Here is a 72089-nt window from a genome sequence, read left to right as displayed (position 1 = left end):
GCCCATTGCAGTGCCACTTATTTGTCGATAGTATGTACTGTTGGGTTCGAAGAATGCATTTTGGGCAATGAATTCTAGTAATACCATAATTCATTCCTTAGATGCTCCTACTTTGTCTCATTTAAGAAGGAGCCATTCGACCGTTTGTTGTGCCAGATCATGTGGGATTGATGTGTATAAAATGTTAAGATCAATAGTAACAAAGATATCTTCTCTTTCAATCTGTATGTTGGTAAGTTTATTAAAAATATCTGCAGTGTCTTTTGTATAGGTTTGGTATTTCTGGATGATAGGTTGCAATATAGTATCTATATATATACCCAATTGTTGAAAGACACAATTCGTGGCTGTCACTTTTGGACGTCTGGGTGGTTGACTCATGAATTTATGGATTTTCGGAAGAAGATAGAAGTGGGGTATTTGCGGATAACTTTATGTAAGGAAGGTGCTGTCTTCCCATAAATCCATTCATTGTCCTCTGCCATCTCCAAAATGGCTTTCAGATTGTGTGTGATCTTCCATGTAGGATCATTTGGTAGTATAGCATAAACATTCAGGTCGCTCAGCTATCTTGAAAATTCTGCTTTGTAATCTTCCACATTCAAAATAACTAACACACCTACTTTGTCTGCCGGACGGATGAGGATTGTGTCGTCTTCGTAAAGGTTCCCGATAATCGGCAGGTCTTTCTTATTCAAATTCCTATATTTAGGTGTATTATAGGATATTTTTTTCAGATCTTTTAATGGAGTCTCGTGGAAATCATCTATAGTCCCTGGTGGTAGTGGTGCTACAAAAGTGCTTTTGGACTTAAGTTGAAGATATTCTATGGCCGGTTGACTGCCTTCCATCTCTATATCTGCAAAGTATGCTCTTAGTTTCATCTTGCGGATACATTTCAAAACCTCAAACTTTGTATTGAAAAAATGAGTTCCGAATGTCGGCACAAAACTAAATCCTTTTATTAAGACACATGTTTCAAGATAACGCAATGCACTGTTAGAGATGTTGACAGCTGTACCATTCTTTAGCAGTCTGCCCTTCTCCGTCACCCACCTTTGTACTTCATCGACCACTATATGTGGTTCTTGTCCATTTCTGTTACTTCCGTGCTCTCCGACCATGATGCCACTTCAAGTGGTGTTCATATCTCCATCTTCATTCATGGGGGGGGTTGTCTATGCCCTCACACACTCTGATGACAGACATGTCCGTCCTCATCTCTGCTCCAGACAGTCTCTTCCTTGCTATGTTTTTTCCTGTTCCTCTCTTTCACTCTCTCTCGCTCCACTCCAGTGCTCGTCAATTATCACTCGGTGTCCTGTCTCCCTCTTGAACTCTGTGATCCTTGTACACTGGGTGTTGGCAAGTGCAGGGGCATATGCAGCCAACAACACCCCGGTTGTGAGTCTGCCAACCAGGACAGTCACGGTCAATGACCCTGCCACAGCGGATGTTGCTGTGCAGGGTCCATTAGAGGGCACCCAGCTGCCACTGATACAAGTCAGGCCTTTGGTCGTCCCTCCACCTGCCACTCCCTTGGCTCAATCCACCAGTGCCACTGGCCATACTGATCAGGGCGGCATTTGCCAGCAAGGGTCTGCACCACAATCCAAGAGAAGGAAGGCTGCACCTGCAGCACAGGCTGGGACCCCACACACAGCCACGACCTCCTGCATGTCGAGGAAGAAGCCTTTCTGCAACCAGGAACTGGACTTCCTCGTGGACTACGTGCCGGACCACAGCCGTGAAATGCTAGTGGGGCCTAATTGTCAGACTACGGCTGCCCACGGTGATACCCACTGGAAGCAAGTTGCGGAACATTTGAGTGCATTCGGCCATGAGATGCGCACGGTGCAAGAGTGCAAAAAGCGTTGAAATGACCTCAAACACAGCGCTAAGGCTACGCATGCCTCAAATTACAACTTGACTCTTGTGACTGGCAGTGGGCCTGCACCTGAGGAGGAAGATCTCACTCTGCACGAGTCACTCGTTGCGAAGTTCATACCACCTGAATAGGTCGAAGGAGTGGGAGAGATGCCAGACTTTGATGCCCAGTCCAGTGAGTGTTGCTGCGTATTTGTTGAGGACATGTGTGTTATACTTGTGTGATGTGTTGTTCATGACTGCCACTACATGTCATGTGTACATGGTTCTGATGTGCAAGTAATGCAATGCTTCACTGATGCATGGCTGCTCTGCAGGATGGTGGACATGTGGAGCAGATGGGGACTGTCTGCATCATCACTATTGCACCTTACTCACATGCTGGTCACCAGGATGCCCCTCCGGTCCATGTTCCAGCTCACTGGCCCTTCTGCATGTAGCCTGCGGTGACCTTGCTCTCAGCCCTGGGACTATGTCATAGCATGACTGATGTGCATGTGTCCTCTGCCTGCATGTGGGTACTCCATGTAGGCATGCTCCCTTGACCCTCCACCCCCCCTCTGCACCCCAATTTAACCTTTGCACTGGTCTGCTTCAATTTTGCCATTGAGTACGTGCCTGTTCATTCATCCTGTGTACATGCTAAATTCCACCAGCCAATCTGCCAGACATATGCTGTGGGGTATATCTTTTGCACTTGATGCAGGGTGTCTCACTTAGACTGTGCAGAGGTCAGATGCCCCGCAGGGACATGAGTGCCCATTCATGCTCCATGTAGATTCCATGCATGCCCCTATGTGTCCTTGACTGGATGATCATTGTAGTACGTGTCCAGGGTGACCTACATTGCATGGCATTTCATCAGCCTTCCCATGGCCACTGTGGCTCAATCCTGCGTCCCACACATGTTTAGGGTGTGACAGTCTGTGTGGGTCACAGGCCTCAGCCTGTTTCATGGCCAATGACTCTGTCCAACTGGTGTAGTGTCTTCTTCACACGGGGGTGTACTCCGGAGGTTTCATCATGTGTCCTGCTTACTGTCCCATCATCATCTGCTGTGTTGTCACTTGATTCACATGATGCAATTGATGCAAGTCAACACTGTCTGTCAATACACAGGTCTATGGTCATCCTTTTGATACCATGCAAGGCATCTCTGCATTTGCACTTGGGGGGAGGGGTGGTTTGCTTGTAGCCATGCTACCCATTGCATGCACATTGCACGTGATGGCTGAAGTTGACCTTGCACTGCCTTCACATTTTCTGATACAAATAATGAAGTACTTGTACATGTGGATAGTGAGTAAAGTACAAATGTGCTGCACTGCATCGACCCACTTCAGAGTGATATAACACCCTTCTACATGCCTAATCACAGAAGCAATGTCAAGTTGTCTGCTTCATGTCTTTGGTGTCTGTGTGATGTCTATGTGTGTGTGTGTGTGTGTTGGTGTGCTTCTAACATGTGTAGTGAACTTTTTTCTCTCTACTTTTCAGATAATGACGCAATGAAGCCAGAGGATGGTGTTGTCATGCCAGGCACAGGGTTGTTATCACTACAGCAACCCGGCACAAGTGGGGGTCGTGGGGTGGTAAGCCACGAAAACCCACATGTGCTACAGTCCATCTTGTCTTTGGCTGGCAATGAGTCCAGCCCTGATGACCACCCTGACGTCCATGTCGAGTTGGAGGTGAATCAGGTCCATATGTCAGGGGTGAGTGATTCTGCTGTGGGCACTCCTCTGTCCGTGACACCTGCACTGAGGTGTCAGACAGTCTTGGAACCTCTGCCTGTGGTGGATCAGGATGCAGGGTCACCTTCCACACCAGTCACTGATGTGCCTGGGCCATCACGTCGACGGGGGCATGTAGTTGTGCAGCCGCGGGCAGTGCCAACACAACGAGGACACCCGGTCCTTGGGTCCCGCAGGTATCAAGCCCAGCAACGTGGTCACCGCGCGCAACCGCTGTATACTGAGTGGGAGCAAGACATGACTGCCAGTTCTGAACGCCAGGGGGCAGCAATGGAGAACATCGCTGTGAGCATGGAGAGTGTGGCCCAATCCGTGCTCCCCCCTGCTATGCAGGTGCTTCTCCAGCAGCAGGCGGCACGGTCCACGGCCCGCTCGCTCAGGCTGAGCATGGCGGCCTCAGACAGGGCATGCCAGGCTGAAATGTTGTCTCTGCATGAAGCAATTGCTGCTCACGCAGAGGCACACATGGTGGCCCTGAGGGAGGAGTATGCTTCCCTCAGATTCACTCTGGGTGTCCTTCTGATGTCCCAGAGGGAGCGGTCAGAGGAGAGGTTTGCGCAGCTTGAGCGTACCATCTCGGCTGAGCTACATGCTTGCCGGGAGGTGCATCAGTTGTCCAGCCAGGCCTTGCAGGAGGAACTCCGTGTTACACGTGTTACCTTGCAAGAGGAATCACTTGAGGTTCTGCATGCAGACCTACGTGTCATCGCCGCACAGAACCAGGCTCACCCATCCGGCAGACTTGCTGACGACCAGGGGCAAGCTGCGGCTAGGCGTGGTCAGGCTCCTGTGACACGTCCTCCTTTCCAGGAAGAGCCAGACTCGGACGACAAGGTATCTCCCACATAGGTCGGGCTGTGCAGGCGTTGAGCCCATGGAGGTTTTCTTTTTTCCTCAACATCATCGCCTGTACCTCTCCCCTCCTGGGTGGCTCCCCCCCGGGTTGTATGTGGCCATTTCTGATTTTTCTGTTAGATTAGTTAGTTAAGTTTCTATTTGATAGTTAGTTTAATTAGGTAATGTAGGTTTTTGATAGTTAGTGTAATTAGTAAATATAGTTTAAAATTGCTTGTCTGTTGTGCCGTCATGCGACGGTGTGGTGCTTTGTGGCTTTTGAAAGCATCCACTGTCTGTTCCAGCTGGTCTCTTCAAGCTTGTCTCGTGTATGTGTTTGCAGCTTGGGGTCCTGACTCACATATGCCACTTCTGCTTCCCTTATCCATGGGCTCGCAGGGATGGTTCGGTGTTACTCCTATTGCACAAGAGATTTGGACTGTCATATCTGTGGCATGTCTGCTGCTGTACTACTTTTGCTGACACCCCTAGTGGGGATGATAGGGGTGATTTTGACCACAGTTCTTCCTTTGCTAGATGGGTGGTTTCATGATTCATGTGTGCATTAATTGCTATACACTGTGTAGTGTGTTTCTTATCTTTGCTGTACATGTGCTTCATGCAATTCATGCTGTAGACAGTGGCTGACACACTTTGGCTGGGAAAGTTGAACTGATGGAGTGATTTCTGATGTACGTCTCTGACATGGTCCACTCATGACATGCCTGAGGAGACACACACGGGGAAATTACATGCATTAATCATGTGTTTTCTGCCCTTTCTGCAGGGGGATGAGCCTCCAGACCACCTTTCCCAGCAGACATGGCCCATTGCATGTCTAGAAGCTGGCCACGTTCTGTGGTGCAGACATGCACATGTGTGCGCAGGCAGAGCCACAGGGATTGCGCTCATACATCATACAGAAGCTGATGTGTTGCAGGGAACTCCAGGCAAGGTGAGCAGCACAAGGGGGCCACACCGCAGCCAACCGTCCACCAGGACAGTTGCACATGCATGCTAAGCTATCCTCCGGTCCAACATGGTCCATTGAGGCAATTGTATTAGCCATGTAGTGTTCCAAGACAGGGAAAGAAGCAGCTCAAAGGGACAGACAGCTTGGGACAGACTTGTCAGGACTCAAGGATTGCAAAGACGAGGAGTGTTTAGATATGCCTCTTAAGGTGGGAAGGTCTAGAAACTACAATTCCCAGCATTCTCTGGGTCTGCGTGTAGTTCAACACGCGCGCACTTGGCCAGCTGTCTGAGATTAAGGACAGCATATTAACTGGTAACGGCAGCGTGCAGGTGTGGCTTATTCTGATTCAGCGTGGAGGCAGGCAGGCCACGTGTGGAGAGGAGCGATGGAGAGCAGGACTACATGAACTACAGACGGCCGCATTTTGGAAGGAGCAAGAGAGTGCAGATAAGGATCACGGCTTTACGGTCATTGTCTGGGAAGATAAGTACGGGGAAATGCACGGTGATTGCTTACATTGTTGGGAGTGATTTACAGCGGGTCGCATTTCGTCTGGGAAGTCCTGAGGGGCTCCCAGACATAAGATAAGTAGCGGCGAATGTATTTGGAATTTTGTGCTGAGAAAACACAGTGTATGCGCTCATGTACTGCTGCGTTGGGACATCCAGGGTGTTCACTCATTTACGGTTGTGCTGGGCAAACCCAGTGTGTATCAAGCAATAGTGAATCTGCATCTTTAATGGGTGTCTATGAGTAATGAACTATTTACTGACAAAAGACTCAATATGATACATGGACATTATGTTTACCAAGTTCACCAAATCTTCACTGGTGCAGTAAACTAGTGTAGGAGGGAAATCATTTATGTTATATGTTGCTTTGCTGCCCGAAGGGCCATGTGTCTTGTTTATCATGATGGGAAGTTTTCCTAATGTTTGTTTTCATCATGTTGCTTGCTTATTTGTTTTCTTGTGAACCAACAGGGGTTAGTACACGAATTAAGGTGTACTAAGTAGGAAGTCAGGTTATATACGTGGACAGTGGTACATGCTGGACAGAGTAGGGTTGTTTCCTGGTGTTTCCCCTGTCCCATCCATCTAGGAGTTCCTTACCCTTTTTCCGGTGTTCCTAAATTCCCCATCCTATCCACAACCTCTCCCTAACCCCTCTTCCCCCCATTGGCTGCCACGTGGCGACCTGTTTTATATATCAGGCGTCTGTGCCAACCATGGTGGGAGGGTCGAGTTCATTCGGCTTCTGTGGTTCGGGGGAGAGTGTCGATCTCTCTTCCTTTCCTTTAAAGTGTGATTGTGACAAGACTTGTGTGCAGTGCATTTCATTTACAGGTTTGAATTGCCACATGCACTACCTACTTCATTTAGGTTATGCTGGAACACGACTTGTACTGAAGTCGTACCTTGCTAAATGCGACTGGATGCTTACCCAGGGAACATTGGATGTTGTGTGAATCTTGACACATTGGTCTTACATTTGCCACGCACCCACTGGCGCATTACTTACTGCATTGATTGTGTTTGAACCATCACGGGGGAATCTTACGTATGGGTACGAAGCACCACACCAGATTGTTTGTAGAGTATCTTGTTACTTTGGGGCATGCATGGTGGTGTGTGTGTGTGTTATGGGCACGCACAGATTAGTGACTGTGGGTCTCTTTGCAGCATTGAACTGCTCATGTTACCGGACCTGAGAGTGTGCAGGCAGGAGGCCAGCACTCACCCCAGAGATAAGTTTCTCTTTGACTTCAATTTGAGTAATTTGGTACTATGTGCATGATGTACACGTTTGGTCTGATTGTGTATGTGTTAATGTGATTATTATGTTTTTGTACTTTCCCTTGTCAATCATACTCCCCTCTCCTGCCCCTCATTCCGGTTATCCAGTAAACCAATGCCTGTCCCAACTGCATATCCCTCACCCTCCTTCCCCACCAGGGTCTCAGAGGCCTGTTTGAGTTTGACCTTGCAGGCACCCAGACCACGGTAGGGGTGGTTGGTTCGTGCCACTCCTGCGTCTGTACACGGGAGCTGTGACAGTACACATCAGTTCATGGTGCATCATTCAATATTATGTACAACACATGGTACACATCCTGTTGTGACATTGTTTTACTGTGCTACCTTGGTTGTTCCATCATTGTGCTAGTATTTGGACTTTGTGACATACTACTACTTCAAGTCATCTACTGGAGGCTCTTCTGGTCGGTTTTGCTGCCTGCAGGCTATTTGCTTGGCTTCTGTGTTGGCCTGCTTTGAGTTCTCTTTCATTTGGTGTTTTTGCAAGTCAAGGTGGCCTCTGAGGGTGCTGGACACTTTTTACATGCAAGGTGGAAGATGGAGACAAAGGGGAAGGGTGATCCTGTGGCCAGGTGAACTTTAAGGATGAAGGCTACATACCCCATGCGCAGTTGTTCAGTGGGTCATGGTGATATGTGAGGGAGGGGGGGTATTTTGTTGTTGGACAGTTGCCTTGCCCCACAGTGTGATGGGCACCCTGACATTGTAATTGTGGTATCCTATGTACATGATGTATTCTGCTGATCAATGGCTGTTAATGTGTTGTGGTTACCTTTCAGGTGGGAGGGTATAGTTGTGGTTTGACATGCTGGGGTGTACACATGGGCAATGTTCACATGTGATGAGGACATTGATGGTCACTTGATTGCACATGCATAAATTGAGTGCATGTCCCTACTGACACATACACTCGCACTATGATCCACAACATGTACAACCACCCTTCCATGTCCACATGTGCACACAGTTAGCCTTCTGTGGACAACTGTGTCCCTGCAGCACATGATCTATGACCATTTGTGGATCCTGTACATGCGTGATTTGTTTTTTTTTATTTAGTTTGTCATTTTTATGTGATGCTCAGGGTGTGCATCACACACAATGACTGGTCACTATGCTGTGTGATGAGCAGTGTGTTGCAGGAGATGGACACAGCACACATATTTTGCAGTGTTTATTTTGCCGTGCACAATGTGCATGTGAACAGGCATTCATTGTTATGTTCAAGCTACAACTGTTGTTATGCATGTCCACTCCTGATGTTAATCTACTATTATCAGCTCCCAAGGCGCTGTCTGCTGCCTACTGCCTAACGCCACCCCTGCTGTGCACCTCCCATCCACACTTCACAAATCGCATCGAGACACGTTGCCTGCACCGTATCTCTGCCTATTACTGAATTGTTGCCTATTTGTGTTATGCCAACATTAGCCTTTGCCTGCATCTCATTGAAACTCGAATCTAGGCATTGCATTTTGTTTGAATTGCTGCATATGTGTGTCCTGCCAACATTAGCCTCTGCCTGCATCTCATTGATATTCAAATCTAGGCATTGCATTTTGATTGAATCGCTGCATATCTGTATCCGGCCAACATTAGCCTCTGCCTGCATCTTATTGAAACTCGAATCTAGGCACTGCATTGTGTTTGAATCGCTGCATATTTGTGTCCTGCTAACATTAGCCTCTGCCTGCATCTCATTGAAACTCAAATCGAGGCACTGCATTTTGCTTGAATTACTGCATTGTGCCCTATGGTCGCTAATAGACCACACTTGCTCTGTACTGTGCCCCATGGTTGCTAATAGACCACACTTGATCTGTACTGTGCCCTAGGGTCGCTAATAGACCACACCTGACTTGCATTGTGCCCTATGGTCGCTAATAGACCACACTTGATCTGTACGGTGCCCTATGGTCGCTAATAGACCACACTTGATCTGCACTGTGCTCTAGGGTCTCTAATAGACCACACTCGACTTGCATTGTGCCCTTGTGCCTTAGCACTGTACCTAGCATGACAGCTGCATCTAGCCTGCCTGTTCTTGGCCATTTCAAATTGCTACTGAAACTGTACCTGGCCTGATAGTTGCATCTAACCTGCCTAGTCTTAGCCACATCTATTGCCATTGAAACTACACCTTACTGACTATTACTCAGTCACTTAGCCTGTATTCCCTGAGTCTTGCCTACAGGTCACCCTGGCTACCATTGTATATCGCCCTCATCATCACATTAGGAATACAACCACCCAAAATAAGCACCAAAGTTTACACTCTGAGTCCTCGCACCACGTCCTATTCCACCCATCGCAACTGCCCTATCATGCTCAACACACAACAACCCAATACTGGACTTAAAATGACCCACTATCCAGATAGCACCACTCTACAAAAGCCATGCAACACTACAGACAGAAACCTAAGACTACGTGCTCGCCTGTCCAAACTGCATGAGCTACCAGCCAAGAAAGCTGAACTACTAAAATTCCAAAATAAAATACAGTTACCTTTGAAGGGTATTGTAGTACCCACCAGGAATCAGCCCAAGCCCAACAGACCCAGAATAAACAACTCCAAACAGACAACCAAAGGTAGTCATAACACCACCTGCCTTAACTTAGCAGACAACAAACCATATCTCAAAGGTGCACTTATAAACGCCAGGTCGCTAGTCGCACACGCCACAGAGATCTCAGATATCATTGCCACAGACAACCTAGACTTTTTGGCCATCTCAGAATCCTGGCTACATGATGCGGCTGGCCCAGCCCTATCACTAGCAGTCCAGACAACTATACAATCCTACGCGCGGACAGACTTACCTCCCGAGGTGGAGGTTTAGCAATCATAGCTAAAACTAGCCTGGACATGAGGATCATCACTACTACCAATATGCAATCCTGTGAATGCCTTACGGTCAAAATAGCCATCGCCAACTCCCAAGCCCTAGACATCATCCTCATCTACAGACCACCAGGTCCTATCGGAACCTTCACTGAGGACATCTCGACATCGATGTCCAACAACCTAAAAAATACATCCCAAACAATAGTGCTAGGAGACTTTAATCTAGGCTATAATGACAACAAGGACACCCAATCAACAGCGATTGCTCTGATCCTGAAAGAGCTGGGATTCTCCCAAAAAGTTGAATTACCCACCCACAACAAAGGTTGCATCCTTGATTGGATAGCAGAACATAATTGCGAAGTAAATATTACGGATTCTGTACCGCAGATCTGGACTGACCACCACCTGCTATTACTCACAGTGACAACCAACCGGGCCACTGCCCCGTCCTCACCCACCCCACCTTTGCCAACGAGAAATAAAAAACTAATGACAGCAGAAAATCTGATGCCTGTTATAATACCTAAATTGAACTCACTACCTGACAGCATGGACCCTAATCTGTTAGTTGAACATTATAATGCAGCCATGACCTCAGCCCTGTATCACATAGCCCCGCTCCAACTAAGAAATAGCAAACCAAAAAAACACCTCAATTCTTGGTTCACGCCCCATCTAAAAATCTCAGGCTGGCCAAAAGAAAACTTGAAACTATTTGGAGACTTTCCCCATCAGTCAAAAATAAACTCAAACTCTCCAAAGCCTCCTCCCAATACAAGAAAGAAATACTATTAGCCAAACAAGAAACCTACAATACTAGAATATCCAACTCAAAATTTAGTTTCAAAGAACTGTTCAGCATTCTGAAAGAATTAGAAACACCCATTGTACCCCAAGAAAACTGTACCAAGGATAAAAAATGGTGCTCTAGCATACAACTTGCTTTAAAGTAGCAAATCTACAAACCAAAATTGCCATCAAGAAGGCATCGCTAACACCACACATCCCTCAGAGCTCAGCGCCACCGCCACAGCCTAAATTGGGAGCCCGATTCTGCTTTTCTAAGGTATCGATCATAGTGGTAGAAAACGTCATCCTGGGACTTAAACCGTCCAACTGCAAAGGCGACCAATGCCCAGCACAACTCATCAAGGATGCTGCAAGAGAACTATCGCCATTTATTACCAAGCTAATTTACTCCTCCTTTACCTCAGGTTCAGTACCGATCAACCTAAAAGAGTCCTGGGTACTGCCACTACTAAAGAAGCAATCCCTTGACCCTGCCATTCCCACTAACTTCAGGCCCATCACGACTGTGCCCTTTCTTCTAAAAAATTTAGATAAAATAGCTTACCCTCAAATTCAAAACTTCCTAGAGTCTAACCACCTACTTGGAACCAGTCAATCAGGATTCCGCCCGCAACATGGGACTGAGACAACGTTAATAGACCTCAAGGCCCAAATAGACGATTGCAGAGACAATGGCCAAGCGGCCTTACTTCTCCTCCTGGACCTATCAGCGGCATTCGACTTAGTGGACCACACAGTCCTCTGTAGTCACCTCGACTCGGCAGCCCACTTCTCAAAAGAGGCCATAATTTGGATCAAGTCATTCCTGAGTAATCGGACCATGAGAGTCTTCGCTCCATCACCCTCAGCAGATCCAATTCCCATAACATGCGGAGTGCCACAAGGGTCTTGTGTGTCACCCACACTCTACAATGTCTTCACAAAGCCTCTCTTCGATGAAATGGATCATCTGGGTATCGCCTACACCAACTACGCAGACGATACCCAGATCCTCCTCCCACTCTCAGGTGACTACGCCAATGACCTGGCCCTAGTGAACAGGATCTATAGCATCGTTCAGGCATGGATGGCCACACACGGCTTATGCCTGAACAATGATAAAACTGAGCTTATCATCCTGGGCACCACTACCTATATATCCAAACTCAGCCCTGATTACGACAACTTCATTATCGATGGGAACAACATAAAAGTAGCTCACGAAGTAAAAACCTTAGGATTTTACCTAGACGCCACCATGAACTTTACCAAACAAGTTAACTCTCTAGCCTCTGCCACAGCATACACATGCAAACTTTTCAGAGCGAGCAAACAATTCCTCTTCACAGATAGTTGCATTACACTTGCCAGAGCCTTGATACTATCCAAATTAGACTATTGTAATGGACTGTACATTGGAGCAAATAAACAGACCATCCACAAAATTCAAGTGCTCCAGAACAATGCCTTGAGAGCAGCACTCAAGATTAATAGAAATGAGCATATATCCTCTACAAGAAGAGAATACAAATGGCTCTCCACCATAGACAAAATTCATCTCAAAATCGCTTCCCTCACCCACAAATGTATCAATAACAAAGCTCCACCTTACCTCATGGATAGATTACGCAAAAGGACTTCTTCCAGACCTACCAGAATAGCCAACGCAAACTGCCTCCAAGTTCCGCGTTTCAAACTTGCCACTATAGGAGGAAATAGCTTCCCAGTCAAGGCTGCGCAGTTATGGAACTCCCTCCCCCATGACGTCAGAGAACCTCAGCCTTTCGCAAAATTTAGACAAAACCTCACTAGGTGGCTGAGAGCCAATGACAGCTAACTATTCCACGTGTCACATTGTACATAACTGTATATAACTATATATTACGTGAACAGGACCAGGAAGGAGCATGCTCCATGCTCCCCTGTCCTTGATTTCTCCCTGTTCATATCTGCTTACTGTAATATTGCTGATGTCTATGTCTACACTTCCTGTCATTTCCTTGTACTTGCAATTAGCCGAGCATATCTGTAACCAAGCTCAGCGCATCTGTACTTTCATCTGATTTCTATGTATCTGTAACTAAGTTGAGCGTATCCTTGTCTGTTTGCGCCCTGATACTCCAGGGTATGGCGCGCCATGCAAATAATAAACTAAACTAAACTCTGGGTGCAATTTATGGCACCGAGCACTTTGGGGAAGTGTGCAACCCTGTAAAAGTCCTGGATGACGGCCTGCCTTTCTGCGGGTGTTCTGGGCATGTATATGTGCCTGCGGACTAAGGGGCGCGCAGTCATGATTGCCAACACCTGGTGTAGGCAGTGTGACTGCGTGGCCTGTGAGACTCCCCCGCTATGGCAGTAGTCCGCTGAAATGATCCAGTGGCCAAAAAATGCAGGACATTGAGCACCTTCTCCAAGTGGCTCAATGCTCGGGAGCAGAGGGTGGGTGATGTAAGGTCATCTTCCCACTCCCTGACCAGGTCTAGGATGATACGAGGTGGGAACCTATACCTGCCATAGACCTGGTCGTCAGGCATCCCATAAAGGCTTGTTCGGGGGTAAAAAATGCGGGCCCTGGCTATTCTCCTCCTCCTGCGGTTTCCCACAATCAGTACTGTGGCAAAATGGGGCATTCATCGTAGCGGTATGTACGTGTTTGATGTTGGTGTGCTCTTTTATACTGTGCGTGGGGACGCTTACGCCTGCCTTCCAGAGGTGGACGTGTTGACGCCTGTGCGCGTCTTTTAGCGTGCGCTTGTTTCTCGTATTCAAATCCATGAATACGAGTTGTTTGCATGCGTGTGGGTGTTCCATGTATTTACCTGCAGTACTTCCCCAGTTACGCCTTCTTTTTCACGCGTTGTTCCCCATTCCGTGCGTTACGCCCCGTGTCCCGCCCCCTTTTTAGTGTGGGCGCGGATGTTGTGCGTTTCCCTGTGCGTCGTGCACGGCGTTCGGGATGTTGCAATGACGTGTGCGTCATGCACGGGTTTGGCGCACATCCCGAGAAAAACACGCGCAGGGACTTCCTTTTTCACGCTTGCGCCAGCTTGCGCCACTTTTTTTGGCACACATTTGTTCCATTAATCGGCCCCTAAATGTTTTCATCATTTTGTTTTGTTCATGTTTGTACTCAGACTCAATGTTGACAATTCTTTTAACCCATAGCAGCTGGCTATAGGGTAGACTCTTTATGGTTGAGGGAGGGTGGAAACTCATCCTACATAGGAGATTATTTCGGTCTGTAGGTTTATGATACAGGCTGGTATCAAAGTTAGGTGCATTGAGAGCAATGTGTACATCTAAAAAATCGATTTGTGTATTGCCAATCTCATGTGTGAACTGTATTCTTTTGTATATTTTGTTCAGATATGTAAGAAATGCATCCAATGTCTCTCTAGTATCATTCTAGATTATGAATATATAATCTATGAATATTCCCCAATACTGGATGTATTTGTGCCAAACTGGATATCGGATGATATGGTCTTCTTCGAATTTCAGCATGAATGAGTTTGCATAAGCAGGGCCACGGTTGCGCCCATTGCAGTGTCACTTATTTGTCGATAGTATGTACTGTTGGGTTCGAAGAATGCATTTTGGGCAATTAATTCTAGTAATACCATAATTCATTCCTTAGATGCTCCTACTTTGTCTCATTTAAGTAGGAGCCATTCGACCATTTGTTGTGCCAGATCATGTGGGATTGATGTGTATAAAATGTTAACATCAATAGTAACAAAGATATCTTCTCTTTCAATCTGTATGTTGTTAAGTTTATTAAAAACATCTGCAGTGTCTTTTATATAGGTTTGGTATTTCTGGATGATAGGTTGCAATGCAGTATCTATATATATGCCCAATTGTTGAAGGGCACAATTCGTGGTTGTCACTTTTGGACCTCTGGGTGGATGACTCATGAATTTATGGATTTTCGGAAGAAGATAGAAGTGGGGTATTTTCAGATAACTTTGTGTAAGAAAGGTGCTGCCTTCCTATAAATCCATTCAGTGTCCTCATATGGCTTTCAGATTTTGTGTGATCTTCCATGTAGGATCATTTGGTAGTATAGCATATACATTCCGGTCGCTCAGCTGTCTTGAAAATTCTGCTTTGTAATCTTCCACATTCAAAATAACTAACACACCTCCTTTGTCTGTCGGATGGATGAGGATTGTGTCGTCTTCGTAAAGGTTCCTGATAATCGCCAGGTCTTTCTTATTCAAATTCCTATATTTAGGTGTATTATAGGATATTTTTTTCAGATCTTTTAATGGAGTCTCGTGGAAATCATCTATAGTCCCTGGTGGTAGTGGTGCTACAAAAGTGCTTTTGGACTTAAGTTGAAGATATTCTATGGCCGGTTGACTGTCTTCCATCTCTATATCTGCAAAGTATGCTCTTAGTTTCATCTTGCGGATACATTTCAAAACCTCAAACTTCGTATTGAAAAAATGAGTTCCGAATGTCGGCACAAAACTCAATCCTTTTGTTAAGACACATGTTTCAAGATAACGCAATGCACGGTTAGAGATGTTGACATCTGTACCATTCTTTAGAAGTCTGCCCTTCTCCGTCACCCACCTTTGTACTTCATGGACCACTATATGTGGTTCTTGTCCATCTCTGTTACTTCCGTGCTCTCCGACCATGATGCTACTTCAAGTGGTGCTCATATCTCCATCTTCATCCATGGCGGGGATTGTCTATGCCCTCACACACTGTGATGACAGACATGTCCGTCCTCATCTCTGCTCCAGACAGTCTCTTCCTTGCTATGTTTTTTCCTGTCCCTCTCTTTCACTCTCTCTCGCTCCACTCCACTGCTCGTCAATCATCACTCTGTGCGCTGTCTCCCTCTTGAACACTGTGATCCTTGTACACTGGGTGTTGGCAAGTGCAGGGGCAGATGCAGCCAACAACACCCCTGTTGTGAGTCTGCCAACCAGGACAGTCACGGTCAATGACCCTGCCACAGCGGATGTTGCTGCACAGGGTCCATTAGAGGGCACCCAGCTGCCACTGACATAAGTCAGGCCTTTGGTTGTCCCTCCACCTGCCACTCCCTTGGCTCAATCCACTGGTGCCACTGGCCATACTGATCAGGGCTCAACTCCACTGCTTGTCAATCATCACTCTGTGTCCTGTCTCCCTCTTGAACTCTGTGATCCTTGTACACTGGGTGGTACATGCCTGTTTTTGTGTCCCATAGATGAATTGTTATGGATTGCCAGTATCTTGAAGTTGTGAAGTTGTTGCAATGCATGTATTTGTGACTGGAAAATGTATTTGCAGGTGGGATGCAGTGGATTCAAGCCAGTTGGGTACCATGTGAAGGTAAGTGAAGGGCACTCGGGGTGTGACTTGTTTTTTTTTTTTTTGGCTTGGAGTCCGGAACTGTGTGTGGTCGCTTTTCTTTTACTTTTTTTGGGGTGAACGGGTCCAGCTTCAGGGGCGTATCTGACACATGGTGTTGTTGGGCTGGTTTTTCTGTGCATGCTTTTTTTTCTAGATAATCATGGTGGCACTGGTTGTAGGATCCTAGTCGGAGTGGCTATCACTATAGGGCCTTAGTTGGTGAGTTGCCATGAAGGTGGCTGGCATGGCTGTTTGTTTACATGTGTTTAAAGCATTGGCGTTGAGTGTTTCCTTGCTCTTTACACATGTGTCTTTGCTGTCACATGGCATCCCATGCAATTAATGGTTTATGTTAAATCCGACACACACAGGCAGTCTAATCTTGGTACTTCTTGTCCTTCTGGGGGTGCAGTCCCAAGACAAATCCAGACACATTACAGCATTGCTGTACATTGTTGTGATGCAATGTACTCTACATACACAAGGCACACAAGATGGTCCATTCTTTGGTGGTTGCCATGGTGACCATGTACCATGCAGGGTGCACCATCACTTCTTAGGAGGCCTGTTGACAGTTGCTGGGTGCATCTCAATGCTACCTTCAGTTCAATGCACATGTGACCCAAATCAATCCATTACCGTTGAAGTCTGCCTTCATTTGCACTTTCCTGTTCCATGCTCCATTTTGTGTGTATTTGACCCGGCCTCTGTTTCTCATTTATTTCACATGTCTGCTTGTGTGTTTCATGCAGTTTTCTCAGTGACCTGCCTTCTAGTCTGACAGCTGCCACTGTGAAGTGCTGCCTTCTGCAAGATACTGTTTTCTGTGAAATTAGTGAGATTGCTGGTTCACTTTTTCTTGGGTTTAGCATCATCAAATGGCTCCCCTGCCAGTGTTTAATGCATTGCCTCAATGCAATGTTGATGATGGGATGGCATTTCATGGCATTGAGAATACTATGAAGGCACCATCAGCCTGATGATGGGTAAGTGTAACATGTTCATTCACTGCATGGCACTCGAGTGTGCGGGAGTGTAGGGGTTGTGGGTGTGTAAGGTGTCGCTGTGAGGGTTGTTCATGTTGCATTGACATGAAGTTTGCAGATCTGGTACATATGTGCCATGCCACATGGTGATGGGTGGCTGTTGAGTTATTGTATGCATTTGTTGCCTGTCACTCAGGGAGGGCACATGTTGATGTATATTTGACTATATGGATGTGTTTCTGGCCCTCATATTGATTTGTATTTCTCTACGGATGATTTTGGCATGGAATGATAGATGCATGGACTGTGAAGGAAGTAGCAGTTCTATGCATGCACAGGAGAATGCATGAGTGTTTGATGGTTTCCAGGCCGACAGAGGGGGAGTTTGTTGGACTGCACGGTCCAGATGATGCAGGCTCACATGCGATGAGGTAAGATATGCATTTATCTAACAGTGGATTTTTTTCTTTTTTGGTTTCAACATGTCTGCTTTGATGTGACTGTGTACTGTGAGTGTAGTGGTTGTCAGGGAATGGTTTGGCCACTGACCTTGTTTATTACTAGGTAACATGAATTGTGGGTCTGGGTCTAAGGCTGGCCTTGCATGAGTTTGTTAGCATCAAATTTGTAGTATGCTTTCTTACTTGTGGTCTTGTGTGTGATGTGGTGTCTACATGCAGTCCAGTAGTTGTTGTAAATATGACAGCGTTCTGGGACTTGGCTGCCTGTGCTGTGTGCTTTGGGTGTACTACATAGACACTGTTGTGAAAAGGTGCTATGCCTGTGTTGTTCATTTGTGCATTGCCATGCAGATTAGGGGCATGTGTCACAGGCTGTTTTCATGTGGGATTGCACCATCAATTTTTACTCTCCTGTGAATGTGGCCCTTGGGGTGTGTCAAACACTTTTGCTCACTTACAAATTGGGTCTTATTCTGTTGTTGTTTTGATATGGGGTGCATGGTATCCCTATTCCCAGTTTGTATGTCGCATGATGAATCTTGGACCCCTGCATTCACACTCACAGCAACATGGATATGTTTGTTCCTGTAGTGCACACGGTCCCACATGTCTTGATTCCGATTTTGGTTTGCTTCTAGGAATTGGTGGAATGGTTGTTTTTGGTGTCCATGAATGGCTAGGTGCTAAGGTTTGATTGTTGCCTAGTTCATACATTTTTCTGTAGCATCATATTTTACTTGTTCATACATTTCAGGAATTTGTACAGTTATTGCGCCTCCAGAATGGTTTCATTGCATACTTCGCAAAGTGGTAGTGCTATCTATACTCCCCCTTAACAGTCTTTTCTGGGGCCTCTGCTTGTGCATGTTGATTTATGTCTAATGGACACACACAATTTTGCACTTCCAGTGGCACATTCTCAGGGTGTTGTTGTGGGCATGGAGGATAGGCCCCAATTCATCATTGAATGGCAACTGGGATGTGGCTTCACTGTGTGTACTCCACAAGGGCTGGCATTCATGTGAAGTTCGATTTCACCAACTGTGTGTGTGCAGCCTCCCCACGTGCCCTTTGGACAGCCAGTGGCAGGGGTGGTGCCTGAGGGTGCAGCTGGTGTCCCACCTGCATGTCCACTGGTACACTGTGCCATCTGGCAACATTGTGCAGGATGCATGCAGCCACAATGATTCTGCAGACTACTGTGGTCAATGTACTGAGTGGTCAAGGGAGCGGAACTGTGACTTTAGCACTCTAAATGTGCCCTCCACTATGCCTGAGTGGTTACATGTGCATTATTGTACCTCACATGGTGTTGTGGGGTTCCTGATGGTTGTCATCATGAAGGTAGTCAGTGGGTAGGCACTGTCCTGTGTAAATGTGTACATGGTTGACATTGTGATTTATTGGCAGGTTCTATTGTACAGTGTGTGAATTGAATACATGTACATGAGCATTCATACTCACCAGTGAGCCATGCGTTGCCATGTTTTCCAGATACAAGGGCCCGATGCAGTGGTGACATGTGGAAGATGTAACTGTCGTGTGGGCTGCCCGGGAAATTTGCATAGACTTCCAGGATGATTCCCTTGGCATCACACACTACCTTCACATTGATGGAGTGGCAGTGCTTTCTATTCCGGTAGATGTGCTCTGTCAATCGGGGTGGACATAGTGCAACATGTGTGCAGTCTATAGCACCTCATACATGGTGGGAGCATGCTACTGCATAGAAATCTTGCATGACTATCTGCCTTTCTGCTGGTGTTTGGGGCATATATATATGTGCCTGCGCACACATGCACGTGCTGTTATGCAGGACAGCACCTGGTGTAGACAGAGTGATTTGGTGGCCTGTGATATCCCACCTACTACTGCTGTGGTCTGCTGGAAGGACCCAGTGGCAAAGAAATGGAGTGCAGTTAGCACTTTTTCTAACGGGGTAAAAGCCATGGAGCAGATGGTGGATGATGTTAGTCCATCCTCCCACTCTCTGACAAGGTCTAGGTTTATATGGGGGGTGAACTTGTACCTGCCATAGACCTGATCATCTGGCATACCAAAAAGTGTAGCTCCTGTTTTGAAGATCCGGGCCCTGGGCATCCTCCTCCTCCTGCGGTGTCTGTGAATGATAGCTCAGAGTACTGCTGGGTTCATCATGGATGAAGACATTTGTTTGGTGTGTATTGAGTTATTTCTAGGCATTTCTTACTATGCGCGTTGATGTTTACGCCTGCTGTCATGTGGCGTATGGGTTTTGGGATTTGCGTGTGCTTTTTCACAACCCGACGCTCCGAGTAGAAATCCATGAATACGCTTATATTTGCATGGCTATGGGCGTGCGATTGCTTGACCATTTACCGTCCCTCAACATGCTCACATTTTCACGTGTTCTTCCTCATTCTGTATGTTCCGACCCCTATTTTGGTCGAAGTTTGGGCCCGGCCCACACTCTGCTTGGCGTCTCGTGCAAGGTGCTCGTCGACTCACAGAGACGTGCCAGTCCTGCGCAAACTCCGCACAGGTGCCAGGAAAATTCTGCGCAGTCGGCTCCATGAATAGACGAACATCGATTTGCAAGCAGAATGGCACTCAACTCCCCGATTTTCCGTGCAAAGAATTCCATGAATCGGGCCCATTGTGTTATTTGAGAGGATTCATTGCACACCGAAAACAAGTGCGTTTGCATTCTTGCATAGAGCATGTCTTTGTAAAGTGAGATTTGCATCATTTAGTTATATAATTATCATTATAAATGATACAATTATTTCTGTATCTTAAGAATTTGCCATATAGTCAAATATACATCAACATGTGCCCTCCCTGAGTGACGTCACAAAGGAAAAGATGCTTACTCATGTAATGTCAGTCATAAGCATTTGATGTTGATTGGCTGCAACTAGAATGAGTGACATACACATTCTAATCTGAAGTGTCTTAATTAATCATTTCGTGAAATACATGTCATTCAATAAGAAACAAAACTGAAAAGCTCAAACAGTATTTGCAATGCAGTCAGAAATGGGATGGCATGGTTATTAGGAGGGATGTCTGCAATGGAAGATGGTTTGAAATGTAACATTTTGCAAAACAAATGTTAATTCAAGGGCAAATTAATGGAATAAACAGAGCCGCTGATAACAACACTGTTTAAATGAATGAAATCCACTTGTTAATATTCGCTAGCAAGCAAACAAGGGTGAACCAGATGAACCTAAGGGAGTGGGCTTATGTCTTTATAAACCAGCTGCACAAGGCAGTAGTAGGACACAGATTCCTGAAAAGGCCAGAAGCCAGGTCACTGAAGAAGCAAGATGGGGGTAGAGTTTAGAGGACCAAGCTGCGTTCGCAAGATTTGACTGCCAGCTTATGTAATGCCTGGCCCTAGCGGTAGTTCTGTCTCTGAGTTTACAGTTGACACTTTGACAATTTTTCAAAATGGTTATGATTTGCAATGCTTGCTTCAGTAAATTGGAGGAGAAACTAAATTACACAGCTGAACTGCTTTTTTGAGAACAAGTAATCAGTTTTCAGATGCCTTCACCCTAAAACAATAAACTGCACATGGGCCTATAACTTTGGCAATTTCTACAAAGATTTTGACTACTGAATTATTTTGGGGTCTGAAATAATCCATTTTCTCCCATTTGTACAACATATGTTTGTCATTTCATTGTTACACCATTAAGAGAAATTATAATGGTCCTCATCATGTCTCTGCCGGTAGCCGTGCTGGTAAAACCGGCACGGCTGCCGCCGGAGTCGTTTTATTTCCGGCACCCAGGAATGGGCAATAACCAGGGTATTACAACCCTGGCGAACCTGGTAATTGTCCATTCATGGGCGCCGGAAAAAAATGCTTCCCATTCGAGCCCCATAGGGCTCAATGGGAATAGGGATGTCGGATGCACGGGCACGATTCGTGAATGGTGCCGGTGCATCCGACATGGTCTACTTGCGGGTGCCGGTCCACCTGCCCGGTCAGACCTGGCGGGCTGAAAAGGTACCCGCAATCAGAACTCATAGTTTGCCGATCCAGTAACAACCGTACCGGCAAGCTTATTGACACTGTTGTTACTGGACTGGCAAACTCGTACTGAGGCCGAATGTCTTGTTGTTAGCTAAGGCCTTTCAACTTTTCCCTTGATGTTGAAACACTGAATTTATCATTGTACGTGGTTTGGCACAGTTCATAAAGTTAATTTATGCTGCCCCTCATACATCTTTGGCCAGGATAAGTGGATCCGTCAAAGCACAGAGGACAGATGATAGCAACCTTTGCAGTGGGTAGGGTTAATATGCTTTAGTTTACATTTTGTATACATGGATTTCGATTGCTTCTAGTTGTTCTTAGTTCACTGCTCTTAGAAGCCATTGACATTGTGCAGAGTTTTCTACTCTTTTCATTAAATGGATTAGTTCTGGGGTTGGTATGTTTGCCCTCACCTGTCGCCTGTCTCATCAATCTGGGCAATACTATGATTCTGAATATGAATCATGTTTTACTATTCCATAATCACTTCAAGCACATTACATGTAGGTACATTTAACATTTGAGAATTATATAGTATTAATATATGTATTACTATTAATATAATTTAATAGTAATAGTATGATGCTGGGTATCTACTCACCGACTTCATTGCTGATATTGGGAACCGCGTTTAGTTTGACTACGCAATGTTTTATGCTCATAAATTATCTCTTCAAGAGAGTAAATATACATACATGTTAAGCATCTTACATGTGGGTAGGAATGTACATAGCGATTAGCATGGCCATGGTCCTAACATCTGGCCAAGGTCGTGCTGGCCTCAGTGATTTTTGGTGATTTTCCTTATTGGTGGGGTAGAAATATTTCTTATGAATCTGCTTGTTTGACTGAGAACGGGACAAGAACCCGGAGCACCATGGAGGCCTTCGATGGGGTTCTCCTCAATCGACATTTTTTTAAGTAATGGGTTAAAATGGTGCATTTTACAGCACAATTTGTATGAGAAATTGGGTAAAATGCCATACAATTTAAAACCTATTTTGTTGGGTAACACATGAAAACATTCAATATATACCAGGTCATCAATAGCACACAGCAGCATTTCCAACACCATTTCTTGATGCTTTTGATATGATATTATATGGAATTTGTAACGCGCCTATACACAAATACACAAGTGTTTCAAGGCGTGACGAGGCGGGGGGGGGGGGCAGAGGGAGACAGACAACGATCCTACTAGGCCAGGTGTCATTCAGATCGCGCAAGTGCATGGGTAGGGGGGACGGGAAAAACTGCAGGGGAAGGGGAGAGGGGAAGTGCAGTACATGGTTAGTAGAATACAAGATAAATAATAGGGCCAGCTGGTGGCAAGTGCAAGGAAAGTGCGGTACATGGTTAATAGAATACGAGATAAATAATAGGGCCAGCTGGTGGCAAGTGCAAAGGAAAGTGCCGGGAGATGGGGCTGTAGGATACAGAGACAGTCCCATAGTGCATGTAGGCAGTGCAAGGAAGAGTGGCTGGGCCAGGACATGAGATAGGTGAGTGGCCCAGTAGCAGATTCAGTGCAGGTTCAGTGATTTTAGCAGGGGAGAGAGGGAGAGAAAGCGTTGCAAAGGGCGGAGAGTAGAGGCAGGAAGATTTAGATAGAGGCTGTTACAGTAGTCCAGCCTAGAGAGAACCAGAGCTCTGGAGACAGTGAGCTTCTGGGGGAAGGAGAGAAAAGGAAGGATACCTCTGAGGAGGTGTAGCTGGTAGTGTGACTTCTTAGAGATGTGAGGAGAGAAGGAGAGTGTGGAGTTGAAGATGACCCCGAGGTTTTTTGCCATGGAGGTAGGAGCAGGAAGAGGGCCAAGGGAGGCCGGCCAGAGAGCTGCAGGGAAGGAGGGAGTGGGTGTGCCAATAAGTAGAATCTCAGTCTTACTGGCATTAAGGCAGAGGTCGTTGGCGGCACACCATTCCTGGATAGCAGAAAGACAGTCAGAGACGAGGGAAGTGGAAGAGAAGGCCGATGGTAGCCTGAAAATGAGCTGGGTATCATCCGCGTAGCACTGAAAGTTGGGACAGAGAGCGGCTATGCGGTGAGCAAGAAGTGCAAGGTACTGATTGAACAGCCAGGGGGAGAGGTAAGATCCCTGGGGGACACCACAGGTAGAGAAAAAGATGTCAGAGAGGAAGGAACCCAGTTGGACCTGGGAGGGTCGATTGGAGAGGAAGGAGGACAGCCACGCCAGAGCTTGACCAGTGATACCCAGGTTATGACGGAGACGGTTGAGCAGGATGGTGTGGTTAACGGTGTCAAAGGCAGAGGAGAGGTCGAGCAAGATAAGAACACAAGGGGTATTAGAGTCAAGGTTTGAGAGCAGGTCCTCACGGATGTTCAGGAGAGCAGTTTCCGTGCTTCTGGCAGCTCTGAAGCCAGACTGATGGTCATGAAGACTACCAACAGATTCAGCATGGAGATTAAGCTGGGAGATGGCCAGTTTCTCCAGGAGCTTGCCCAGGAAGGGAGTGATAGAGATTGGGCGATAGTTAGCTGGACAGGAGGGGTCGGAGGAGGGTTTTTTAAGAAGGGGTGCACAAGGGAGTGCTTGAGGGGGGATGGGAAGACTCCAGAGATGAAGGAGTGATTGCAGAAGTGAGCCAAGGCAGGCGCCAGGGAGTCAATGTGGTGCTTGATAGTTTTGGAGGAACAGGGGTGGACCTGTTTTGACAAGACTTTCATAGATCGGACTTGTCTCGAAACCTCGTCAGCAGAAAAAAGGGGAAAGGCAGAGAAGGAGGGAGGAGGAGTGGCTGCCGAAAGGCCAGAGGGAGAGCAGGGAATAGGGGAGGGGAGGTGATAGGAGGAGAGTGAGGACAGGATGTCTTGAGTTTTTGAAATGAAGTGAGAGGCCTGGGAGGGGACAGGAGAGGTGGAGACTGCAGCAGGGTTGGCCAGCTCCTTGCAGATTTTAAAGAGTTTGGCCGAATTGTTTGATGCCACAGAGATGCGGGCTTGGATAAGGGCTCTCTTCTTAGTGAGAACGGAGAGCCGGTATTGCCTTTGGATCAGGCGGCAGGCCAGTTTGTCAGAGGATGAACATGAAGCACGCCATTTCCTCTCTGCCACCCTGCACTTGCGTTTAATGGTGATAAGATCTGAGTCATACCAGGAGTTACATTTGGCTTTGGGCTTCAGGCGGATTCTCATGACAGGGGCAAGGATATCAAGGGTATCAGATATAGCAGAGTGGAGAGGGCTGTGTCAGGGTGGGAGTCAGCCGAAGGGGGAGGGGAAGTGAGAAGGTGGTAGCGAAAGCCTCAACTGACACATGCTTCATGGGTCGGATGACCGCGAAGGTGGGTGGCAGTGATGAGGGTGGCTTTGCCTGTGGGGTAGGGAGGGTGAGAGGAAAGGAGAGAGTGATCACTCCAGGAGAGAGGAGTGGAGAGAGGGACAGAGAGGGGAAGGTCAGAAGAGATCAGAGCATCAAGAGTGTGCCCTGCAGAATGGGTCGGCCCAGACGGGAGAACAGAGAGTGAGAGAGAGTCGCAGAGGTCGTGAAAGAGTTTAGAGGGAGGACAGGAGGCTTCAAGGTGGATATTGAAGTTTCCAAGAAAGAGGAGTTGAGTGGTTAAGGACAGGAGTGAGGAGGAGAGGTCAGCCCACTCAGAGAGGAAGGAGAAAATTTGACCAGGTGGCTGATAGATAGTAGCTACAGTAATGGAATGGCTAGGAGAGAGAGAGAGTCGGCAGACAAGGCATTCAAAGGAGGAGTAGGTCTGCGTAGGAGTGACAGTGGCAGGAATCCACTCATGGAAGATAAGGGCCACACCTCCCCAGCACGGTTGGGCCTGGGCAAGGAGAGGATCTTGTAACCGTCAGGTAGGAGTGTGTCAAAGCTGGCGACAGAGCTGGCCGTGAACCATGTCTCAGTGAGACCGAGGATGTCAAGGTCCAGTTCCTCAAGAAGGCGACAGATATCAGAGGAATGTTTGACGGCAGAGTGAGAGTTAAGAGTGGCAATGTGGAGTAGGTTGCCATCCTTGATGAACTTCCGGGGAGGGGTGCAGATCAGAGGTATGCCCTGTGGAGGTGAAGAAGAAGGAGCCAGAGAGAGGGCAGGGTGAGAGGGTGGAGGCAAGGTAGCCGAGGACAGAGAAGAGGGGAAGGCAGGAGAGGAAAGGAAGTTGATGAGGCGCGGGAAGCATCTATCAAAGAGGTGGAGGTTGGCCTGAGGGCCTTGGACCAAGACGGTCCCATTAGCATAGACATTAATGATGGCCTTAGAGGAGCGGAAGGGGGCCAAGAGGAAATCCCAACGGGTGCCACCATTAATGGGAGAAGAGGAGAAGGGAGAGAGCACAGAGACCATATGAAGGGTCCATTGGTCAGGGGAAGGCACGAAAAAGAGGATGTCAGTAAGTGTTTCCTTAGAGGCGGCGCTAGTGTAGGTGTCAGCGATAGGGAGGCCTGGATTGGAGACCAGGATATCCTTTTTAAACTTTTTCCTACCAGATTTAGTGAGGAGAGCAGGATAGTCAATGGAGAAGCAGTTAGAGAAGATAGGAGAGATAGAGAGCACCATGGAATAAGGAGGGAGTGGGGGGAAGACAGAAGATCAAGCGGAAAGGAATGAAGCGGCAAGCTCTAGTTACCACAGTTTCAGAGCAACAGTAACACAGCAAACAAAACGAACTAGGTACCCAGTGTAGAGGCCACCTACATTTGAGAGTCCTGCGAGGGGAGAAAAAAAGCCCTAGTTTACCACAATTTCAGAGCAACAGTAACACAGTAAAAACGAATTAGGCATCCATTGTGTAGAGACCACCTAAATTTGAGAGTCCTGCGAGGGGAGAAAAAAGCCCTAGTTTACCACAATTTCAGAGCCCACAGTATGTGCCACTGTAAGAAAACATGTCAATGCTGGATGTGCCAATATATGGTAGTACCCTCACATAGGGACACAATGCGAGTTAAGCCACTGTAATAAAGCATGCCCATGCTGGCTGTAACAGTATATGCCAGTATCCACATGCAAGAAACCTCACATGTTGGCATTGCCCCTAATGCACTAATACCTGTATAAGAGAACATGCTGTGACCAACACATGCCAGCTTTCAAAGAGATAAGGACACCCATTTTTGGCTTTGCACATAATGCTGGAATATCAGAATAGGACAACATGCCCATGATGGGTGCCCCAGTAGTATGACCGTATACCCATTCGTGAGCACAGTCATGTTCATTTTGCCCAAAAAAGTACTAATGCCACACAGTACTGTAAAACGGCATGTGTGGTATCCAAATGTCCACATTTCACTGCTAGATTTCTCTCGCCCCCCCACCTACGCCCCTGTGGACAACATACAGAAAAGAAGGTAGCAGACAACGTGCCCCTTTCGTCTTTTGACAGCCTTTTCTTTGCAGCAACAGAGAGTTCTAGGTGAAAGATGTAAGTTTATAATTTGAATCTAAACTTACCATCTTTTCCTTTGCGTCAAAAATAAGGGGGCAGGGTCCTTGCACCCTAGTGCAGCAGACACTAGATGGATTTGTAGTTGCATTAGTGTAATGTACACACTAACTTAATTTCCTGTTTAGCTCAACCTGCTCATATTCTCCCTTTGAACTTAGATTTGAAAAAAGACTTAATTGCTTCAAAATCATCTCTCCCCTGCAACATATTAACACCTTTTTTCTATAGGACTGTTACTTACCACATTGATAGTTGCAGCATTTTCTTGTCCTCTGTGACCCAGATATAGCCTATTACTTCTGAAGACAGTTCTTCTCTCCATTGATGGTTTCATCTGTGGAGCAAATAAATTGGAGCAAAAAAAGCATGACTTTTGTGACCTTCATTGGAAGCCACTTAAGCCCTCTTACAAATTTAGGAATGGCTGGTTATTTTATAACACCCTCTTTCTCCAGCATCTTCTATATGTAGCCAATACATTGACCTTTCTATTGGACTTTCACTTTACTGGTCGATTGACTCTCACCAGTCTTGAGATTGCACATGTTAGGTAAGCCTCAACTCTTAATCAAGACCTTTCAGTGGCTCCTGCTCACTAGTGAACCATCTCTGAGTGGTTACTTGCAACCTGTACCTTCTCTGCTGGCTTTCTGGAAGGGGTTACAACCATGTTGTTGAAGGGATATAAAAGTGTATTACATTCCCAGTAGTGTGCGTTATGTATTGCTTTTCTGACTGTTTCTGTCTTTCAATGACTAGTCAGGATTTGTGTCTTTTGGGCTCAGATGTTATTATTTTGAAAAACATCTTATTAACATTTGCCTGCTATTTCCATTGTACAACACTTTAACAATTACACACAGGAAAGTGTCCGCCTTTTGAAATAGACGAACAAGTACATACAAATAAAAACATGACACCTTAATTCCAGTTCTTGCTTAGTCCGTGTCACTGGAAGGGATTACCAAACTTGAGAGAATGTGTGCAATATATTTGGTAGGTCTGTTGTAAAAATCAGTGCATTAGCCCAAAACAGTAAGACATATACACTCAAATTATAAATCGGATCATTATTGATGTTTCTGATCTAATTCTGAAAATAGTAGAACTCTGAAATTCAAAAAGGACATATTGGTCCTAATGAGAGCCTGGCCAACAAGGAACTGTTCACAAGAGAAAAAAACTGGTTGATGCGACACAAAATAAACATTTTAAAACATTTGTACTACAATGTGCATTAAATCAGTTGTGCTGGAAAAAAATAGATTAGATTAATACAATAGAAGTATTCGTAAAGGTACATGCTCCTACTTCACAAAGATTGCCTATGCAATTTCACATTTAAGATCACTTTGGTATGGTCGTGAGTTTTTGCTTAACAAGATGGAAATTTGTAAAAATCTGTCTTTTTATTTGCCAAAATTACCCATCGTTCCCACACATTGCACCACTATTTTGGGAAACATTTTTATTGGAAACACTCTGGACACAGCCTTTTGATATGCTGTTTATCATTTCACCAATAGGTGGGTCCTTGTCATTCGATTTCTATTTCTATTTTCTGCACGAAAAGCCCTACAACAGATAGGGTTCACAGTGCTCGACCCAATAGAAATCAGAAATCTTAAGCAGCTGATCTCTCAAATTGGAAACATTCAGTTTTCGTTTTTTTATGGAATGTAGCTAGAATGACTATTTTTCGGAGCTTAAGCAGAAGACTTATCCACATTTTTGCTGTCAGTACACTACTGGACCTACTGAATGCTCTAACATGCTCTGAGGCCTATGTATGTATCCAACTGCTACAGACAGATAGTTATAGCCTGGAGGATACTAACTACTTGGATCACTGCTTGATGTTAAGAGGAGAGGAGATGAAAGGACCACATAACTCTGGCCCACAAAGAGTTATGTGGACCAGATGAGGAGTTTAAAGGAGATTCTACTTTCGACTGGCAACCAATGAAGTTTCAGAAGAATAGGGTGTACGTGAGCTGATTTAGTAGTGTTGGTAATTATTCTTGCCATGGAATTCAGCAAAATCTGCAGCTTTTTAATAGAAGATGCAGTAGAACTGGCACATAATGAATTGCAATAAACCAGCTTGGAACTCCCCCAGCTCTAACCAAGATGGCACAATGATGCTCTGAGAGAAGAAAGGCCTACCTTGTCAGAGTAACATGAGAAAATAGTTAGTTTTGCAGTGTTAGAATGATTTGAGGGGGTGTTTATAGGGTAGAAACAAGTTTCTTGTCCAAGGATGTAACTTTTGTTTGAACTTGGACAGTATGTTCCCCTAATTTGTAATCTGGTTTCATTAACATTTCTTGGGGAGTAATTAGGGGTTGTGGGGGCACAAACAGAATTTCGTTCTTGAGTTTGTTCAGCCCAAGCCAGTTTTGGGCCATCTATAGTTCAATACTTTTAAATATGGACTGAGTACGGTCTCAATTGATGGCCAGGTCTCGATCTAGACAACACACCAGTTGAGTGGTATTGGTGTGGTTCTGAAACACTACTCCCACATTAATCAATACATTGTGCAGCAGTTTCATGTATATGTCAACAAGAATAGGCGAACCTCAGGACCCCTATGCAACTCCAAAATTCACACGATTGCTCTCGAATTATGTGAACCAACTCTAACACCTGATGTATGGTTACTTAGAAACGACGACAGCCAATAAACTCTGCACAATGTGATGCTCTGCAACCTTGCAAAAGCGTCAACATAGTAGAAAGCAGTTGATTGTGTCAAACATCGCTAAGAGGTTCAGGAGCATCAGCAAGCCCACTTGACTACCATTCATTATTTGCAGAAGAGAGTCCTTGACATCTAACATGACGATCTCTGTCCCGCTACCTGGTTGAAACCCAGATTGGTGATCCCCCAGTAAATTATGCCATTCCAGGTGAGCTTGAAACTGAAGAGTGGCGAAGTACTATTAGTACTATTAGCACTATTAGCAATGGGAAAAGCGAAGTACCATTAGTACTATTAGCACTATTAGCAATGGGAAAACAAATATATCAGAGGTCACTCACAGATACAAAGGTTCTTGTATCTGTGTTTATCCAGAATCTCTGAAGAATGGGTGCAGGGGTCCTATTCTTTATCCAAAAACCCAGGTAAGAGCTGAAACTCCCACTAGACAATAGAAGGACTAGCCCACACACATACCGCAGAAGTGGTCCAATCACTGGCGGGAACAATCACGCATATGACTCAGACATACTGGCCCTCATTACAACACCGGTGCTAAACCATGGCGCTAATAGCACCACGGTTGGTGCCAGTGTCGTAACCAGTCCGCCATGGTGAAATGGGGAAATACCGCCCCATTCCAAGGTTGGCGGGGCGGTATTTCCCCATTTCACCATGGCCCTTTCCCATTCCCATTTTTGCCCCATAGGGCTCAATGGGAAAGGGGAAGGCGGCAATTACGGTACCGCAAATTGCGGTACCGTAATTGCCTGCGAGGTCCCTTTGCGGGTCCCTACTTTAACGGCTGGTCCAGACCAGCCGTTCAGGTCAGGTCCCGCAAAGGGAACTCGTAGTAAGGCGCTAAGTGGTTAACGGCGCCGCAGCCTTTTACAGCGCCGTTAACCACTTAGCGCCTGGGTCGTAATGAGGCCCAATGACACCAGTTTGTGTATTGGGACCAGACATTCCCAGACCACATCATGACAGCAAGCACACACACCCCTCCAGTAGCCTGCCAAAAGCTTCTGCTACCTGGGCACTGGAAGTCCTTACAAGTATTTTCCTGGCCTCAAAAAATTTTAAAAAGTCACTGCTGCCACCAGCTTGTCCACTTAGCACACCTAGAGTAACCAAACATCCTTTCAGTGTTGGTCTAGGGCAAAATAAAACGTGTACCCCATTGTACTTAATTGTAAGATGTTTAGTACAAGGATAAAAGTTACCACAAGTGATAACAAGTTACTAAAAGTAGTAACAAAATTCGCAAGACTTAGGGAAACAATGTTTCCCAGTACTGACAGATTGAAGGACAGTTTCCCCATAACTGATGATAAAAAATCAGGGCCTCATTACGAGGTTGGAGGTAGCCTTGCCGGTTTTACTGGCAAGGCTACCTTCATACCGGCATGAAAATCTGGCACCCTGTGAATGGGAAATTACCGGGGTATTCTGGCCCCGCCGGACCCGGTAATTGCCCTTTCGCGGTTACCGGTGCCGGTATATCTCCAGTCCCATTTAAGCCCCATAGGGCTCAAGGGGATTGGGGATGCCTGTAGCACTGGCACCGTTTGTAACGGTGCCGGTAAAACAGGCTTGCTGTGCTCGTGGGTGCCTTTCATTCTGCCAGGGCAGACCTGACGGAATGAAAGGCACCCGCGAGCACAACTCAAAGTTTGCCGGTCTGTTAGGCAGAATTATATGCTGTACCCTTTGGGAACACCACACACAATTAAGACTACAAGTGACAGTACAAATTCACCCTTGGTACAAGCCTGTACTACACAGTAAAAGTGGTAGCGATGGCTGAGCAGCCAGACTTATCTCAAAAGCAAGTGAGCAGAATCAAATAGTTACACAAAGGACAGCAATTACTATGATTTAAACAAACACTGACTCAAGGCTTTTGAGTAAAAAAATATACATTTATTTACACATCAGTTGTATAACATTTCACTAAAGTAAAGCAGTTGAAAAATCACGTTACCAATACACCACACCACTCTCAATAGATTCTGGACAAAATGGCACTCCAGCAATTTAAAAAGGGAGGAAAAAAAATTTAGGATGAAATTGAGCAGCACCAACAGGTAAGTAAGCAGGGCAATATAGAAAGAGGAACTACAGTGAGGGAATCAAATCAAATAGGATTAGGGCCAAAGTCAATAGGACAAAAGTATTTTGCTCAAGATCAAACAGTTCAGGGTAGTTCGCGGTTAAGTCTTTGCCAAGAGTTCCGGACGAAGTTGATCAGCAGAAAAGTGAGTTTAAAGAGAAGAGAACGACAAGCCCTCAAATTGGTGAAAGGTTTCACACACCTTCACCACGGCTGAATGAAATGCACAACCGGATTTGCACAGTACCTTTAAATGAAGAAGAAGCTGCAGCTGATGCAGACGTTCCTGCAGGCTCATGGTTCCTGAAGCGACTGTCTGACTGACAAAAAGTAGGAAGACTGGAGGGTCCTGCACTACCCAGGGAAGAAACCAGAGCAAAGCAATGGATAAAAGGTGCACTCCTCAAAACCCAAGCAGGGTATTACCTTCCTGGCTATCTGGCCCACTGTCGCTCTGTACAGCGAATTCCACCAGAGGAGGGAGTCCTGGCTTGCAGTTTGGGCAAACTGGTTGGTCGCACCAGCTCAGGGGAAGAAGATTTATGGAGGATCCTCTCTGTTGTTGGAGTTTGAAGATGCAGCAGGCTTCACCGGGCGGTTTAGTCGTTGTAGGGGTCCTCTTCTGTCAGCTCCTGCTCGGTTCTTTCATTCCAGTGGTGACTCTGCCTTTACAATCCCAGAGACCTGCTTTTCATGCAGTTTTCCCCCATTCACACAGCCTGGATGTCAATCACACAGCAGGGTGGCTGTCCTGGCCGGACTGTCACCTATCCAATCAAACAGGAGTGCGACTTGGGTTAGCAAGGGAACCCATGGCAGGAGTCCTAAAACCCCTCCCTCACATCCTGCCTACCCAGACTTTCAGGCACCTAATGAGAGCTTCTGTGTAGAAGCCCGCTAAGAGACGGTGAACAAAGGGTCCAAACCTGGTTTGACACGCAGAGAAAAACACGAGAAAGACATTTTCAAAAAGAAATGGTGAATATACCCAGCCGGAACCGTATAAAAACTTGTATGGTCTAGCAGGTTTCAGTTCGAGGCTACCAAGATAGCGTAAAACAATACCAAGGTTATGTAAGATAACCGTGGTAGGAAAAAGAGGTTTGTTACCACTGCCACTAGCCAAGTCTTGATGATAAGGGAGCAAAACAATGCTCAAAGAGAAACAGACAAAAAGGGATAAGTATTAACCCTTTCCAGTACTCCATGTAAGATGGCTTGTACTGGGTCTGTGGATTTAAAAAGACTAATAAAGTCAATGGCAACTTTACATGTTCTGGCAGACAGTAGTCAGTCCTAGAAAATGGAATCTGAGTTGGGAAGTCTAAAAGAAAACCCTGTGTCACTGCACTGAAGGTGCTGACTAACACACAGTAAAATGATGATGCATGTGGAGTAGGTGAGGCTCCACAGTCTATGAACACAAAAACGTTAAACACACACAGCAAAGCACATGTAAGAGTGGGAAAAAATGCTCACACTCAGGTGAAAAGAATAAATCCTAGAAATCCAGAAAAGCTGATGAAGGACTCAGTAGGTTAGGGAAATTAGCCATTCTTGAGAACCAGCAATTTCGTAATAAAGCCCAGTGTAGTGAAGCTTAGGTCTTCACTGCACTATACAATACAGGTCAGGATCCAAAATAAAAGCAACATGTTTGGGGGTCCAGACAAATGAAAGGAAAGGTGTAGTAAAGAAAAATCTTTCCTAACACTCGCCCCCTTGCCCCAGACTAGGGACAGGGGTAGCTAATCCACCTGTGGATGGGTACTCTGTTCCAGTCGGTTATCTCAGTTGGACAGTCCATCAAAATTGCTACATTTGGGATCTGGCCTATGCCCATTAGTGAAGTTCAAGTCCTGCAGACTCATGAACCACTTTGAATTAGTTCCCTTAGTATCCACTAACCACTTCAAAGACTTAGGGTGAGCATACACCGTGAAGTGAGTCCCATGGAGGTAGGACCTCAACATCCTCAGACACCATATGATGGAAAAACATATGTTCTCCACTTGGGGCCACCTGAGTTCTCCACACCTAAACTGGTAGCTGATGTGACATATAGGGTGTTCCTCACCTTTGCCATCAAGCTGTGAAAGTTTTCCAACTATCCCAGTTTCATATGCATCTGTCTGCACTAAGAAAGGTCTCTTCCAATAAGGTGCCCTTAAACCAGGGGACTGACCTAAGGATTCTTTCAGGCCAGTGAAGGCCTTCTCACACCCAAGGCTCCACAAGAATTCTTTAGGTCCACTATGAATAGTGAGGGCAGTCAGAGGGTCAGCTATATTGCTATAGCATGCTACTTTGCTCCTGTGTTTCCCAGTGAGGGCCAGGAAAGTCCTCACTTGGGCTTGGGTAGTGGGGGTTGCCCAGTTCTGTACATGAAGTACTTCATTGCCAAGAGGTTGCATCTTGTCCCCACATACACCAACTTCATGCTTGAGGAAGGCCAATGGCTCCTGTTCATTTTGACACTTGGTTGTCCCCCTGAACAAGTTTGCCTGATGAAGGTCCTGACACCTAGTCTCTTGAGTTATCCCCAGTTTCTTCCAAGTGGGGGTTGATTCTGCCGTTTCATTCAGACATATGTTGCTGAAATCCATGTTCCCATTCAGAAAAGGGGCTAGTCTTGTTTTACAGGTGTCAGTTGCAGCCACCCATCCAGAAGTCCATACATTGAAGTAAGGATCTAAAAAGGCCGAAACTGCTGTCTCCTTCTCAGCATAACTGCAAGGGATATGTTGACATACTCTGCAGAGAGATCATAAAAGCAATGGTACTTTTCAGTACAGAGCTGATTCACTAAGTTGTTACCTCTTCTCTTAGTGAAGAGAATGTCTCTGTCTTGAGGACAGAATACAGAGCTCTGGTGTCCTTACAGAATCCCAAACTGGCTTTACCTGTATGTCCCTCCAGATCCCTAGAACTGGACTCTGAACAGCTAGAGTGCTCAAACACTCCTTGCTCCAACACAGGGTAGATCTCACACCAACTGTCAGAACTTCTTTTTGGATCTAAACCACCACAACACCCAATCCTGGTGGGTTCATCTACTACCAGCATACAGTATGGTTTACACCAATCTGCTACAAAGGGTGGCAGTGACAACAAGGGGATAAGTTGCCTCAGCAAAATCTCCAGCTCACCTTGGTGATGTGGGGTCAGGTGAGGGGACACTAGGTCATCGTCACTGAAGCCATAAGAAGGGCTGCTTAAGCACAGGGCATGCAGACACATAGACTTCTCTGGCTTCCTCTCCATAGCCGTAAGCCGGGCTCCTATTCTATCTCTCAAGATAGAATCCTCCAAACTATCCATAGGAAACATTATAGCAACCTATACAGGTCCACCAAGGCCTATTGAATAGTTTACCCTGCAAAGTTGTGAAACATGGCAAGGGCCCGACCACTCACAGCAGAAGGTCCCACCTCCTTCTCTGTGGCTCACTGAGGGCTCCAATCAAACTTATGAGAGATCTGATAGATCTCCCTCTCAGACCACCTTCCTGTGGATGACAGCTAAATGACACTTGACAGTTCACTTCACTCTCCCTTCACTGGGCCTGACCACTACTGAGCACAGCAGAGGAGCTACCTCTGAGCCTGGCATTCAGTAGGGCAGTAATAACTGACTTTGCAGTCATTTTTTGTGGGTTGGCATTAAGGCGGCATCTGGTGTTGGGAGCAGCAAACACCATTTTCACCTTACTGCCTGAGGTCTACAGGGTCAAAGTGCCAAACAAAGTAGGCCTTGCCTCTGGCACCAATGAATTCACTCCTAAAAGTGAACTCTGGACTCGAGTATCATCTGAATACATGTATTACTTCTGTCACCCTGGTGACAGAGAGGGAGACTCCTGTAGTGGCTTTCTTCTGGGACCCCCATCATGGGCCAGCAGGAAATTGTGTTAGACCTCTCTAGTGGTATCCTGACACCTGGATGAACCACTAAGGGAATGTCACACCCTAACTGTAGGAGGAAGGGCCTCACCACCTGAGAAACCTTCAAACTCTCAAGGTGTTCTCTGGTGGGCTCTGTGGGCTTACTTTCCAGTAACCCATCTTCCCTTTGTATCATTTGCTTCACTGCAGGGGAACCCTCCCACTGGAAGTAGGACTTTCTCCATAGGCCTATATAGGATGGTTTCTTTCTGTGCTGGCCCATACTAATCTCTCTCCTAGGGATCTCCTCTGCCAGCATGCTAGGTAGTTCAGGAGCCCTGTATAACACAAACATGTCTGGTAGTCTTTCTTCCAAACCAGGAATAGGGACTCTACCAACTACCTCAACTGATGTTGTAGGTAGGACAGGGGGTATATTCTCTTTATCCCTGTCTCTTTCTCTGACTCCTCCGGCCATAGGTGTCTCCTTATGCCTAGGTGGCCCCTTGGGCTTTGCCAAGGCAGCCTGACTCTGAGACCAAGTGCTTGAAGGGTCTGGTGAGTGTCCAGTTGGGACTCCTGGCAGTAAAGCTCTTCCCCTTTTTGGTTATGGTTAACAGAGACCCTTGGGATACCTTTATGGCACCCATGGGTGGAGGTGCAACCCTGTGCCCCTAGAGTATGTTTTGAGCACCTGTGTGTGGGCCACAGAGCAGTGTATGGGCTGGTGGAAGCTCCATGCTGAATCTGACAGTTGCTCTGAGTATCCTCCATTTTGGGATACCCAGGCCCTGCTACAGGAATCAGTGGATTCCTGATAGAAGGCAAGATGGCCCCTGTGGCCTCTTGGCTTCTAATACCTGTTACCTTGTTTTTCCAAAAGTCCTGGGAAGCCCTGACTCTGTCTCTTCCCCTGACTGGCTGTTGGGTGGAAGAACCATGTATGGTATTGTGGGGAAGTCCAGGCCAGACTGATTGTAGCCTTCCCAGTGACTGTATGTTGTGGGTACACTCTTGGGGTGGGACCTGTATGAATAGAGTGTGTGATCAATAAGCATTCTATTTTATGGGTGTCTGGTTTCTGTGAGGATGACACAATGAATGAGACAGCCCTGCCTGAAACTGACATGAATGCAATGTGGTGTGCTGAAAGGCTTGGTTCTTGCCACAATCCACATTCCTTGTTATGGGGGTCTGGGTGGAAGTGAATAGCCTGAAGGCATGTGAGCCTGACTGGCTGCCTGCCTGTATGAATACGCTTCTGGCTGATTGGCTGACTCACTTTTGAGGGCACAGCAGAGTGAATGAGGGACATCTGTGTATCTCTGGGGTCCTCTGACTCCCCAATTTGTTCAGAAGCTGAAGTTGAAACTTGAAGCTGCTATCCTTGAAGCCCAGCTGGAAGAATAAGAATTCCTGCTGCTTCCCTTCGATGAAATCTAAAAGCTGTCAAGTCAAGGACTGATCCAAGAGAGGACCTGGCTAGGAGACCTCTCCCCGAGCTAGGAGGGGACATCATGTAAAAGCTTATCTTCATTGAGGTACCCTGGAAGCAAGTCCCGAAAGGCTCTGAACCGGAGGAGGGGTACGCTGAGAATTTTGAAGTAAAGCACAATGACATCAAGGCCATAGAAATCCATTGCCGTCGACCAGGGTTTGGAGGATTTCCATAACCTCTGAAAGCCAATCCAGTCATGTCACCCAAAAGAGGGGACAGCTTGATGCCTTGCTGCTCGGAGACCGGAGCAGCAACGCTACACCTTGCCTTAGAACATTTAACGAAGGGCTCCCTTGCCATCACCATCGACTGCTTTGTCCCTCTTGACACCCGATGCCAGCTGCCAGACCTACGATCTTCACTGAATCTTCTTTGTGGCACAAAACTCTTTGCATCAAGGTGCACTGCACACCTCAGTGTCCCAGGACTTCCTCGAACGATTGTCAAAGAGCACTGTGAAGATTGAAGCTGCAGTCTCGACGCAAGTGTTCAGATTTCTTCGTGGAATCACGATGACCTGTGGCTCCTGCCTTAAAAGGAGTACACTTTTGAGGGATCGACAATCGTATTAACATTAAAGGACTGGGCGTGTTAATACTCTATATTACAGGTTGCCCAGGTGGGGGATCCTCACTCAGAACTGCCTCCCGGTAGAGCTGGACAGCATTCTAACATTGCTTTATCTTAACTGCCTTTCATCCTATGATCTATGCTGTTACACATTGTTATATGATTTGTAAACTATTATAACTGTCAGCAGTTGATGCGCTTTAAAGGAGTGAATAGCTAAGTGTGGTACCACCTAGACATTCTATGCATTTGCCATATTAGAATTGCAAGAGTACAAAGTATGTTATTAATTGATGTATATATCATTGTGGGATATATTTACCCACTCAGCTGTACTCCTGTCCATATCCAAGCTGCACTTCAGCAGAAGCAGCAAAATGGCTGCACTGCCTCCTGTGAGCACCATTGCCTCACACCAAAACTGCATTTTTCAGCTACAAAAAGATGGCTGCACCCTCTTGCCAAGCACATATTGGGCAGGATGGAACAAGGGGCACACTGAGAATGCCTGCCAGTATGTTCTTACATGTACAAAAGAAGGGGAGTGAAAAAGCAGCGCTGCTTTGCTGCAGCTCAAATTTCCCATTGAAAAAGGGAAATATTTATAGTTAAAAATGACGCCGCTTTGATGCTCTTTTTCCTCTGTTGTTCATCACAATACTTGTATTAATTAGACCTTGCCATGCCCCTCCACATTCACATTGTGCTCTGAGCAATCAAGAGCAGTATTCCTGAATGACAGGCTGTTGTTCAGATCTGAAGATATCAACAGAAGCTTTACTTCAGATACACAGGAAAGGCTTTACTTTTTGGCTACAAAATGTCAAGGATCAATGCGTGAAAAAGGCCCTGGCTTTCTGGGCCCATGTCAATTGCAGTGCATCTGTGTTTTAACCCATTGCTGCATACCAGAAGCTAACTATGGCTACCAAACAATGTGGGAATTCAGATGGAAGGGAAAAATAGAATTTGCAAGGAAAATCTAGTCACCACACATTTAAAATGTACTTTTGCAAACTGAGAAAAATACTTATTTAAAAGTGAATGTTGGATAAGGGCCTGCCCTTATCTAGCAATGTGAAGGGGGTTTGTGTTGTGTTGAATGGGAGATCTTATTCAACAGGCTTTATTCTGATTTATAGAAAAAATTAATAAAATAAGGAATTCAATTGCATTGGTTGCAGTGGGGGAAATCAGCCCAAACTGGTTTCTGCTTGGGGATGCCAGCAACAGAAGGCCCTTCACAGTAGATGCAAGAACACCCATGTGATAATTGCAACCTTGGCATACTTTCGTCTGGGCTGAGGCCTATTAGAATGAAAGTTCCAGGACACAAATGTGTGAAGTGGGGGAAGTGGCAATAAACCTCCACTCAAACTGGGAAACACCTCCCTACACTGTGGGAAGCGACAGTTGGAGGTAGCTGAAGAGAAAGAAAATGGTCCCAGTGAAGGACAAAGGATGCCCATTTGTTTCAAAAGACTTTTTTATTAAGAGACTTTGATGACGGTTATTTTTTAAACAAAATTCGCAGGAATGTAAAAAGTTCACTGTTTTAATGTAATTTTGTGGGTTTTAATTTAAGAAGTTGTAGCCTTCACTGCTATATAGGGAACGGAAATGGCAAAGAATGGGGTATTCCAAGGAAAGTGTACTTGACGCCAATGTAAAATTCAATACCGACATGCCTGATGATAATCCATACACACGTGTAAAGTTATAGATTTTCAGTCTGAATATTTCACACTAAAAATGACAAAAAATTATTCGAAGAGCAAAACAACGTCTTACAAATTGTAGAGTCGGACTGGCATGTTCTGCATAAAATATGTAACCTGCTTATGTAATTTGCTAGAAGGCCCCAACTGTACAAATGTGCCAGTTATGCAAAACTGAATTGTAGCTAAAGTAACTGTGGGAGATTCTGGACATTGTAAAACTCACATCATAAATCTGACATCATGCCCTTGTAACCTAACCAGCTGGGAGGATGGTGGTAACTATCACCCCTGACCAATCCAGTTGTTTAGAGATGGTGTTAGCTAAGCCTGCCTTGCCGTATAATTCTATGATGTCAACATGATCTATAAAATGGGTGGCTGTCAAAACTCTGACAGACTCTTTCCTGAATTTCCTGCGCCTGCGTTCCTGATCTTCTACATTCATCTTGCCAGATTCCAGATCCCACTGCAAAGCCAAAGCATAGCTTATTCCAGATCCCACTGCAAAGCCAAAGCATAGCTGATTCCAGACCCCACTGCAAAGCCAAAGCATAGCCGATTCCAGATTCCGCTGCAACGCCAAAGCATTGCTGACCATACCAGCAAGGCCACAATCCAGAGATCCCACTATAAAAATCCCAATAACCAAAGGGAAAAGCTGTGGTGTTCTTTTGGGAAGCATCCTGAAACCAGACAGTTTTTTTGCCCACTAACTGCATGCTCGCTGCAACCCTGCCATCCAGCTGTGCTGATTATTCGGTGACCTTACAGGCTAAGCTGTTGTTCTGCTAGGAGAGTCTGCCGCTACCTGGTGACCCGAGCCCTGGAGTCCAGAACCAGGTTGACTGTTCCTAATCCCAAATTTCAGAGCGGACTGTGAGTATTCCCCATCCAATAACACATAGTCTACCCCATCTTGACTTTTGTCTTTGTTCCACTTTCTAAGCGACCATATCCATGCCCTAATAACTTATATAGAAGTTGCCCATGTTCTTGTTTCCTAGTGTCATTGCAACTCTTTTATTCACCTTGTCTTGTAACTCATTAGTGATATTTGGATTAATTTCAATTAATTCCCCCATAGATCTGAACATGGGGGGAAAAGGTTGACATTGCGAATCAATCTTTGAACATTCTGTGGCTTTCTTTAACAATATAGTCTAAATAATTTAGTTTAAGTAAAGTTTGCCTTTCATTTGTTTAACCGATTTTTTCTCTTTAGCTGCTCTATTTTCCTAAAAATGAACGTCTTCTATCATCCATATCTCTCTCAATTCACCAGCTATAGCCCTCCTTTCACTTCTATATTGTCCCTGTGCTGTGCATCTATCCCCCTGCAGAAAAAAACACATTCCAATTCAGTGTTTTTCATCCATTTTTGAAATAAATGGTTTTGCATTTAAACCAGAACAAATGCAACTTTTCGATGTGTGAATTCGGCTGCACTGGTTTTTCAATTTCAATCTGTTTTGTGAACTGTATGCTTTTGTGATACCTTGCCTGATGGAGGTTAGCGATATAATATCCATAATGCTGTGATAAAACATATGTATATCATTATTTAACACACATATAATTAATTATTTTACAAAATCCGAGCATCATTTTAGGCCTTTGCAAAGGTTTGTGCCTCTTATTTTGTGAGGGAAGGGAAGGTCAGATTTTGATTCTGTTTGCTGCCTCTTATCCCTGACTCCCTGACTACCTGTTGCTTCTTTCTATCCACTCAGAATTTGATTATTGTTGGGTTGAGGGAACATTTCAGGGGGAAACCTTAACTTGGGTGCTATCTATCCTAATTCAAAATGTGCTCCTATTCATTTGTACTTTGGATATGTTCTACTAGGAGGTTAACTAAGTGCATTGCTTCCATTTCCATTGTCATTATCACCCCATTGGTGATTGCTGCCCAATATTAAAATGTGTGTGATTTTTTGGTGAATTCTAAAAATAAATAAATCTTGTATTTTCACCAACCGGCCTAGTTCATGGTACATTGTGACCCAGGGTATTTGTAAAAGGGGGTTTGAGATGGGTTGGGTACCGGCTCAATTTGAATACATTGAGATTAAAGAAAAAGCATTACTATTGGGCACCACATCCCAGGCTAAGACCAAGTGTCCTGGTCCAGTGTGTGATGCCCGATTGGACTCTTTAACATCTTGAACCTTATTCATATATTAGCATATAACATAGTGTATGGACATTCATTTGTGGGGGTGGGGTTGGGGATTACACTGTACTTAAGAACCAGATTGCATCACCTCCTGAGAGTTTAAGCCTTGGTTGCTTGTCCATAGCTACCCTATAGAGAAACTTGGCTGGGCTGTTCTGTGGTTCTACTCTGCCATATATAGGGGAGGAGTACAGATAACCCCCTCCGGTCTTTACAGTCTGAAATTGTGTACATCTACAAAGTAAATACAATTGGATTACACTTCCCTTGAGAGTGTGAATATAGTTTAACACACATTATTCCTACTTCTAAATCAACAAATGTGCCAACCGAACAAACATTTCAATCTGTGGCTCCAAATCCCAAGGGTGACAAGGAACAAGGAAACACAGATGTTAATTCATTAAAGAACCATATTACCCTCATTTCATATAACTGAAATATATGACGTTAATGAACTACAGGAACAAGCTCCCACATGTGTAATTTGATACATGCACTCTACATCCAATTTAGCGCTCTCCTCACCCAGTGATAAATAGTCAAGTGATGATAGAAATAGGTCTGTACGCTTGCACATCAATGTGGCCTTACATACAAATGCTCTTAACTTGTGCCAACCTGGCTCTACCAAAATTTGAGCCTATATATACTGTACGAATTACACGAAGGGACACTAATCATTATATGAGAAATCTCACCACAACTGATGTCACAAATGATATACAATGCAACATATACAATTTGATTTTCATATCTCATCTACATTGTCACACCGTTGTCAGCATGGGTTGCTAGCTCCTCCTTTCTAGTCTAATTAATTACTTCAAAGGCACCTTATTATTGCCTTGAATCTAGATTTTAAATGAATAAACCCTTAAATAACTGCTCCACTTTCTAATGCTGACAAAGAGATAAATATAAACAGTAGCTTACGTTACCTCAATATATATTTTGTTAGACCCCCAGGATGCCGGATAAGCCACTGCAGCTCGAGTTACACCTTTGTGGTATCTTTTAATGTTAGACTTTGGAAGCAAAAATGCAAGACAGTCATTGTTGTGCAACTCGCTTTTGTGCAACATATGACTACTTCATGTCATAGGTCAATGCCAATGTGATGTAATGCCATGTCTTATATGGGTGTTTGTTCACACATTGCCCGTGATAATCTCCAGCTGGTTACTTGTGTATTTACTGGTGTAATAGTATGTCCTCTCTGTAAAAACAACTAGTTTACCCTATTGTGACTGCATACCCGATCACATAACCTTAGCGAGTACTGGGTACATATCTAGAGCCTCAATCTAGTTAACTTCATCTATAAGACTTTGGTATCATTTGCCAAACACAAGCTGTACCTATACAGATTTCTGTAAAAATCTCTCCGCTCTAGGTAATCAAAATCACACTGGTTATCATATTCACACCATCATGATGAAACAAACTTAAACCCTCATATATTCACTGACTTCCTCTATCACCCTAAATCTCGCCATCCATTGTTGTTCTTTGTAATTGAAAGCTGTTTCAAGGTTATCTTATCTCGGTGACTCACCTAATATTCCACACAGTTTAGCACCTTGATTATCCAGGAGGGAAGATGTTTTCTATTCTCAGCAAATTCTCACAGATGAATATCCAGTAACTCATTCAGTCCTTCCTTTATCACTATAGTTGTCATGATCCAGAATTGTTCTTAATAGTTAGAGCTGTTTCCAGTTAACATTTTCTACATGACCCATACATATTATCAACAACTAACCACTTCATATTGTTAATGACTCCAATCAAGCATTCCCATTAAGTCAGTGCCTTGTTTGGGATTGCTCAAGGGAAGCCCTTATTTATATATTTTTATGACAAGTTATAATCTGGATGATGAACCCTTGTATAATGCCCCTCTCTTAGAATCCCCCTGACCCCACTGAGCCAAGAGGTAGGTTTGTTTTGCAAATTAAAAAGGTTTATTTGAAAAATTAAACAATAGATATATATCACACTTTTATAATAAATTAATATTTGATATCACACTTAGACATATGACAGTGATCAACAATGGATGATGTTATACTAGCACACTTATTTTATTACTTAGGAGTAGTATAGAGGATAAGGCAGCTGCGAATGCTTTATGGTTTCAAGGAGATGCAAAGATAAATAAAAGGCAGTACAGAAATAAACTTGATATGATTTCAGCAAAAGATAATATGATCACTTTTTCTCTGACAATTCACTCCCCCCTATGCAATGTAATGAGATCTAAGTAACACACACAGTCTTCAGGAATACAATCACAGTACAATACGAATTCAGTTCCCCCCTAGCAAGCTTATTGCACCAGGGATGATTTTGAAACCCAGGCGAAAGACTTTCAGGTGATTTGCAAGGGGGTGAAATATGCTAAAATTGATTTTAATTCCCTCTAGAGGTTCAGGGTGAGTGAGAGATACTTTAAATCAGTTCAGGTCCACACTAACAATGATTAATGAGGGATTTTCAGGTTGAAAACGGATTTCAGTAATGGAAGCAAAGGACAGATCTTTCTACACGTGGTTGAAATGAAGCAAAATGTCAAATCGCAGCACTTTTTTCGAGTGCGTCGAGCGCAATTACGGAGGCGCTATAAGGAGTAGCAAGTCAGTTTAGAGCTGCTGGGAAGCGGGGAATCTTAGCTTTACAATAAAAGTTAAATTTCATTCCTAGGATACACAGTTCCAAAGATACAGACGATTTTGTAAAGGTAGTTTTTCAGAAATGAAATTACAGTTTCGGAATGACAGATCCGCTTTGAAAGGTTTGAATCAACAGGAGGAACACACGATTTCTTATGATGCAGTTCTAAGCAGGTTCAAATGTTTTGAATCAGATTATTTTAAGCTAAGAGATGGGTTCTGCACAGTTCTAGCTGGGTACTCACACTATAAATTTGAAAGGAATGGCCTCATCACGGATCTGGTCAGAAGGTTTAGCTGCGGTTCTCTCTGCTTGGCGGGTCAATCAGGCACCGGTTCGGTTCACAGCGGTCTGGTCTGGGTCTCTGGTTCTGCTGGTCTGGATCAAGTGGATTCTGCATACCGTACTGCTTTCTGGGTACTGGTTCTGTTCTGGATACACAGGACTCTTAGCAAGCAGCAAACTGCACAGCCCAGCGGTTGAATAGTTTGCAAATGATTTTGAGGCCTGCTGAAGAGTTCAGCTCTTTGGAGTTTTTGTTCTGGAGTTAGTTTGGATCTCTGGAGTACTGGATTCTGGAGTTCTCCGTCAGCGTGCTGTGCAGGAATTCAGTTGAAGGTTGGAAAATGAATGTCTGTCTGGCTTCCAGTGGCTCTTTTTATGTCTTTAGAAAATGGGTGTGTGTTGGCATAACTAAGCCTGCCCCTCACAATTTATCATTGGCCAAGCTCTCCTCTCTCCCTTGATTGGGGGAAGGAAATGGAGTGTCATCGTGATGAGGTAGTTTATGGGTCAGAGGATCCACCCCTGGTCAATTTGCACACAAATCTATTCTTGATCCAAATACATATTTATCTACGTACAATTTTTCTAATATTATATGTCCAGTTAACATATTGTCTGTAGCACCAAACCATCCGATCCCTGTCTTTGTAAGATGTCGTGTCCACTTATGACAGAATTCTGCCCTTTTCCTCAAGAACACAACCTCTAAACTTTTCCAGAATTTACACAAACATGCACAAGGAATATGGGCATCAGATGATAAAGTGTCAGATTTTTAACATACAGATATTCAGAGTAATACCTTATTTTCCACTACTACCCCCAAGAACATACCACAGATTCCTAACACCTCTTAAAATGTGCACAGACAAATCACAAGAATAATTATATTAATTATATAATTTTGACAAGTCCGTACTATGAATTATCCATCTTTTTAAAATTATGCTCTGGCCCAGAGGGGTGTGGTTTCCCAAAGCACATGGTGGAATTTCTGGTTTGTCCACTTCCTCCAACTCAAGTTGGTCACAGAGGCACTGCCCCTCCCCGTTTCTCTCAAGAGGAAGCCATTTACGACCCCCCCTAATTTAACATTTGCCTGACCCAAAGAAGGCTCATTGTTCTGTTTCCCTCCAGTCTTAGGTGCTCCTCCCCTGATTCAATCAGGGAGGTGTCATCTCCTTTTGGTGGGGGCAGCAGAATGCAGCCAGGCCTGGGAAGAGTGGCTGAGCAAGTTTCAACTCCTGTCGGGGGTAGTTGCCGGGCAGAATTCACTCTCTTCAAGCCAGGCTTCAGCCAAATGTCACTTTTGTTCCCAGTTTTTCTTCATTCAAATCAAACTTACAATTTTTACACATGCAGCTAGAATGCTGATTCCAAGTTCAAAACTATGACATTTAAACAGTTGCAACCTATGTGACACTCAAAGTAGGTCACTCATTTATTTTAAACATTTCAATTTTAGTGGCTTTAAGTCCAATTTCACTTCAGCTGCTGACATCCACAGCTCAGCCAGTTTCATTATGAACATTATTTTAGGCTCTTTCTTTTCCCAGATTTTGTATGCACACAAGACTTCATTCTGCCAAATGTCTGCTGGTGTTCATTGAGATTTTTGAATATCTTGCAATGTTTAAAATAGGCATTTTTAGCTTGCATTTCAGAGAAACAATGGTGATTTCAAAGCGCTTTTTGAGCTAACAGGCACTGCTGTTTTTCCTTTGGCACACATGCCACTCATGGCACTCCTGGTCCATCTCGCTCGCACTGGTGGGTGGTAGGTCAGGTGACCATTTTGGTGTGCGCAAAAACTGCACGGTTTTCCTGGATCATGGCGCAAATGTGGGCTTTTCCGCCATCTTGGATTTCCTAAGCCCACAGCACCAAATGTTGCAGCATAATAGTCCAAACGTGGGTCAGGACACCCAACAATATCATGTTCAGTAGTGTATTTTATGACCATTAAATGTTCCACTAATCTCAAACGTGGAGATCCTTCTCCGATGTGTGCATGGCTCTCATTTTCTCTAAGAGAGACTCTTCTTTTGGTCCAGTCTGTGATGCTGGAAATGTATCGGAGGGACAGAGCCGCTGTATCCTTGTCCTTTACTGCTTTTTATCATGTGTTCTGTAGTGTTTTCTATGCAGGAGTTCATGTGGGACTCCTGGCGGTGCAGATCTTTCTTTTGTTTGGTGTACAGACCCATGGGATACCATTATGGCACCCATGGGTGAGGGTTCAATCCTTTGCCCCTAGTGTATGTTTATGGGCACCTGTGTGCGGCCCACAGAGCAGGGTACGGGCTGATGGCAGCTCTGTGCTGAATTTCCTGGTGCCCTGAGCGTCCTCCATTTTGGGATGCCCATGCCCTGTTATTGGAATCAGTAGATTCCTGATGGAAACAAGATGGCCCCCATGGCCTCTTGCCTTCAATCGCCTGTTACCTTGGTTTTCCCGAAGTCCCGGGAAGCCTTGACTCTGTTCCTCCCCCTGAATGGCTGTTGGGTGGAGGTTCCATGTATGGCAGTGTGTGGAAGTGCCGACCGGACTGGCTGGAGCCTTCCCAATGACCGTATTGTGTAGGTACACCTGTGGTGGGACCTGGGTGAATGGAGTATGTGTGAATACACATTATATGTTGTGGATATCTAGTATCTGGTGTTTGACACAATGACAGAGACAGCCCTACCCGAAACTGGTATGAATTCAGTGTGTAGTGTTGAATGGCATGGTACTTGTCCGAATCCACATTCTGTGTTGTGAGTGTCTGGTTGGAGAAGAATGGCCTGAATGCACCGTGCGCCTGATTGGCTGACTGACTGCCTGAATGCCCTTCTGAGTGATTGGTTGCCTCAGTGTGACCCAGCAGAGTGAATGGGAGATCAACAGTATATCTGGGGGCCTTTCACTGCTAGAATTCATTCAGAAGCTGGAGTTGAAACTGACATTGAAACTGAAGCTTAACCTTGAAGCCCTGCTGGAAGAGAAGCATTGCTGTTGCTCTACTTCGTCGATCTGAAAGCTGCTGTGTCTTCAAGAACTTATCCAGAGAGGACCTGGTTAGGCGCCCTCTTCCCGAGCTATGAGGAACCATTGTGCACCACTATTTGCCAGATCTTGGCCTTCAGCACATTTGTCCTGTATGGCTCCCATATATAGATACAAATATGCTGCTATCCTGACAATCTTGTCATGTTCATCTTTAGCTTTAGGAGCCATATATAGTTCACTCACGGCCACATGTAATGGACCCTGATCTCTCCATGTGTCTGACCCTGTTTCAGTGATCTGGGGTGCGATTGCCTGCAACCAGACCGCCTGGTCCTGATGAGCCCATTCATCTCTCACAAATAGCTTATGTAAGAGGTGTTCTCTGGCTATTTTGATATCTACCAAGGTCGTCATTCTTGAAATTGATTTCCTTCCTGACTTACAGAAGTTAGTATTTTATTTTGCAAAACAGACTGTTTCTTAAGAGCGTTCCTTTTTGAGAGGTGTTTGAGGAGCACCCACAGGTGGGTTTCCTACCACCCAAAGACTGTAGAGACGCCGGACGACTCAACGCCCTTGCTGGGCCACAGTTCTTCACAAACTCTTTGCGGTCCTGAGCTATTTACATCGAGGTGCCACGCATGCCTCATCCTTGCAGGACGTCTTCGACTCATTGTCGATGAGCAACATCAGGATTGAAGCCGCTGCCTCGACACCACCAAACTTTCCATTGACGATGATCAATGCCAAGATCACTTTCTTCAAGGCCTGTCAACGATCTGTGGCTCCTGCTTTAAAGGGAGTCACTCAAGAAGGATCCGTCGATGCCTCCTCGAGGAACTCTGCTTTTCCAGGTCCTTTGGGGTGGTAGAAACACTTTAGAAGGAAATAAGACTCATTGAACAGTATATGGATTGGGCTTGTGGTATGTCTTCATTTTACAGGTTGCCCAGGTGGGGAGGGTCTCCACACAGAACTGTGTCCAGGTAATGGGGCCAGTATTCTGCCAATTGTTCTAACCAACTGCTTTCCTCCTATATCTATTGCTGATTACCTTTATTAATTGATGTGTGTGACATTTAACCAGAGCACAGTTGATGCACTTTAATGAAGTCTGATAATAATTGTGGTACCACTTAGAACTGCATATATTTGCCATTGTAGATTAACTGAGCACAAAGTGAGTTATTGTGAATGTGTATTTAACCTTGAACCTTAATTGTATAAAGACTGTGTTTTCACTAATACAGTGTGCGGACATTCCTTTGTGGGTGCTTGGGGACTACACTGTACTTAAGAACCAGTCCGCTTCAACTCCTGAGAAGCTAGGCCTTGATTGCTCGTCCATTGCTAACGTAATAGAGAATCTTGGCTGGGGTCCTCTGTGCCTCTCCTCTGCCAGATAGAGAACACAAGTGCAGACACCCACCTCCAGTCTTTACACAGCCTAACCCTTGTTTCAGGACATAGTAAGTCCACTTACCTTTATCTCACAGGTAGTGCATTAAAATCAGCATTTGCTTTGTTCATAAGTGGTGTTTTGGTGCCACTATTGTTTCAGCTCTTGGATAACACTTTAATGCCAACCCCGGGAGCCAATGATATAGTAAAAGAGCTTTGCTAAGACCAATCAATCCGCCCCTTGGTGCACCCATGAGTTTGACTCGGATAAATGCTCAACCAGAGTCCTAGAGAAATGGTGGTGCAGCAACCTTAACCCTGGAGAACTTACTAACCTCAAATCTCTCTGTGCCAGCCGTAGGAGGCTGATTACTGGTGCTAAAGTTGCTTAATACTCCACCACCAGCCTCTAACAGGAGCAAAGCCCACTTTGAAGTAGTTACACATTGTACCAAACCCCAAGATGCCAGCAATTCTGGAAATATGCAATAGAATTAACTTTTTTATTGAAAAAGTAGGCAAAATCTGACAGATCATCGAATCAACCTCCTACAGCATTACCCACCCTTGCACGACAGCACACACACTGAATCGCTGTACTGAATTATCCCCTCTCTCCCCTTAGACCTCCTAAAAACAATCAACTCCCTCAAGCCTACTTCTTACTCTGATGGTATCATCCCAACCTCCATCATTAAGCAATTGATGGGTCTGGAAATCAATGCACTCCTCAGCATCATTAATGACTCCCTAACAGAAGAGTCATTTTCAGACAGCCTCAAGACTGGTCACAAACAACCTCCATTGAAAAAACAACCCTAGTCCCAGATGACCTGGTAAACAACTGGTCCATTACAATTTCCTGTTTACTGGCAAAATCTTGGAAAAAGTAGTTGCTGCACAAATAATCACCAGAACCAACAACTCCACCTGCTAAATGACTATCAGTCAGGGTTCTGCCCCAAGTGTAGCATCCAGACTGTCACCATTCAGGTGGTGCTAATGCACTCCAACTCATGGATAAAGGCAACTCATGCCTCCTCATTCTCCTTGACCTCTTGGTTGCATTCAACACTGTCGACGACTGCATCCTTCTCTCTCTACCTGCAGACAGAATTGGAATCTCTGGCATTGTCATGAATTGTTTTACCTCCTTAATCTCGGATAGGCAGCAGGTCATTCAGATGAACACCTTGTGTTCTAACTAACTCTCAGCCTCCTGCCAGGTCCCCCAAGGCTACATCCTCTCACTAATCCTTTTTAACCGGTACATAGTGTTAACCTTTACAACCCACCACACCACTGCTCCCCCAGATCTGCTTCTTACTGCCTCGGGTCGCTGCTGCTCTCAAACAAAATGTATTCCCTACCAGCATGCACATCGGCTTGTATTGGCATTACACTGCATCACTGCATAACCAACTATATACGCTCCATGATGCCCCACTTGCTGGAGCCCACTACCTTCCTCCTCCTGCTCCTCCCGTGGCTTACTCCCACAAACCTTTCCACAGCAATTCCGGTCGCAGTATTCTTCTCATTGCTTGAAACACAGAAAAAATCCAAGGCCTCATGTAGCAGGAGCTACAGCACTCACACTACCACCATCCCCGAAGCAGCCCCACTACCTGCTTCCGCTGCCCACCCCTTTCCTCCCACCACTTTGCAACCCCGGCCCTACCACTGGGCCTGCTCTACCCATGGCTGCCCTCACCAACAACCACTCAGCGCCTACTGATTCACTACTGCTATTACCATCCTTCCGGCACTAATCCCTCAACTGTGCACACATTGACAACACACAGAAGCCCCCACCTGCCTTGTCACCACATATCTGGCTACCAAAATATGGCATGGTGCATGCTGCATTCTGAACCAATACAATGGATGTCAGTTCAATCCACTTGTGCTTGCATCCTGACCCCAAAGGAGAAAGCCCCGCAAATGACTAGGGCACATCTCCTGACTGGGTTGCAAATGCCTGCCAAGCCCTTTGGGGCACCTATGTTGAGCTCACTGAATATGGCCTTCCAAACTACCAGCGCACTTGCATTGCCTGGACTGAAAATGCCCACCAAGCTCTTTGGCACACGTCCCTGCACTGTAAGCGATATTCAATCAACACTACAGCTAAGTCAATGCCTAGTCGGGGATGCTGAGTAAAACCCTTATTGATGTATTTTTATGTACAGTTCAGTACTCTGGATGACAATCCTTGTATAACACCCCCCTCTTAGAATCCCCCTGACCCCACTGAGCCAAGAAGTAGGTTTGTTTTGCAAAATAAAAGGTTTATTTGAAAAATTAACAAGATATATATATATATATATATATATATATATATATATATATATATATATATATATATATATATATATATATATATGTAAAAACAAAGTAGCCAAATTTAGTGCACTGCCTAACTCGTAGCTGGTGCTAGGAAAAGAAGCTTTGACTGAGCTCCTTAATGTATAGAAAAACACATATAAATGGAGGGTTGTAACACTGCAAAAAACCCCACAAAATATGTCAGAAGTATTCCCAGCACTCAAGACCAAACCACCTTCTTACAAAAATACTTCGTTTTTATTCATTATAAAAACAAGCAACCAACTGTGCAAAATATGCAATAAAGGGTAGGTATACATCAAAACCTTCCCATGGCATACAGGTTTAAACAACACTCACCCCCCAGGGTGGAAAATCGCCACGCGTTCCGCCTGGATGTACCAGGCTTCCTCAGGCTGATCAAACTCCACATCCGTGTAAACACAACCCATTTAAAACTTAAGGAAAGCAACTCGAGCGAGCAGCTCCTCCCCCCTCTCATTGTCTCTGATCACGTGATCGCTAAATACCGCATTGAAACTTACATCAAGCGGGCCACCATAGTAGAATGACTATATAGTCATTGTGTTCACTATGAACACAATACAATGGCCATAAAATATGTGCCATCTTAGTATGCGAGTAAAGGGACAGAAAACTCCTCGCTCCACGTTGCATTTCCCTAATTAAAATTATGAATTTCTTTAAACATTTACTTGTGTTTGATTGCGCTAGTGCACCTTTCTATACCATGGGTAAACTTTATCAACCTTGACAAGAGTTTAACCCATTACGTCCCTGGGTTTCTGTTGCTCTGAAAGCCAAAGACGGCACAACAACAAACTCTTAAAACACCAAAGCTCTCCTATATAGATGTGGGACATAGTGCCCTCTAGTGGAGAGTCACAATATATTTACAGAAGCTATTCAAAGTGCAAGTGCGAGGAGTTTTCTGTCCCTTTACTCGCATACTAAGATGGCACATATTTTATGGCCATTGTATTGTGTTCATAGTGAACACAATGACTATATAGTCATTCTACTATGGTGGCCCGCTTGATGTAAGTTTCAATGCGGTATTTAGCGATCACGTGATCAGAGACAATGAGAGGGGGGAGGAGCTGCTCGCTCGAGTTGCTTTCCTTAAGTTTTAAATGGGTTGTGTTTACACGGATGTGGAGTTTGATCAGCCTGAGGAAGCCTGGTACATCCAGGCGGAACGCGTGGCGATTTTCCACCCTGGGGGGTGAGTGTTGTTTAAACCTGTATGCCATGGGAAGGTTTTGATGTATACCTACCCTTTATTGCATATTTTGCACAGTTGGTTGCTTGTTTTTATAATGAATAAAAACGAAGTATTTTTGTAAGAAGGTGGTTTGGTCTTGAGTGCTGGGAATACTTCTGACATATTTTGTGGGGTTTTTTGCAGTGTTACAACCCTCCATTTATATGTGTTTTTCTATATATATATATATATGTATGTATATATATATATATATATATATATATATATATATATATATATATATATATATATATATATATATATCACACTTTTATAACAAACTAATATCTAATAGTACACTTAGACATATGATGTGGATCCACAATGGGTAATGTTACAGTGGTGCACTTGATTACAATCAATGAGGAGTTGGTATAGGATGGATAAGGCAGCAAAAATACTTTTATGGTTTCAAGGGAAAAGCAATGAGGAATGAAATGCAGTACAGAAATAACTTGATATGATTTTAGCAAAAGATAATATAATCACTTTTTCTCTGGCAAAAATAGTTTGAATTAGATTATTTTAACTAAGAGATTGGTTCTGCACAGTTCTGCTAGGTACTCACAATATAAATTTGAAATAGGCCTCGTCACGGATCTGGTCAACACGTCCAACGGCGGTTCTCTCTGCTCGGCGGGTCAATCAGGCACCGGTTCTGCTCACAGCGGTCTGGGTCTGGTCTGCGGTTCTGGCAAAAGTTCTTGGCAAAGAATTCAAGCAGCTTGCCCGGCTGTTGAATAGTTTGGTTAGGTTTGCTGATTCTGAAGGCCTGCTGCGAATACTTTTGCTTGCAGTGCGCCTTCTAGGTTCAAAGTTCTGTAGTCTATGGGTCTCTGGTTCTGGTCTCTGTCTGGATGGGATGTCAGCCGTCAAAATGCTCCGCAGAAATGGAAAATGAATGTCCCGCCTGCCTTCCAGTGGCTCTTTTTATGTCTTTAGAAAGTGGGTGTGTGCGTTGGTCATAACTAAACCTGCCCCTCTCTACTTGTCATTGGCCCAATTCTCCCCTCTCCCATGATTGGGGGAAGGAAATGGATTGTCCTCATGATGAGGTCTGTTTATGGGTCAGAGGATCCTCCCCTGGTGAATTTGCCCACAAATCTATATTTGATTCAAATACATATTTCCCAGATACACAATTTGTTGAAATTACATGTACACATTATATATTCCTTATGGTCCATGCTTGTCTGGTTCTGATCTTCCTGGGGGCTTGCATTCAAAAATGACAACATTTTGCGCTTTTTGACTGGTTTACCAATATCGTACATTTACCAAAAATTACACACATGTGCGCAACGAGTATGGACATTAATTGAGGAAGTGTCGGATTTTTAACATGCAGACATTTGGAGTAAGACCCTATTTTCCGCTAGCAAACCCCCAGAATACACCACAGGTCCCAACACCTCTTAAAACGTGCACAGAAAAATCACCAGAATGATGATATTACTTATATAATTCTGACAAGTCCGTACTATGAATTATCCATCTTTTTTTAAAATTATGCTCTGGCCCAGATGTGTGTGGTTTAGGTTCCAAAGCACATGGGGAAGCTTCTGTCTGTCCCCGCCTCCAGCTCGGGTGGCTCCCAGAGGCACTTCTCCTCCCACTTCTCCCAAGAGGAAGCCACTTTACGGCCCCCCCCAATATAACATTTGCCTGAGTCCAGGACAAGGCTTTGTTCAACCTCCTGCAGGTGCCCCTCCCCTAATCTAATCAGAGAGGTGTCATCTCCTTTTGGTGGGGAAGCAGGAGGCAGCCAGACCTGGGAATGCAGTTTGATCAAGTTTCAACTCCTGTCGGGGGTTGTTGTCAGGCAGAATTCAGCTAAATGTCACTTTAGTTCCCAGTTTAAATCAAAACTTACAATGTTTACATATACATTAAATAATTACTTCCTTCAAGTCATTTCAGAATATAGTTTTACATTGTATCCACCTCTTAGCAAGTCTTTCCTTGGCCTGGTTTGGGTTCCTCTGTTCAGTTTTACACAAAAATCTGGTGGTTTTAAAACGCCGGCTTTCTGATAGTGGTGAGTACCGGTATTGCATCCATTTTTGGGATCTGTCTTGAATTACTGCATTTCAATAGAGTGGTCTTTTGCTTGATAGTATAGGACCCTTGCTTAACATTGTTTTGATGGCATCCTTACAGTAGAGTGGTGATGTGGAACCCCCCACAAGAAGGTTGTATCTTTGGAGTGGTCTTGTGCCAACTGCGCAGTTCTCCTGGATTCTGGCGTGAATGTGGGCGGCGACAGCTCATCCCCACATACACCCAGTCTATTGATTTAGTTTGTTCTGGGATAGAATAATGGGCGGCGACAGCTCATCCCCACATCTACCCAGTCTATTGATTCAACATGGGTCAAACCCCTTGACAGCACTGCGCTGCAAACATCTCCTAAACCTACTTGCACACCTACCTTGACTGTGTGGGAAATGCCAAAACCATGCATTTCCCCCCTACTGCCCCATGATACCCTCCCCTAACTAGAAACCTGGGTCAGTCCTGCTGTATGCCACACTGCCACTTACCAACTACTCAAACCGGGAGGATGCACCCAACACTCAGTAGTAGCTACAATCCCCAGCGCTGGGCAGCTCACAATGTCGGGCCTATACTCTCCACTCGTGGTGTACCACCTCACCGCCCTGATACCTGCAGCCCCAGTCAACCCATCAGGATACTGAGGCACCGAGTCCAGAGCTCTCACACTAGGAGAATGCTTCCTTTACCTGGCAACTCGGTCTGTTATGCCTACCATTGATTTGCTTCCCCCAACAACATAGTGGCACAAGGCCGATCTCCAATGCCGTACAACTCTCAGCCCTTTGCAATCTCCTGCTTCATCTCCTTCCCACCTCACAACACACACAAACTCCCCACAGTTGCAGAAGCTCAGCCTACCCTTGCATCTCCAGCATCTCCACTCTGCTGTGCCCTGCTCAACACCAGATCCCTTATTGCCCACATGAATGACATCTTAGACCTTATCATCCTTAATAATCTTTATATCCTTGCCCTAACAGAATTATTATTAATCCCGGCCACTGGCCTTTCATTATCCATTGCTGTCCCTACAGGCTATGCCATTCTCTGCTGTGATAGGACACTGAGAAAAGGGGGCGGAGTTGCCATCATTTATAAGGTTTCCATCTTTTTGCATTCCATCAACTCCACCCCACTCCCTAACTGTGAATCTATATCAGCCAAACTAAACTGCTCACATAATGCACCTATCACCTTCCAACTCTTCTATCATCACCCAGGTCCCATTGTGACCTTCAAGGATGACTATGCCCATCTCATCACTACAAACCTTAAGCCTATGATCCAACTCCTTGTCCTGGGGGACTTCAACCTCATCTTCAATGATCCTTCTGATATAGAGGGGTCACTGCCTTGTCCAACTCCACTGCAGCCTTAGGCTGTATTCAATGCATCACAGACACAACTAACTCCCAAGGCCGCACCTTAGATTCGCTCCTGAATCATGAAAAGTAACATCACCATTCCCTCCAACCTACCTTGTCCTTGGTCAGACCACCATACCATCATCTTCTTCATCCCTATCCCAAGTAAATGCAGACAGTCTTGCAATAGGTCAGGGCCCGCCCCACCCACCATTCTTGCCCACAGCAACCACAAGCTGACCAGTGCTCAGTTAATCCCCTTACTCAGCCTTCCCCAGGCACTCCTTTAGGACACTACCACCTTGGTAGGCCAGTACAAGACCTTGCTTAATAAAGCCATGGACCACTTGGCCCCCTCAAAGCTCGGAAAGCCAAAAACACGCTACACCTCAACTCTTGGTTCACCTCCAATTTCCATGCCACATGGGCCAGGAGAAGAGCAACCGAAGCAGTAAGGCACACAGATCCGATCCCAGCAAACAAAGACTATCCCTTGATAAAATCTTCCTCCACTACAAACAATCAATTCAGGCCACCAAAGCTGCCACCTGTAATGAAAGAATAACCAATGCCTCCTCTAAACCCATTGCTCCCCCCTCCACAATCCGGAAATACAACTCATGGTGCTGCATGGTACTGCAATGTCCAAGACATTTTTATGGGCAAAATAGCACTATTTCAAGCCAAAATAAAATTTAAACAATACTGTGTACCAGCCGCTTCACAACACGCTCCACAACATGGAGCCCTAAGGGACATCCCTCTCTTCCATTTTCAACCCATCTGACCTTTCTACGATCATCAAAGGTCTCAACCCCTCACATTGTAAAGATGACATTTGTCCAGTCTCCGTCATAAATGAATTGACAGAACCCCTGCTTCCAGTCATCATCGCCATCATTAATTCCTCCTCCGCCACTTACTCTGTCCCACCTACCCTCAAATAATTCTGGATTGCCACATTGCTCAAAAAACCCACCCTTGACCTGGCAATCCCAACTACCTACCGATCCATAACTACTTTTCCCTTCCTCTTGAAAATCATTGACAGCGTGTTCTACCCCCAAATGCAGAACTTCCTTGAATCCCATTATATCCTGGGCATTCAGAAATCAGGTTTCTGCCTCAAACATGGAACTGCCCTTCTGGACCTTAAGAATTAATTAGACGAAGCCAATGACCTCAGCAACCTCTCCCTCTTTCTTCTTTTCACCTCTCTGTAGCCTTCAGTTCGGCATCACCAACCATCAGACTATGTGCCAACTCCTCACTTCCTCAGCTTACTCTTCTTCAGACGCTGCTAAATGGATTGCATCATTCTTTGCTGTCAGAACCTCCTGAGTCTTTACCCAGAGATGCTGTTTCCAAACCTACGCCAATATCTTGTGGTGTGCCCCAAGGCTCTTGTGTCTACCGTACACTGTACAAGGTTTACGCAAAACCCTTATTTGATCATCTCGACTCACTTGGCATTGCTTATACAAACTATGCTGACAATACGCAAATCCTTATCCCCTTTCCGGTGACCATATGCAAGACTCTCTGAAAGTGAACATCATCTATGAAGCTATCCGATCTTGGATGGCTACACACAGTCTGTCTCAATGATGATAAAAAAGATCTACTTCTGGTCCGCGCTCTGGCCCGGCTTGCCAAACTAAAACATGCATACACAGGTTTTATCATTGACAGTCAGAAAATGCCTGTCGCCACATCCATAAAAACCTTGGGGGTTTACCTAGACTCATCATTTAGCATGGCAGTACAGATAAACCACATTGCCTCCTCCTCAGGCTACGCCACAAAGCATATCAATGCCAGCAAACAGTTCCTTTCCAACAAGAATCGGCTTGAAATTACGCGTTTCCTCATTGGCTCTAAACTAAGTTATTGTAACTCTCTACTGTGCGGCACCTCCAAAAATAAACGGAAACAAGTTACACATAATACAGAACAATGCTCTCCGGCCACTCTGGACATCGGCAAGCACAACCACATCGCAGAGGCTAGGGAGTTTGTCCACTGGCTCCCGGTTATAGACAGATTTAAATACAAGATTATATTTATCGCTAAACCGCTGCCTGTCGAACAACGCCCCCATACCTCACACAAACACTCAAAAGATACACCCAGGCAATGCCTCTAAGATCATCCCATAAGCATTGCCTTATCACACCCAGATTTAACTGCAAAAGGGTGGGGGGTTCCAACTTCCCGGTCCATGCTGCCATCCTCTGGAATTACCTCCCTTTCCACCTGCAAAACAAACCGTCCTACAACAGCTTCAGAAAGAAACTTAAAACCCATCTTTTTAACTAATGCCCCCTTTCCTCGCTAATCCTTCCATGCTCATTTCAACTGTATCTGTTCCATTAAAATTAGCATCTAGATTCCCATGGGCTTTGTGCGCTTGTAAAAATGTTTTTAAAAATTAAATAAATAAATAAACAAATGGAGCCTTTGGGCACACTCCTCCAAGATTCTTATATAGCCCCCCACCAATACACAGATGATAATCATTTGTACATGAGAGTAAAAAGCCCACATCATATCAGTCCTCTCCGAGATTAGCTTGGCATCACCCATTCCTGGATGTTGTCTGTCTACCTCAAACTTAACCCATCCAAAATCTAATTAGTCCTTATATGTCCTCTTGATGAACTACAACTTATCCAACAATGAATCATGACATGGTCCTAGAAGAATTTGATCTGCAACTCTCGGATTCAGCGAAATCCTTAAACCTCAGCATTGACAACATCCTGTCCTTCCAGAAATGCAAAGCCAGGAACGCCTAAACTGGCTGGCTCCAAAAGTCAACCCTTCACAAAATGAAACTCTTCATCCCACTGCAGAACTTCTGGAGCTTAGTGTAGGCCCTTGTGGTCTTGTGCCTCCATGATGGAAATGCCCCCCTGATGGGGCTCCCAGCCGCTCACTTGTCTCCCCTAAAAGCCGTCCACCATGGTGTAACATGTCTTTTTACGAGTGCGCAGATATTTGACAAATACTCCCTCATTCTGCGTAAACATTTTTGTCTTTACTTTTCAAGACTGCATGTATCATCTACAGAGCAGTCACGAGTGGCACACCAGCGTACCTGGCAGCAAAGCTCCAGATATCTGATGGCACACACTCCTCACAGAGCAAATTGACCAACCGGCTCAAATCATAACTCATCCACCAAGACAGGTCCCACAAACAATTCTTCTCTTGTCACTCACCCCAGTGTTGGAGCCAGGGAGGGAGCAGTGGGGGTGGCCGTTCCCCCACCGGTTCCTCCCTGGTGCCCAGTGCATCCCCCAGACTATCTCTGGCACCCTATTATCCACCCCCCCGGGCATCAAAAGCTGACTCTGCCACTGATGCACCCACCCATTGGAACTAGATCTTGGTATCGGCTCGGAATGCCCCCACAATTTTCCAATTTCACATATCTCTCAAAATGTGGCTTTTTCAAAAACACCTGACCGTGGGCTAATCCCAATGGACACACAGACTGACGCACAAACTGCAACTGACAGTGCTGCCCAAATGCTGGCTACCCACACCCTGACAGTGCTCCGTTGTGCTCGAGCTAGGTCTGCGCTTTAAACAATAAAATAAATAGTAATAAAGGAATTGGAGCTGGCATGCAACGGACAGTGCAGACTGAAAGGAATTAGGAGTGGGGCTGGGTGAGGGCAGGGATGCTGAACTCACCTGATCCTTTCACTTTGCAGGTCTCTTCCACACCCTTCTACCTGTGTAAGGACACCTACGGGGTTTCAAATGCAAAGCTATTAGCTCTGCCAGTGTTTGTTAACAAGTGCATTCGTCTGTCTCTAACAGGGACCCTCCCAAAAAGACAACTGTATGTCTGATACACTGCCTACCTCCTGCTCCCCCAAGCTTACACACACAGAAGAACCCCGAACTCCCTCGTGTGTTTGTTGTACAAAGAGGAACAGTTTGAAAGTCCCTCAAAGACTAGCAATACGATAACGACCCGTGCTCGCGCAAGCTTCTTGAAGTTCATCGAACTATCTAATCACGGAATCCTCCAACCTCACCATCCCAGAAGAATCGGCAAGGAGAGGGGCAGCTGTAGGCTCTAAGATTTTGGGCCACGGCAGTGAATGGAATGACAGATGCACTGCCAGCCCTGTAAAGGCAACCAGAAACTCCTCCGCGTCAAACAAAGAAGACGGACAGCCCCGGACTCACATTCGTTTCCATAAACCTGCCAGCTGCTTTTTGTAACAGCTGTATGCGCACTTACGTGAGGGCGGGACGGAATAATGGAGGCAGAAGGCGAGTGGATGAATGGAGAAACACATTCGTGAGCAAGCGGGTAGAACCAGAGACATGCTATATGCATGTGCAGGTCTCCACGACATCTGATTGGTTTATTGTTAGATAATTATTCACATGTTATGTAGCAGTAACATAAAGCCGGTTTACTCCAGACAAGTTTACCTTAATGTATTTACGTTCATTAATTGAGGGTTTATCCGAAGAAACAAAACTCATTCCTTTTAAAGAACACGTTAATTCCACCTGTGCATTTCAGGAAGGGGTTCATTTTTCGATCCTTTTGACAAAATAGCCAATAGATGATTTCTCCTGTAGATCATACTGATTGTGCTGATGATGCACAGATGCATTCCAGGTTCATTAATCAGATCTGCAACCTTGGGTTCAGATAAAGCAGCCCAGAGAGCAAGTTTTACGCAGCCGCAAGTTGTCACGTACACGTTCGTATGCAGATCTCTTCTCCCTTTGTGTGGGGGAGGGTCAGGAGGAGTGCTATGTCTTGTCAAGAGGGGGGGATGTTTTCACAAAGGGATTGAAAGGAGCTAGTGACAGTCTTTCACTCCCCATGAAATGAATGTTAAAGTGACACGCGGGTGCCTGCAGTGGGTGAACTGAAAAGATGTGCTGAATGGTTTAATCCAAAGGATGGCTATCATGCTGCAAATAAAATTAGCCATCCAAAACAATAAAGAAATAAAATAAGAGAAATGACGACTTCAAAGAGGCAGCAGTGCTGAAAATATGAGCTACATTTAATCGTGTATTTTTCGCCTCCAACAGTCTTTGAGAGTCTGCAATTAGACAGTCACGGTCTAACAAGCCACAGCATCCCCCTCCCCATCTCATTAACCTTTGGGTCTCACCCACCTCCACGACCGCTTCCATGGATAAGGAGGGTCGTTTGCCTTTATGGAGAAGCATGGGCATGGATTTGGGTGGGGAGAGTGTGGTCATGGGCGGTAGCACTAAGCAGGAGTGCCAGGCGTGATCCTTCATGTTGTACTATTAAGGACATGTTTTTTTAATTAAATGTATTTTCAATTATAGATTTGCCAGTGAAGAGAATGCTTCGCAGATGTGCAATCCGCCAAAAACATTGAACGCTGCATCAACGTCAATGAGTTGTGCAAATGATACGAGAGTACACGAATGCAAATTACAAATGTGGGTAACACAGTGCATATGGCCTAACTAAAAGTTTGGCCGGGCGGGATAAATGCAGCAGTATTAACATATACATACCGCTGCATTACTGGCAGAAAGTTGGACGGTTCACCTCCAGCTATGGACCAAGTGGCAGTAACAGTTCTTCCGTTTGGTGGTATCTCTCGATTTACTGCCAAAATACCACCAAATTCATAATGAGGCGATATTGTCCCGGGCTGGTCGAACTTGCAGTAAATGGCCCGCTGCCCATATTAAAGACCTGAATGAAGCAATAGCATGTAACATGAGCTTCGCAGAGCCGTCATTGGCATGGCCGTACCACTCTTTGGGATAATATAACACATTTAGCAACCAAAAAAAGGATGTTGATGAAAAAAAAACAGGGTGCTAACGGTTTTAAAATGATGCCCGCTGAAGGGCACTAAGGGAGAAAGATGGCAACCAGAGTATATCAGCAGCGAAAAAGAGTTAATTGCCAGTGGCAGGTGTTTTTATTATTTGGGAGAGTGGCCACAGAGGATGAGGGGTTTTAAAGGGGAGATGCATCAAGCCTTGCAAACAGTGGCAGAGAAGCCCTTCTCACTGCCGAAGCTTGGGATGCAGGCATTATAAGGTAAATAATGCACGCATTCTAGGAATCCTGATTGGTTGGAACTGCTTACCAAGGGGATAATTGTTAGAAGTCACAATCGGTTACGTGCATACATTTAACACTTGTGTTCTGCAGCTTTTTAATCCAAAATAGAGATTTTAGCCATTAGTTACCCACTTGATTGTTCTGCTTCTGTGAAGATGTGCCCAGCTCAACTATCCGGATAAAGATGTTAATCAGAATTTTACAATCGTCTCATATTTTCCAGCACTGTGTTATCTTCATTCTTAATGGCGAGTCTCTAAGTCTGATTTGGAGGTTTATGAACATTTGCCTTTTCTCACAGAAAACTTATTTGTGGTCTATTTGGTGTTTTTTCAAAACTTAAAAAATAAATGCAAATGAAGGTCGATTGTTCGATCCACTCAACGACAGTGGGCAAGTAGATGCAGGACCTGAGCACTTTGAGGACAGGTGAAGGTGTGAGCACAGATCACAAGGAAAATGGTCCAAAACCTGGTGTTAATATTCACTGCTTTCTGATTGATTTGTGGCAATTTCGCCCTAGTACTTTGGCTCGATGACATGCACGTTTTTAATTTTCCTTGACCTGGATTATCTGACTTTTCCCTGAGGAGGAGTGGGGGGGCGTTCTCATATCGGGTCTCAGCAGATATGTAGAACCCAAATGTTCCCATGAGTGACTCTGATGCTCTCAGGGTTAGGGTCATTGGTGTAATATGGGCCATTGCAGCTCATGTGGTGCCCCACCAACCCAGGACAAGTGGGGACCCCGGCCCAGCCTTCACCCTGACATTAAGTCAGGGTGATGGCTGGGTCAGGGCCAACTGCAGCTGGTGCGGGAAGGAGGCGCTCTGCCTCTGGCTCCCTGTTCACATCAGACAGGAAAGCCTCCATAAGCAGAAGGCCTGGAGGGAAGACAGAGCTTCGCTCGAGTGAATCAGGTAAGGAAACCTTTTTAAAAAGAAAAAAAAAGTGTATGTGTGAAAGTGTATTTGTGAGTGCATGTCAGTTGTGATTATGTATGTAAGTATGCAATTGTATGTATGCATGTTGTTGCATGACTGCATGTATGTATGGGAGGTAATTGGGAATGAAGTTTGTGTGCGAATATTTTGGGTGCTCGTGTGGAGAATGCAGTGTGGGAGAAGGTGTATGGGTGAGTGGTTGGTGGGTGAATGGGATCAATCCCCTGTGATATTTTGCCTTTATAAGGAAGGTGCCTCCCACTCATTCCTTGCTTCATCTTTGGATACCGGGTAGAAGAAGAATACCCTTTTGGACCTCTGTTGGGAGGGCAGTCCTTGCCAGATTCCTCTGCCTTAGAGGTGAAGTCAGAAGGCATACAAGGCAGGGCATGGCTCTGTTCCCTAACCAGCCCCAGCGCACATTGGGGGTCAACTGTTGCTGGTTCAAGGCTGCTCAGGGCTGCACTGGAACCAGGACCCTTTCACTGGAGGTCCCTAGAGTGGGAGAACATCAGCAGTACCAACCTTGTCCTAGAGTTCCTGGATTGGAACTCACAGCACTGTAGAGATCCAAGAGCAGATGGATCCCTGTTTCGCTGGTTTGAACCATCTTGAAACTGCTTTAGTCATGCTCAATGCCTTAGAACTCCAGAGGGCATGTTGTGCTGCCTTTGGCACTCTCAGCAAACTTTGAAGTGCTGCTGCATCTCAAATCACACAGAAGCCAACTCCAGCCATTGCTTTGCACCATCTTGAATAACTGGACTGTAGGCTCGACCTTCGTGGAAGCAACTGATTTGAGCCCCGACTAGACCTGCTGGAAGCCATCTAAATCGCCATCACGAATGTCAACTCGACTAAGCAGAAGCCATCTTCTTGCTGCAGACTCAACCACTGGGCGAACCGTTGGCAAACATCGCCTTACCATTTTGAATGCTGACTCAACCCTTTGGCAGCCTGCACCAATCAACCAACTCAATGCTGACCACCAGTGGGATTGCATTGACTCAAACCATTTAGACACTTGCTCGACTATAGCTATAGTGCGAAAAAGCCCAACTTGCTTCTTTCCACAAGATTAAGTTACTCTTAAGAGGCCCTGTCCTCCTGGTCCTCTTTCTGGGACCTTAGTGATTTGTAAGTCCCTATTTTGTTCACCTTTTTATTGTAGACATATCCTAATAGTTACATTTTTGCAATTTCTTTCCTGTACACCCATGCTCAATTATCCAGAGTTCCATTCCACACAAATATGCCATTTCTGTGTTTACTTTAGTAGGGTGAATTCTTTTAGCGTATTTAGATCATTGATTGCCTTTGTATTGTTTAATAAGTGCCAAGGACGAGTATGCTCTTCCTTTTTGCATAGACTTGCATAATAGCCTGGCACTTAAAGTATGTATTTTGTGGAATCTTGATTGGACCTTCTTTTATTTTGGAGACTTGTATTGCTCTTTGGGTTGCAACTCTTATCACCTCACCATACCCCCTTCTCAAGATATAGCCTGACCTCAGCCCATGTTACCACACAAGGCAAAGGAGGTATAGCTTTCGGGCTGTGCCCCATTTCGTCTTTGTGCTTGGGATCATGGCTGGTTTAGAAGTAGCATGGGTCTGAGTAGGCATTTTCGTCACTTCTTATTCCTGTACTCCTGCAGCGGAGCAGTCATTTAATCACAAATGGAAAGTTCTTAGTGCACTCAGAGGCCTATGGGCGTGTAGCGCTCTACAAGAACTAAAAATAAATAAATACATATGGGGAATACCGATAAGGAAAAAAGCGTAGGAATGAGATGAAGTGAAGGGGTACTGGTTCCCATTGCAAGGACTTCATGGAAACGGGTGGATAAGAAAAAAAACAGCTCCATGCCCTCTGAGAATGTTTCTGTTAACTTGTCTCTGCAATTAAACAATGTACTGTTTCAGTCTTTATCCTATAATCACTGTGGGCAGTCGCATGTCAGAGAACTATCATATACGCATCGGTATGATCGATTACTGACTGTAACTAATAGCAATATGTAATGAAAATGTACAATGCTAGGACAACTGCTTTTAGTTGCAGATGGTGACAGAGTCTGAGGGAAAACATTTTCCACTAGGGTGTGAGGCCATTTTACCACCCTTTACAATTATTACCACATTATGATGTTCATTTCTAAAAAGAAAACACGCTATACACTCAAAGAAATGTACCCACACATACCCAATCCATTAGTGATTAAATCAGAATAATACATCTCATTTATTGAAATGAGAAAAATGCACGTCCAACACAATTAGTTGAACATTACATTTCCGAACAGGTATTAGGTTTTACAGTCAATACTTTTAACTAAGTAATAAAACTCGCATGGCACATGTTCACAAGTAGAACATTCAAGAATGCAACCCTTATAAGTCAGATCACTACTAAGGTATACACAGAAGTGCGTAAAAATGCAAATCTTATAGAATGCCTTATGACAATTAGGCATAGACTACCAACACAATACATTATCATTATCATACTTTTATATGCTTTCCAGAATTCGTTTTCCCAAAGAAGACCAACATATTATTTTTATTTTTTTGCATTGTTTTAGCTGTTTTAAACAACTTTTCAAAACAAATTCATAATTTTTCAATTTAAAAAATATACTAACATAAGTTAGATAGTTTGATGGAGAGCTTGCAGTACCTTGGATATGCCCAATATGCTATGAATAGAGGGTCCACGATATGTCCCACAGGGAATCAACCCCCTGTGGGACGTAAGGCAGTGCTTTCATTGCCAACAAGTGGATTCTCTTTAATGAACAACTTACATATGACTATAAATGCACATATATGTATGTAGACATTGCTTATACCTTATGTGCAAAAGAGATTTTTATATGTGGATTCTATGACAAGACTGGAGGCGAGCATTATGCTTCATCTTCATTTATTTCTACTCTTCAGCAGTCCAACGAAACACATATAAACCATGAAAAGTGTAAAACCAACTTTTCTTTTTTTTTTTTTTTATTTAAAACTACAACATCCCTGAGTCTCTGTAGTCCATACCCTTTCCACCAGTCACAACCCACTTCCTGTGCTTGGACTCCTCCTCTTCTTTTACTGCTCTTCAAGCAGATAAGTACAATTTCTTCCCTCCGCATGTCAGTGAATGTATTGACTGGGTTTGAGTGGGAGACTAATTTTAAGGATAGTCAAGGCACGGTATGTGTGTGAAAGAGAGGAGGCGCTTATATAGCGTGTGAAAAAAAAAATGTTTATATACATAGTAATTGTAGTAGTTTTCATAATGTTATGCGTGTAGTTTTATGGAACAGGCGACGCGTTAACATAGAAGTTTGGGCGCTCATGACGGCGCGAGGATTAAATCCCCGAAGTGTATCTCAGGCAGGAGTTTGTTCGCGAGGCGGGCGGCCCCGTGTCGTAATATCGGCACGCCGGGGGTTCAGCCAGCCTCGCGAACCACACAGCACAGGCCGCGCCGGCATCCGAGAGCAGGCCCCCACCCTCACTTGGGCGGAGCCGGCTCCCGCGAAGCACGTAGCGCGGCCAGAGTGCTCCCCAGGCAGCCCCCACCCGCGGGTGGGCAGAGCTACCGCGAACAAAGTGGAGAACACAACGCTCTTAAGCGTTAGCCCCCACCCGCGGGTGGGAGGAGTTAGATGCGTATGACACGCATTTCAAGACGCTGCATTGATGCGCCGTTATCTGCAGAGCACACCGGCAACAGTACGCTCGTGCGAGCAGGACGTTATTATTGATCTCAATTAAGAGACCTTTTCATAATACAGCGGTCATAACGATCGCGAGCGCCGTGTTTCCTAGGGAGCATATAGAGGGACAGCAGTCCACGTGATAAGGAGCTGCAGAGGCCAGGAGTCTGCTGGGCTCTTGCACTGCTAATTAGCAGAGGATTGGCGCGGCAGAGAAGAGGGCTTCACAGGAGCCACAAATTGATTACTTCTAAGGTGCAGCCACTGAAAAAGAAAAAAAAAAAAGAGTGCAAAGAGTAAAACGACTTTACTGACTCTGAATCATCAAGAAGGGGCAGTGGGCGTGCTAGGACACCTGGTTCAGGTATTTTAGGCACAAGCACACCAAAAATGTCAGAATTTGAGTGGAGCGAGGAGGAGCAGTCTCAGGACCTCGCTGCCAGCTTTAAGAAAGTGATAGGAAGCTCCCTTATTGATGCAGTGGCAGAGGGCGTCAGACCCCTACAGGAGAGGCTGGAGACGCTGGAGGCTATGCTTTCACAGCCTAGTAGCAGCACCAAAGACTGGAAGCGCACGCCCACGGATCCCGTGAAAGAGGGACACAAGGGGAGTATACTGGCCCTCAAGAGGAAATCCTCTGACGACCCCCGGGGCTCTTTGGAAGGGGCAGAAGATAAGGCCCCAGAGGTGCCTGACGCGTTCGCGAAGCTGAAAGAAGCGTATCTGCAACGGCAGGCAGTGCCACACCTCATGACCCCCGCTCCAGGGGATGAAAATATAGGAGAAGACCCTGACTCGGAAGATGAGAAGGTTGACGATCAGGCCTCGCAAGAAGACGAGGAGGTAGAGGAAGAAGACTGGGCGAAACCCAGTGGGGGCAAGAGAGCTCGAAAGGAGAAGCACCTCCTGGAGCCGCAGGAGGATATGTTAGACCCAGATAGTATACGGAATCCGAGGTCCACCGAGTGGCAACCGCCCCTCCGAGTAGCACAATATATGGCAGCAAGATTACGCAAGCCTCTAGACAAGGAGGTGAGACAACGACTGCGGGCAGAGTACCCGCGTCCAGATCTTCCGGGAAAAGTAGCGGAAGCCCCCGAGCTCGATCCAAAGATGCTGACATTCGTATCAAAAACAAGTAAAGATCCACGCAAGGGTATTGACAGGTCCTGGAAAAGCTGCCAGGAAAAAGTATTAGACTTAGCAGGCCCTCTCGCAAAAATCATGGACCTGGCGGAGAGAGCAAGGGACACGGGGGAAGAAGTTGACCCCGAAGCTCTCGCAGGATGGGCGCAGAGAGCAGTCTGCCTTCTTGGGAATGCGAATTGTGCCATTGCTTCAGAGAGAAGGAAGGGCCTCTTACTCAAAATAGATTCAAAGCTCAGCGATCTTTCATCGTATGAAGCGGGAGAAGGAGCCCAGGGCCTCCTGTTCGGGGAGACTTTTGGGAAGGAGATGGGCCGATTCGTCGGAACATATGCTTCTCTCGAGGTGGCCCAAGCATCGATCCGCAAAATATTCCTGAGTAGAGTTTTTGGAGGGACCGGCCGCTCCAGAGGCCGTGCAGCCGGTCGCACTCAAGGAGGGAGAAGGCGTCAGAACCCCAGGGCTCAATACCGGGAGAACAAGAGCCAGGATACATTCTTCCCGTCCAGAGGGAGATTCCCGAGAGGCCGCAGGTCCAGAGGATCAGGACGAGGTCAAGGGTTTACACCAGTTGAGAGCGGTTCAGTATCCTCCTGTAGGGGGGAGGACGCGCATGTTTTTAGAGAGTTGGCGCAAGCTTTCAGGCGATTCCTGGATATTGCAGACCGTCAGAGGTCTGCAACTAGATTTCATAGAGACTCCAGTTCAGCGGAACAGGCCACAGAGTCAGAGACTAGCGCAAGCGGAACAAGCACTCCTAGACAGCGAGATAGCGCAATTAGTTCACAAGCAGGCGATAGAGAGATGCGAGACGACACCCAAGTTCGTGAGCAATATGTTCCTGGTGCACAGGAAAGAGAAGGTACGCCCGGTTATAAATCTCAAAGAGCTGAACAGTTGGATCATATATCGCCACTTGAAGATGGAGGGCATACATCAGCTCAGAGACTCCTTAAGAGAAGCAGACTGGCTGACGCGCCTAGATCTCATAGTGCCTGTACTCAAGGAGTACAGACCATACCTAGCTTTCCGCTGGCACGGACAGTTCTGGCAATTCAAGACAATGCCATTCGGACTTGCTTCGGCTCCCTGGGCATTTACAAAGCTGATGAAACCAGTAGCAGCAGCGATCAGAGGGAAGGGCGTCAGGCTGATCGTCTATCTGGACGACCTTTTACTCCTAGCAGAAGATCGAGAGGTGCTGGTATACCAAACGAGATGGGTACAAGACCTTCTAGTCTCTCTAGGATTTCTAGTGAACACAGAGAAATCAGATACCATACCAGCTCAGAGGTTAGACTTCCTGGGGTTTGTACTAGACACAAAGAAAGCGACCCTGGATCTGCCAGCTCGAAAGATGAAAGACATAAAGAGTGAGATCAGATTATGCCTAGAGAAGCAACTGATATCTCTCAGGACATTGGCAAGGATAGTGGGGCTATTAGCAGCATCTATTCAGGCCATATTCCCAGGGCCCCTGCACTACCGGGCGCTACAGAGGTTGAAGATAAAACATCTACAACAGGGTCTGAAGTATCACCAACAGGTACCTCTAGATCAAGACTCCATTACAGAACTAGAGTGGTGGTTAAAGAATATGGACGCCTGGAATGGGCGAGCCATATTCGGAGACAAGCCAGATCTGATAATAGAATCAGACGCCAGCCGGAAGGGCTGGGGGGGCCAGATGTGGGACACTACAGACCGGGGGCAAATGGAGCGAAGAGGAGCTCCGTCTCCACATAAACTGCCTGGAGCTACTGGCAGGATCGTTAGCGATCAAGGCCTTCACAAGAGGAAGAGTGAAATCTTGTGTGCTGCTGAAGATGGACAACATTTCAGCAGTAAGGTACATAAACCACCTAGGCGGTACGAGGTCCAAGATGCTAGCGGAGCTAGCGAAGGACTTCTGGCATTTTTGTCTACAGTCAGAGACGTCAGTGACGGCAGAGTACATGCCAGGCTCACTGAATGTAGTAGCAGACTGGAACTCTCGTTACCTGACAGACTCCAGCGATTGGAGACTGGACCCAGCAGTGTTTCAGAGGCTGGACAGGAGATGGGGACCACTACGTATGGACCTTTTCGCCTCTCGGCTCAACGCTCAGACGAGCCTCTATTACAGCTGTAAGCTGGATCCGGAAGCTCAAGGAACAGATGCGTTCCTGCAGGAGTGGGCAGGAGGTCCGCATTACGCTTTTCCCCGCTTCGCGATGTTGAGCAGAGTTCTAGCGAAGTGTCGGAGGGAGAGAGCGGAACTGGTGTTGGTTGCACCATTGTGGAAGTCACAAGTGTGGTTTCCAACGCTGATGGAGCTAGTAGCGGACGTACCCAGAGTCCTCCCCGAAGGAGAGCGATTGATCACGGACCCAGCTGGGTTGTGTCATCCTCTGAGAGTGAGAGGGACACTCCTGCTAGTAGCGTGCAGGATATCAGGAGACGCTGGGCCCTGCCAGGAATTTCGGTGCAGGTAGCTCAGCTTATCGCAGAATCCTGGGCTCCTTCCACTAGGAGGAGCTACGATGCAGCTTGGGCAAAATGGACAAGCTGGTGCAAGAACAGAGGTTTTCATCCCGTTTCAGCATCTGTAGTGGAAATTCTAAATTTCTTAGCGAACTTACTGCAGAACGGAAGAGCTTTCCGTACGATAGGAGTATACAGATCAGCTATATCGGCGGGACATATGCCAATAGAAGGAGTACCAGCAGGAGAGCATCCCGCAGTAGTCAGGCTCGTTAGAGGAGCGAAATTCAGAGTGCCACCAGTGCCCAGATATAATACAACATGGGACGTGGCGGCAGTATTACGATTATTATCAGATTGGCCAACAGATAAATACCTTTCCCTTAAACAACTATCTGGTAAACTAGCTATGCTATTATGTCTAATTTCATGCAAACGAGTGTCAGACGTTAAAGCTCTAGAGATTTACAGGCGAGCTTTCGGACCGGAAGGAGTCACATTCTCCATAGTCAGGAGAACTAAGAGAGGCACCTCCACAGTGCATTATCCTTATTTTCCGAACAATTCGAAATGGTGCGTAGCATGATGTATTAAAGAATACGAGAGCAGAACAGCATAGAATAGAGCAGCTAATACTACCCAGTTGTTAATAGCGCGCAGGAAACCCTATCACGCAGTAGCTTCAGCTACCATAGCTAGATGGGTAAAAGAGGTCATGCATGCAGCTGGTGTGAATGTGGACACGTATGGAGCTCATTCGGTGAGAGGTGCAATGGCATCGTCAGCCGCGAGAGCAGGAGTGCCCTTGAGTGAAATAATGCTAGCAGCAGACTGGTCAAGCGATCGTACATTTAAAGAATTTTACTTTAAGCCAACAGAGAGTCTGGCTAGTACAGTGTTGGGGAAGCTTTGAATAAGCATAATGCTCGCCTCCAGTCTTGTCATAGAATGTAGATTACCCCTGCTATCTGCGCAGGGAGTATTAATTCTATTAAAGTCTAAGGAGGCGAGCATTAAATTCCCTCCCGAGTAATGTACTATATAAAATGTCGATGCATTACATGAGTGAGTACACTACATACGCACCACCCTAAGATTTTCTATTCTGTTTTCATAGGGGAAGATCAGAAGAATAGCTGAAGACAGTGTCGTAGCTGAGAGTATCAGGAGACCGGGAGGGCACCGGCAGTTGAGTTTAAAGTTCAGAAGAGCCTTCGCACCGTTGGCGAGGAGCAGTTAATGGACCTGAGCGACTATCAGAGCGAGTATAAGCAGAGGAGGAGTCCAAGCACAGGAAGTGGGTTGTGACTGGTGGAAAGGGCATGGACTACAGAGACTCAGGGATGTTGTAGTTTAAAAAAAAAAAAAAAAAGAAAAAAGAAAAGTTGGTTTTACACTTTTCATGGTTTATATGTGTTTCGTTGAACTGCTGAAGAGTAGAAATAAATGAAGATGAAGCATAATGCTCGCCTCCTTAGTCTTTAATAGAATTAATACTCCC

This window comes from Ambystoma mexicanum, chromosome 2q (assembly GCF_040938575.1).
Source record: "Ambystoma mexicanum isolate Mex_15411 chromosome 2q, UKY_AmexF1_1, whole genome shotgun sequence".
NCBI classification, from domain to species: domain Eukaryota; kingdom Metazoa; phylum Chordata; class Amphibia; order Caudata; family Ambystomatidae; genus Ambystoma; species Ambystoma mexicanum.
The sequence above is the reverse complement of the archived record's forward strand: the minus strand, read 5'-3'. Positions refer to the sequence as shown.